Source organism: Myotis yumanensis, unplaced genomic scaffold, assembly GCF_028538775.1.
Source record: "Myotis yumanensis isolate MYYU_CA2020_CCGP unplaced genomic scaffold, mMyoYum1.0.hap1 SCAF_18, whole genome shotgun sequence".
Classification (NCBI taxonomy): domain Eukaryota; kingdom Metazoa; phylum Chordata; class Mammalia; order Chiroptera; family Vespertilionidae; genus Myotis; species Myotis yumanensis.
In genome coordinates, this window is record NW_027223769.1 from 6,553,631 (window position 1) to 6,624,459 (window position 70,829).

The window sequence follows — 70,829 nt, forward strand, 5'->3', positions numbered from 1 at the left end:
TAGAGGTGTCTTAGGATCCGGCCTGGACTCTGAGGCTCCCATGGTTGAAGGGTTTCCCGCTCTCCGAGATTAGAGACAAAGCACCAAGGGAGGCGTCCCACCAATTGGTACAGAGTCCCGGCTCTGGGTTGGGGTCTGAAGAGGACCAAGGACGTCTCCTTTGTCCTCAAAGAGACTGGACAGTAGCCCTCTGAGGGTGGAGGAGTTCTCTCGGCACGGCCGCGACTTAGGACGAGAGGCTCTGGACGGATCTCGGAGAGCAGGAAAGGAAGGGAGAAAGGTTTCTCGTGCAACTTACTGGAGATGGAGTCCGGGGGAAGTCCAGGCCGAGGTCCGGGGCGGCAAACCGGGGAAGTGAGCCGGACCAGCCAATCGACTTGGACCCCGGCACCTCAGAGTCTGGGAGTTAGCCCGAGCGAGCTGCCGCTGCCCACAGCTTCCCAGGTTGTAAGAGGAGACCGGGGCGAGGATCGTCTGAGTCCGAGACCCACTCCCAGGTTTCGGCACCAAATATTAGGTTTTTCGCCCCCGCCACAAGGAAAAACCGTGAGTCCAAACAGAGACCAGATTAAACAGGCTTTATTGGGAGCACACGGGCGGGTTCACCAGCTCGGAGAGGGGAGCAGGAGAAGCCGCGCCAAACTGGAGCAGGGGCAAGTTTTTATGCTGGCAGAAACTGGTGGCAGTGGGGGTTTTCCGGGGTCAGGTGAAACCTGCGGTCTGTCCTGTGGTTTTGGCCATTTCCTGGAGCCGTTTGTCTGGCAGGGACTTTCCACCAGGGTGGGGCAGTTTCTGGACGTCAGTGTGGTGAGGTCAGTTTCTCACTGGCTCAAGAGAGGGAGGGGGTCTTTTCGCCCCCGGGGCAGGGTGCCAGCGAATACCGGACAGTTTCCTTTGCCCTAGGGGCTGAATCCATAAACATATTGCTACAAGAGATATCTGACATTTTGCTGCCTGTGTTTTCTTTCAAGATTTTTATGGTTTCCTGACTTAGAGTTAAGCCTTTATCCATTTTTAGTTTATTCTTGTATATGGTGTAAGTTGGTGGTCTAGTTTAATTTTTTGCATGTATCTGTCCAATTTTCCCAACACTATTTATTGAAGAGACTGTCTAGACTCCATTGTATGCTCTTGCCTGCTTTGTCAAGTAGTAATTTAGTGTAATGGCTTGTGTCGATTTCTGGGTTCTCTGTTCTGTTCCATTAATTTATGTGCCTGTTCTTGTACCAGTGCCAGGTTTTGTTTTTTGTTTTGTTTTGTTTTAATTTAAATTGTTTATTGTTTAAAGTATTACATATGTCTCCCTTTCCACCCATTGACCTCTCCACAGCTGCTCCCACTCCCCACCCCCGCACATGCCCTCGCCCCTCTACTGTCTGTGTCCACTGGTTATGCTTATATGCATGCATACAAGTCCTTTGGTTGATCTCTTACCTCCTCCCTCCCCTGCCTTCCCTCTGAAGTTTGATGGTCTGTTTGATGCTTCTGTGTCTCTGGATCTATTTTTGTTATCAGTTTATGCTTTTCATTATATTCCACAAATGAGTGAGATCATGTGATACTGATCTTTCTCCGACTGGCTTATTTCGCTTAGCATAATGCTCTCCAGATCCATGCATGGTGAAGCAAATGTTAAGAGTTCCTTCTTTGCCCTAACCGGTTTGGCTCAGTGGATAGAGTGTCGGCCTGTGGACTGAAGGGTCCCAGGTTCGATTCCGGTCAAGGGCATGTACCTTGGTTGCGGGCATATCCCCAGTAGGAGGTGTGCAGGAGGCAGCTGATCAATGTTTCTCTCTCATTGATGTTTCTAACTCTCTATCCCTCTCCCTTCCTCTCTGTAAAAAAATCAATAATATATACATTTTTTAAAAAAGAGTTTTTTTTTTTACAGCAGCGTAGTATTCCATTGTGTAGATGTACCACAGTTTTTTAATCCACTCATCAGTTGATGGGCACTTAGGCTGTTTCCAAATCTTAGCTATTACACATTGTACTGCTATGAACATAGGAGTGCATATATCTTTTCTGATTGGTGTTTCTGATTTTATAGGATATATTCCTAGTATTGGGATTACTGGGTCAAACAGGAGTTCCATTTTTAATTTTTTGAGGAAACTCCATACTGCTTTCCACAGTGGCTGCAGCAGTCTACATTCCCACTAGCAGTGAAGGAGGGTTCCTTTTTCTCCACATCCTCTCCAGCACTTGTCATTTGTTGATTTGTTGATGATAGCCATTCTGACAGGTGTGAGATGGTACCTCATTGTCCTTTTGATTTGCATCTCTAGGATGATTAGTGACTTTGAGCATGTTTTCATATGTCTCTTGTCCTTCTGTATGTCCTCTTTTGGAAAGTATCTATTTAGGTCCTTTGCCCATTTTTTGATGGGATTGTTTATCTTCCTTGTGTTCAATTGTATGGGTTCCCTATAAATTTGGAGATTAAACCCTTATCATATATAACATTGGCAAATATGTTCTCCCATGCAGTGGGCTTTCTTATTGTTTTGTTGATGGTTTCTTTTGCTGTGCTGAAGCTTTTTATTTTGATGTAGTCCCATTTTTTAATTTTTTCCTTAGTTTCCATATTCCTAGGAGCTGTATCGGTGAAGATGTTGCTATGACATATGTCTGATATTTAGCTGCCTATGAATTCTTCTAAGATTTTTATGGTTTCCCGTCATACATTTAAGTCCTTTATCCATTTTGAGTTTATTTTTGTGTATGGTGTAACTTTGTTGTCTAGTTTCATTTTTTTGCATGTATCTGTCCAATTTGTTCAATACCATTTATTAAAGAGACTCTCTTAACTCCATTGTATGATCTTGCCCCCGTTTGTTAAATATTAATTGAGCGTAATGGCTTGGGTCGATTTCTGGGTTCTCTGTTCTGTTCCATTGATCTATATGCCTGTTCTTGTACCAGTACCAGGTTGTTTTGATTACAGTGGTTTTGTAATATAACTTGATATCTGGCATTGTGATCCCTCCAACTTAGATCTTCTTTCTAAAGATTGCTGTTACTATTTGAGGTCTTTTTTGGTATCATATAAATTTTTGGAGTATTTATTCTAGATCTGTGAAATAGCTGTTGGTACTTGAATAGGGAGTGCATTGAATCTGTAGATTGCTTTGGGTAGTATGGACATTTTAATGATGTTAATTCTACCAATCCATGAACACTGTATGTTCTTCCACTTGTTTATATCTTCCTCTATCTCTTTTCTCAATGTCCTGTAGTTTTCAGAGTACAGTCTTTGCCTCGGTTAAGTTTATTCCTAAGTACCTTAATTTTTTTGTTGCAATGGTAAATGAAATTGTTTAGTTTCTCTTTCTGAGCACTCATTATTGGTATATAAAAAAGCCATTGATTTTTGGGTGTTGATTTTGTATCCTACATTGCCAAATTCATTTACTAAATCTAGTAGTTTTTTTGGGAGTCTTTAGGGTTTTATTTGTACCATATGTCATTTGTGAATAATGAGAGTTTTACTTCCTCCTTTTTCAATATGGATACCTTTTGTTTCTTCTACTTGTCTGATCACTGTGGCTAGGACTTCCAGTATTGTATTGAATAAGCATTGTGAAAGCGGTCATCCCTGTCTTGTTCCTATTCTTAGGGGAAGTAGTTTTAATTTTTGCCCATTGACTGATATCCACAATAGGTTTGTCATATATGGCATTTATCATATTGTGATATGCTACCTCTATTCCCACTTTGCTGAGTTTTTATCAAAATCGGACGTTGGATTTTGACGAATGCTTTTTCTGCGTCTATTGGTATGATCCTGTGATTTTTATCTTTCCATTTGTTTATGTGATGTGTCAATTTTTTGATTTGCGAACATTGTATGAGCCTTGCATCCCTGGAAAAAATCCCACTTGGTCATGGTGGATGATGTTTTTAATATATTGCTGGATCTGATTTGCTAATATTTTATTGAGGATTTTAGCATGTATTAGGGAATATTGGCCTCTAATTCCAATTCTTTTTATCTGGTTATGGAATTAGGATAATGCTGGCCTCATAAAAAGAGCTTGGAAGTGTTCCTTCCTCTTAGGTTTTTCAAATAATTTGAGGACTATAGGTGTCAGTTCTTCTTTGAATGCTTGGTAAAACTCCCCTGTGAAGCTGTCCGGACCCGGGCTTTTGTTTGCTGAGAGTTTTTTGATTACTACTTCTATTTCATCAGTTGTTATTGGCCTCTCCAGGTTTTCTGATTCTTCCGGCTTCAGTTTTGGGAGTTTGTATTTTTCTAGGAATTTGTCCATTTCATTCACATTGTCCAGCTTGTTTGCATATAGTTGTTCGTAGTATTTTCTTACAATCCTTTGTATTTCTGTTGTGTCAGTGGTTACTTCTGCACTTTCATTTCTGATTTTATTTATTTGGGTCCTCTCTTTTGTTTCTTGATGAGTCTGGCTAACACAGTGGTTCTCAACCTTCCTAATGCCGCGACCTTTAATACAGTTCCTCATGTTGTGGTGACCCCCAACCATAAAATTATTTTCATTGCTACTTCATAACTGTAATTTTGCTACTGTTATGAATCATAATGTAAATATCTGATATTTAGGATGTGTTTTCATTATTACAAATTGAACATAATTAAAGCATAGTGATTAATCACAAAAACAATATGTAATTATATATGTGTTTTCCGATGGTCTTAGCAACTCCTGTGAAAGGGTCGTTCGACCCCCAAAGGGGTCTCGACCCACAGGTTGAGAACCACTGGGCTAACAGGTTCATCAATGTTGATTATCCTTTCAAACATCCAGGTCTTGGTTTCATTGTGTTTGTGTGTGTGTGTGTGTGTGTGTGTGTGTGTGTGTGTGTGTGTGTGTTTTAGTCTCTATGTCATTTATTTCTGCTCTAATCTTTATTATTTCCTTCCTTCTACTTATTCTGGGCTTTTCCTGTTGTTCTCTTTCTAGTTCTTTAAGTTGTAGAGTTAAATAGTTGATTGTTAATATTTCTTGAGATAGGCCTGTAGTGCTATGAACTTCTCTCTCACAAATGCTTTTGCTGTGTCCCATCGATTTTGGGTTGTTGTGTGTTCATTTTCATTTGTTTCCAGGAAGGTTTTGATATCTTTCTTGATCTCACTGGTTACCCATTCATTGTTTAATAACATGCTATTTAGCCTCCATATGTTTGAATGTTTTGGGGTGTTTTTACTGTAGTTGATTTGTAATTTCATACCAGTGAAATCTGAGAAGTTGCTTTATATGATTTCAATCTTCTTGAACTTATAGAAACTTGTTTTGTGTCCTAACATGTGCTCTATCTTTGTGAATGATCCACGTGCACTTGAGAAGAATGTGTATTCTTCAGCTTTGGAGTGAAATGTTCTATAAATGTCAATTATATCCATCTGATCCAGTGTGTCCTTTAGAGTCACTGTTTCCTTGTTATGTTTTTGTTTGGAAGAACTCTCCAGTGAAGTTAGCAGGGTGTTAAAGTCCCCTACTATGACTATATTGTTGTCCATCTCTCCTTTAAAGTCCTCTAGAAGTTTTTTATTATTTAGGTACTCCTATATTAGGGACATATATGTTTACCAGGGTTATATCCTCTTTTTGATTGATCCTTTTAGTATTATGTAGTGATCTTTGTTGTCTCTTGTGATGGACTTCATTTTAAAGGCTGTTTTGTCAGATATGAATATTGCTACTCTAGTTTTTTTTGCTTTTCCATGTGCATGGAAATTTTTTTCCCATCCCTTTAGGACAGTGTTAAACACTGTTTCTGACTAATTAGGTCAGTCAAAGACTTAAGGCCTCCAGAGACCTGCCTTTGCCTGCTGACTGATTGGATTCAGTCTTGAGTAGCCCTGAGGCAATCATCCATAGGTGTGGTAATAATTTTGCCAACAGGGTGTGGCAGTTGCTTCTGCCTGGTGGCTAATTGTTATTCTCAGTCTCTCACTGGGCCTCAGAAACTCCATACCAGGGGTCCTCAAACTATGGCCCGCGGGCCACATGCAAATACAAATATTGTATTTGTTCCCGTTTTGTTTTTTTACTTCAAAATAAGGTATGTGCAGTTTGCATAGGAATTCGTTCATAGTTTTTTTTTAAACTATAGTCCGGCCCTCCAACGGTCTGAGGGACAGTGAACTGGCCCCCTGTTTAAAAAGTTTGAGGACCCCTGCTCCACACCATGGTGCAAGGTGTTTTCCCATAGGGTGGGGTGACTGTGCTGTCCCTTAGAAAACCATCTGGATTGCAAATGTCTATGTGAGAAAGTTGGCCTGTGCAGTGTGAGGGAATGACTCAACCGAGGAAACCTGGGTGTCTGCATTCTGAGCTCCAATCCCAGAGCCCCTAACCCTGGCTTCTGCTCACACAACTCCAGTCCACTCTGCCATTCCTCTGTTGGATCCCAAGGTGAGTGGCTCTACAGGGAATTTTGTGTTGGCCCTTTAAGTGGGTGCCTGAATTTCCAGCTGTCTTTCTCTGGCACACAGATACCCTGTTGCTTTTCACAGCCAGGTGTTATGTGGGCACCTTTCTCAGTTTTGATGCTCTCTATTTAGGGGCCCAGCTTGAGGATTAAATTCCAGATTTCTCAGTGGCAACCCACACACAGCTGAGATATCTGTCTGGAACTTCAGCTGCTAACTATGGGAGTCCATCCAGCCCTTTAAGGCCTCCACACTTCCTACCAGTCTCTATGCAGTCTCCACTTTCCATCCTTGGTTATCAGGGTTCTCTCTAGCTAGTCTTCAGTGGATTATTCAGGATTTTTTTTTGTATTTTAGGTGTAATTCCAGTTTGGTCCAGAGAGCATGTGTGTAGCATCCTCTTATTCCGCTGCCATTTTTTTCTCCTTGAAAAATCTTTGATCTCCACTGTAGATGGAGGCCAGTGTCAGAGACATGGGCAGATGTCCATTTGCCATTAGGTACCTGATAAGGTAAGGTGCCTTTTAACACTGTTGGAGAGAGTCTTTAAATAATGTCTTTCTCAATGGACAAAAATCTCCTGGTTGTAAGTTGTGGTCTTTGAAATATTCTTCTCCTGGGAGTACTGTGAGATGAATGTTACTAATTTATAAGTCCCTATTACCTTGTTAATGAGTCCTTGATAATAATGCAGAATGTCTACTTTTAGTTTTTCTTAATTTGGAAAGCAAAAAGATTTTAAAATTAGCAATATTTTTAACAGAGTTATAAGAACAATAATCATCCTCAGTGTGCAGGCAGGCTAAATAGCCATCTCAGATAGTGATTAAAGAAAATTGAATTTATTTAAGGAGGGGGTTGAGGGATGGGATATCTGAAGGGAAGGGCTGCACAGTACCGAGCCAAGGGGACATTGGCAGCACCCAGGAGCTGGAATTTCATCCTTATATTCGGTCACTGGCGGGAAGCTCTTTTCTTCAATGGTTCTGGGGGCTGAGCTGGTAGGCTTGGAATGTGGATGGAATGCAGGTGTGCAATCAGATGTTTTTAGGATAGTTTCAGTTCCTGATATGGTTTGACTCCTTGTGTCCAGCAAGTTTTTCCTGGCATTTTGTTCTTCTGTGGTGGGAATCTTAAAAATGGCCCTTACGGATTTTATTTTCCTATAGTCCTAACACTCTGTTAATTTAATCCTATAATCAAACTTTTGTTTATCCTGATTATTTGCCAGTATTTTCATGCATTCAGTCATTCCTTAGATTTCTATAAATCTTTTTTTAAATATATTTTTATTGATTTCAGAGAGGAAGGGAGAGGGAGAGAGAGATAGAAACATCAGTGATGGAAGAGAATAATTGATTAGCTGTCTCCAGCACATCCCCTCCTGGGGAAAAGGCAGCAACCTAGGCATGTGCCCTTGACTGGAATCGAACCTGGGACCTTTCAGTCTGCAGGCCGACGCTCTATCCACTGAGTCAAACTGGCTAGGGCTATAAGTCTTTATACAGTTAAAAGATATGGCCTGCTTAGATATCTGTAATTTAGAGTAAGTCGGAGAGTCTTTTTCATGGATTTTTCTAAAGATGTAACATGCATCAGAGTAAAACAATGACTGTCGATGAATGACAAAACTTAAAGTGGCATGGTTAGAGATTTGATTATTAAAAAAAACTTGGCTTTTTTTGGTAAGATATAACATTCCAAGATAATAATTTTTGGTAAATAATAATAATGTAAAGTGACCTAGAGAATATTATAAAGTCTCTCTCTCTCTCTCTCTCTCTCTATATATATATATATATATATACACACATATATATATAGATATAGATTGATTCAATACACAATTTTAATAAAGAACAGATAATATGCATGATTTTAAAACATTGTACATGGCTTATTAGAAGTGTGTATTGAGCATTGATAATAATTCATAAACTCCCAATGTCTGAAGTACCTCTGCTGGACACCCCCATAGGGAATTATTAGGGAATCATTACTTTTGGCTTGCTCGGTGTCACTGAGAGCTCACTGTTTGAACTTGGCTTTGAATCTTTGTAAGTTCCTTCCTAGGGCAGGTTGAAATCTTTAGAACATCAATTTTAATAAAAATGTATGTACATAAATAGAACAATCATTTTTCATTTGGCAAAGCTTCCCATGTAATTTCAAGCATATTAAATAGGCCTGCTTTAGTTTAAAAATATTTCTTTTATAAGGAGAGAGAATATCCTTGAGGTATTTCAGGGCCCATTGGAGTGACTCAAAGTCATCTTTCAGTTAAAAAGTCTCTTAAAATATAAACTTTGGGAAGGTTGTTGAATATACTTAACCAAAAGATTATATCATAAACTATTTGTAAATCTAGGTAAAACAAACATTTTATTGTAATAACTCTGAAAGACATTAATCAAACTTTAACTGGTTTAAATATTAAATATTTTGTCCAGATGACAGAATTCTTCTTAATTTACATAAGTATTTAATCTTTTTAGGCCAATAAAAGATTATACCCTAGTTATACCATCTGGAGGTTGAAAATTCACCACATATAATATACAAACACATATCACATAAATACCATATACATAATTTGAATTGATTTTTTCACAGAAAAAACTAATTTTTAAAAAATTTGCCATTGATAATTCTTAAGACTGGAAAAGGGGAAGGAAGGTCCTAATTACCAAGCAGGAAGACCTGTTGAGACTCTCAAAAAGCTTCAAGGGTTGTGAATGAGCTGTGGAAATAGTCGTGGCTCCAGTCTAAGCAATTAAATAACAGTTGAGAGCCACACTGGTGTGTTTCTTTTCTTTTTTCTTTATAAACTTAAAACTTTCACAAACTTTTATAGCCTTCACAATCTTTTACAAATCTTTCTACAACTTTCACAAACCTTCTAACTGTTAGGGTCTTCAAAGGAAGTACACACGAAGCTGAAAGGGGTAAAGAATTATAAATTTATTAGGTCATCTGGGATTCGGGTGGGCTGAGCCCCAAAATTGTGTCAGCACCCAGGGACGGGGAGTCAGAAATTTTAAAGGACTTTAGGTGGGTTTTTTCTGGGCAGAAAACTCGGTCGGAGGTACGGGGGTCCGGATCCTTGGAAAGTCCAGAGGGAAAAGATAATGGTCTTAGCAAGTGGAATGTGGTCCAAGCAAAAGGGAATGTCTGTTGTAAAGTGGTCTAAAGGTCAGTTCCCAGGGGAGGGAGTATTGATTCAATTATTTGATCAGACCTAACATTTCAGCCTTTTTGTTTTATGGAATAGGGATAAAAGTCATATCTTCCGTACTTACCTCCTGCTGAGGGGGGATGTGGAGGTCATGGGGGATGGACTTTGATTGTAGTAGGCTGGAACACTGTATATATTCCTCATGGTTGGAGCAAAGGGTTGCAGCAGTATGATTTCCCTGAGAGACTGGTTAGTGAAGGCTCAAAAGTGGTCCTGAAGGAAAGATGGAAAAATGGCGCAGAATACATGGGCCAAAAATGAGGATGGGGAATAGGAATGTCAATGGTCCTATGAAGGGAAGTAACCAGGTATACCAATTTATATTCTTTAGCCAGCAGTCCCATGAATTTGATTGACATTCTCTAATCTTTGCAGCCCTTTCTATTTATTACTTTTTGGGCAACATCCCTGACTGAGCCAGACTGAATGACATAAAAACATTAAAAACAATACTTTTGAAGATAAAGAACTGAACTAGAGAATTTAAAATCCACAACTGCGTATATGGATTCTATTGCAATACATTTTTCCCTCTAAAATCACCCTTTTTAAAAATGTATATTTTTATTGATTTCAGAGAAGAAGGAAGAGGGATAGACAGAAACATCCATGATGAAAGAGAATCATTGATTGGCTGCCTCCTGTAAACCCCCCACTGGGGATTGAGCCCACAACCCCGGCATGTGCCCTTGACCGGAATCGAACCTGGGACCTTTCAGTTCGAAGGCTGACGCTGAGCCAAACCAGCGAGGGCTAAAATCACCCTTATTTTTATTAAAGAGCCAAATTAAGACCAATTTATTCATTGCAGTAAATCTAGGTATAATATGTCCTGATTATTTGCATGAACACAATAAGAATAGCAATCTCATGATTGAGCTTTAATTAGCCCCTCAGGGCAAAGAAGTTGAGTCACCTAGTTGCCATCAGGTTTTTCTGCACTACCTGTTGACTTGGGTGAATTCCTCAAGTTCTTGAGGTCCCCAATGATGTCTTGAGGTTCTTTCCTTGCCATATCTCAGGAAAGCAGCCTTTGTTCCTTATCTGAAAACACTGCCATTAACCACATGATCAAGCAAGGTACCAGGCTTTTTCTTGCAAGTGGCTTTTGATTGGCTTTGATCAGTTTTGAGGAATGCTTTCTGGTGGTGCCCAGAGTCCAGGTGCACATCTTTTTCAGACATGACATTCCAGTCAAAACCTTTGTTAATAAAATCACAATTAGAAACTGGTCTTAATGAATTCATGTAAAGAAATGCATTGCCATGATTCACTCATAAAGAACTGCCAAATTCTAGAGGGATCAGGAAGGAAGAAAAATATGTAATTTACCAAGTTGTTTTAATATACCAAAATGAGGTTTATTCTCTTAACTTTATTTGTCAGCACATGGCACTAATTGGATTTCCACTATCTTGTCTCCCTGAATAGGTTGATTTAAGCTATTTGCCCTCTGGCTGGGGAGGAATAGTGCAAATCAAGGTAATTGTCTTTGGTTTAGGGAAAATAGGATTTACTAGATGGCTGTGGACTGCTTGGCATCTAGATTTTCTAGATGACTGCAAACTTCTTTTGAACTATCTCAGTTTCCCTGTTCTGCTTGTCCTGGCTTACTGGCTTTGTCATTTATATAGCCTCCTTTTAAAATTTCTCCTTATAACCCATCTATAACTTTTACAAACCTTTCTACAATTTTCACTTCTTACAGCTTTAACTCACTTCTCTTTTCCTTCAGAATGCATGTCCAGGCCTCATGCCTTCTATTACCAAAACCATATAGTTTTTTTCCAATTTAATTAGAATTCTTAACCAGATTGACATTTATGAACACTCTCACTTTCAAGAAACACACCTTCAACAAAGCATAAAACATTAACAGTTACAGTTCATAGATTTTCTATAACAAAAGCTAAAATCAGGTAAACTTAAAATTTGTTGAAATACATAGATGTTTATCAGTTAACCCAGCAATGCTCCAAAGCTTTTAAGTTACCAAAGACTGGAAAATTATGTATAGGCATATGAGGTTGGAGAAAAGGCAGGGGGATGAAAGGGCCGGCGGGGCACGTGGCCCCGCAGGCATCCGGCAGGGAGGATGACGGGCAGCCATGGCCGAGGCAGCGCCTGACCAGATAGGCGCAGGCCTGCGGACGCCCAGAAGGACCCGGGCCGCCCTCCTCGGCCTCCGAGTCACTTTCGGGCCGAGCAGCGGGCGACCCAAGGGCCAGGCGGGGTGGTGGGCGGCCCACCTCCCGGTGACACCCACGGCGGCAGGCCTTGCATGGGAGCCGAGTGGCTGGCTTCCCATCCATTAAGGGACCTCCATTTTGTATGGAACCATGTGCTCAGCGAAGGCTCCTTCCCCCTCGGAAGGAGCCTCTGCTAGCCACACCCACCATTTCTCTGGACTAACCAATGGTAATCAAGGGAAGTGCACGCCATCGCTATGACCACATCCTGTGTAATGGGTCACCAGCTCGCACCTGGCCAATCGGCGGGGGGCACAGCCCCCTCTCCCGCCCCTACTCCAACCCTCTATGAAACCCCTGGTTCGAGCAGACTGCTCTCTCTTTGCCACCTGCTGCTGCGTCAGTAAGGAAGGTAGAGGAGCTAAGCCCGGGCTTAAAATAAAAGACTCTTTGCTTTTGCATCGGATTGGATGGCTCCCTGGTGGCTTCTTGGGAATCTTGAAATCTGGGCATAACAGGGGAGGAGGGAGCAGGCCCCACAGCCTATTCCTAGGCCTCCAGCTGCTTGGATTTAAAACTGCCATATTTTTCCGTAGTGATAACACCGAAGGTTTGGGTGATAAAGAGTTCAGACTAATAAGACTAGTCCATCAACCCCCATAATAGAGACTGAGGAGGGGACAGGGGTCCCAGCAAATTCAGGGAGGGTAGACTAAGTGGCCCCAGTTTCAATTAAAAAGGAGATCGGCTTACCTGCCACCACAATTGTTACCCAAGACTTTGTCGTGGGGATGCAAGTCTGTGGGGCCTTGTCAGGGCCTGGGCAACTTCAGTTTTCAGTGGCCAGTCCCAGGAGGTCTGGGAGCTCCAAACCAGATCCAGAGAGTGGCCTTGCTGGACTGGCTGAGGTCTGACCTGGAGGGGTCAGACTATAGTCTGATTTCCAGTAGCCTTCCCTTCCACATCTTGGGCAGGGCCCTGGTGGGGGCCTCAGGGTTGGGCATGACTTGGCTCAGTGTCCTTCCTTGTTGCATTTGAAGCATGGGCCCGGAGGAGGCTTAGCCCCTGACTTAACGTTGTTTAGAGGATGGGCACTTTGTTTTTGGTTCATGAGAGCTGTGGCTAGGAGTTGAAAGGCCTCCTTCTGGCTTCAACCTTGGCCTTATCTGACCTTTGTTTTTGGATTTGGGTCTCCTCCTTTCTATTATTAAAGACCTTGAAAGCCAAGGTTAAGGAGGTCTATTTGAGGGGTTTGTGGACCTGTGTTTATTTTTTTGAAGTTTTCAGAGTATGATGGGGGCTGATCCCATATAATAAAAGCCTAATATGCAAATAGACTGAACAACCAGTCGCTGTGATGTGTGCTGGCCACCAGGGAGCGTGCACAGAACATGGTGGGCATCGACTGCAGCGGGATAGTGGAGCAGGTGAGTGGGGGCGCCAGACCAAGGTGGGCACCAATCACTGTCATCGGGGTGAGCCTCTGATGGTGACTGAAAATTCTTTGCTCCTGCATGCCACGGTCCCGCCCGGTGCTCACACCTGCTGCCAGCGTTGGCCCTGTTCACACCTGTAGCCAGTCCCAGAATCACTGCTTGCACCCACTGTTGGTGCCCGGTGCTGGTCCCGATCGCTTGGCACTATCAGCGGGTGCGAGCAGGTGCTTGGCTCTGATTGCCTCTGAGGGCTTCTCCACCTCCCCCTGCTCCTGAGGGGCAATTGGGGCAGCAGCTGCCACTCGCACCCACTGACGGTGCCAGCCCCAATTGCTCTGTGCTGTCAGCGGGTGCGAGCAGGGCCAGCACTGGCAGTGTGTGGGAGCAGTGGTGGCGGGAGCAGGGCTGTTGGCAGACAGGGGACGGACCACAGCAGGAGAGGCTGGGTGGGGTGTGGAGGATCGGCTTCTGTGCCCACCACAGCCTCATGGCCCATAGTTCCTTTCAAGGTGCACGAATTCGTGCACTGGGCCCCTAGTTGGGATATAAAATGGTTGTTCAGAATAAGGGTTCCCTCTAGGAAGTGGGGTTTAAGGTGGTAAATTTTTGTAAGGCCTCCATGAGGCAGGAGAGGAAGAGAGCTGGGTTTTCATCAGGGCCCTGAGCGATTTCATTAAGTTTGTCATAGTTGACCACCTGGTAGGAAGCCTTTTTGAGTATGGTAATGAGACAGGTGACCATGTGGCTACGGAGTTCGCGCCCTGGAGAATTGACCTGATAGTCCCATCCAGAGTCAGTTCATGAGACTGTGTCAGCATCAACCGGGTTGGCTGCTGTGTCCTACTCTATGAAGGGCATCAGCATGGTCCTGAGCTGCTAGCTAAACTCACTCCTCCTCTGGGGTTAGAGAGGAGCACAGGAAAACATAGATGTTGTGCCAGGTTAGGTCATAGGACTGGGTCAGGTACTCAGATTCCTTAGTTAAAGGTAGTCAGGTCAGTGGAAAAAGACCCATGATGCCTCTCAAGCTGTGTGAGGTCAGACATGGAAAATAGGATGTGTACCGGACAATACCCTTGTCCCCAGCCACCTCTAAAGGGGAAGGATGGGGCCTGTAGGCTGTGTTGCCCAGGAACGAATAAGAGTAAGGATAGGTAAGGAGGTTGAGGGGGTGGGTAAAAAGGTGGAGTTTGAAGATTGGGGCAGTCGGAGGAGGGACATAAGGAGGTGGGTTTGGGGGACCCAAAGGGGAGCAGAGAATTGAGTGGTCAGAAGGGTTGAAGGGACCTGATGGGTCTCAGAAGGGCGGATCAGAAGCCTCAGGTCGTCAATGTCCAGGGTTGGCAGAAGGGGGCTTTGAGTGGAGAATTAGGATTTTAAGAGTAGAGCGAGTTTGCCAGAGAGAAGGAGGATTGTGGAGTGTAAAGAAGGCCTGGACGTAAGGAATCACTCACCATTTCCCATTGCTGTGACAGAAATTGTCTAAATCTCAGAGAGTGTTAAAACTGAAAGTTCCATTTTCGGGCCATTGTGAATCATTGTCTAATTTATAGTGTGGCCAGGCAGTATTACAATAAAAGATAATGCACTTCGGCCAGACCTCTGTGGGAAGGCCCAGTGTGTTAAGATTAAGGAGGAGACATCCCAGAGGAGTGTTTTTGGGAAGGACAGAAAAAGAATTCCCCATGGTGTAAGTTAGGAAGAGGAGGTAAGTAACAAAGAAATACCTGGGCGACTAGACTAGGTGGAGGATGTCCCCACTGTCTAGTCAGGCTCTGGAGGGAGGAAGACAGTCTAATCCATGTGAAGGGCATTCCTCTTGTGAGGGAGACTGTGGGGCCTGGTCCTGGAGCTGAGGCCGTACTGGAGAAGACTTCTGGCCTAAAGCTAGGTCTTTGTCAGAGATGGAAAATGGCAAATAGGAAATCTGGAAGGGTGATCCAATTGTTACCAGAGATGAAATGAGCTGGTGTTGAGTGTGGGTTCAGCAATGGGAAGGAGAGGTTCCCCATCCAGTGTCCTCCTTGGCTGGTTTGGGAGGGCCCATAAGTGAGGGAGGCCTAGTCAAGGCCAGTGATCATGTCACCTGAGTAGGATTCAGAGGTAAGCCAGGTCGAGCTGCCACTGCCTACCATTCTCTGAGTAGTAGACTTGGGGTGCCCAAAGCCAGGGTGATGACTTCCCCTTCCCCATGGAATCCTCCGGGTTTGGGCACCAAATGTTAGGGTTGCCAAAGGAGGAATGCATGAGGCCAAACATTGTAATGATAACCGGAACGGTGAGCTGAGGTGTTTGTCCCGGGGTTGTGTCGTGACACCAAAGAATAAGCTACACACGGACCAGAGATTTAAGCAAAAGTGTGGAAGATTCATTATAAGCAGATTCAAACTCCCTTCAAGGAGAGGGGAACCCAATAATGGGCTGCCCGTTAAAGCCTTATAGTCCAGGGGTATATACTATAAGGATTTTTTTTCAATAGATGGAGTTACACATATGTTGATATATATGCGATTTAATGTGTATGCTATTTTGTTGTATTGACAACAAGCTTCAAAACTTCATATGTCAAATTTTCTGAAGGTGTTAACATTATAGATATTTTTACTCTTAAAAATGTTGAATTTCATGCCAAAAAAAGAGCATTTGTGAGAAGTTTTAATTCATTACTTTATTTTGAAGAAAAGTGCTGCTGAAAGTTATCGTATACCTCCGGAAGCTTATGGTGAACATGCTCCATCTCAAGATACTTGTGAACACTGGTTTAAACACTTTAAAAGTGATGATTTCGATGTGAAAGACAAAGAACGTCCAGATCAACTGAAAAAGTTTGAAGACCAACAATTACAAGCATTATTGGATGAAGATACGTGTCAAACTCAAAAACAACTTGCAGAAAGATTAAATGTTACTCAGCAAACAATTTCTGATTGTTTCCAAGCAATAGGAAAGATTTTAAAGGAAGGAAAATGGGTGCCACATCAACTGAATGAAAGACAAATGAAAAAACTGAAAAGTCATCAGTAAAACTTTGCTTCATCGGCATGAAAGAAAGTCTTTTTTTGCATGGAATTGTGACTGGCAATGAAAAGTGGATTTATTTTGAGAATCCCAACTGCTCAAAATCATGGGTTGATCCAGGTCAACCATCAACATCGACTGCAAGACCAAATCGCTTCAGAAAGAAGACAACGCTCTGCATTTGGTGGGATCAGGAAGGTGTGGTGTATGAGCTTCTAAAACCAGGTAAAACCATTAATACTGATTGCTACCGACAACAGATAATCAATTTGAACCACACTTTGATTGTAAAACGACCAGAATGGGCCAGAGGACACGGCAAAGTAATTTTGCTTCATGATAATGCACCATCACATACTTCAAAACCAGTTAAAGACACGTTAAGATCTTGCCTGGGAAGTATTAACCCACCTGCCATATTCACCAGACCTTGCTCCTTCAGATTACCACTTGTTCTGATCGATGGCACACGCACTTTCTGAGCAGCACTTCAAAACGTACGAAGAAGTGGAAAATTGGGTCTCTGAATGGTTTGCCTCAAAACAAGAAGTGTTCTATTGGGATGGTATCCACAAATTACCTGAAAGATGGGGGAAATGTGTAGCTAGCGATGGACATTACTTTGAATAAAGCATTTTTGATGTTTCTCTTGAAATTATCTGTTTTCTTTGATTACAAAATCCGCATTATTAACTGGTCCACTAGTAACCTGCGAGATTTAGGGTTCCCATAATGCCTCTTTGTGTGTGACCACAAAAGAGGATTTGCGGGACTTAATCGTACTTAATCAGCTAGATCTAGAATGAGAAAACCTGTTAGTGTGAACCCACTAACAGATTTGACCTACTGGATTGTATGCACTTACCAGTGAGGTCCTACCAGGCACCCATCCTGCCTCAGATGTGGGGAAGCCTGTGCTAACTGGTGTCTCTGATTGAAAGTGTCTAAGATGGTACCAGTGTTTCTGAAGTACCTATTTAGTTTCTTAAAGGAGTTTAAAAAGAAGGGCCTCTAGGTCGAGAGCTTGGAGCGTTCTTCAGTACCCGGAGCTTTGGACTCGCCAGTACCCAGAGCCCAGGGAGAGTACAAACAGCTCCAGCCTTATTTCTATGTGTGCCCTTACTATTAAAAGATTTATTTTTTTCATTCTGGTCTCCCCTATCTGTTAGTAATGAGGGATTTATGTGGAAAGCAAGGACTAGGACTTTATATTCAATGGTAAGGTAATTTCCTTGATAATAGATTGGAAAAGGACTAAACAAATCCTACATTAAAAGAGGTGACGTTTTTCTTCAGAGCCAAGAAATCTTTGTTCTCTGTCAGAGGGATGAGGCCTGGGCAAGGAAGGAGATGGTGATGGTATTTAGAGGTGGTATTCCCTGTGTGCAAGTAGGACTTGTAACCTGGTGGAGACAAACTGAACAACAAGAATTATGACACGTGATCTAGTGAAAGGAAAGGTGTTTTAGTGTTTAATGATTCCAAGGCCAAGGATAGGAGAAAAGCAAGTATTAGTCTGGAGAGTTGTAGCTAAAAATTTAAGAAAACTAGACAAACATAGATGTAAGACAAAACTTTGAAACAATTAATTGGAATCAACTGACAATTATGGAGTCTGTTGAAATATAATTTTTCTCCCCCAAATTACCCCCATTTTTATTAAAGACCAATTTATTTATTGTATTAAGTCTAGTTTCAGTTTGGCCTGTTTACATGAACACAACAAGAATAATAATTGACCTTATAGGCTCTTTCAAAATCTGCTTTTTTGGAATTTTATGATTGAGCTTAATGAGCTCTTCAGGGCAAAGAAGCCGAGCCACCCAGCTGCCATCAGGCTTGCCTGCAATACCTGCAGATTCGGGGCTCAGTCCTTAAGTTTTTTAGGTTCCGACGGGTGTCTTGAGGTCTTTTTCATGCCATTTCTCAGGAAAACAACCTTCGTTCCGTACCTGGAAAGATTGCCACCAACCACGTGACCAAGAGAGGTACCGGGTTGTTCTTTAAGGTGCTCGCATTGGCTTCAAGTCCTCTGGTGACACCCAGAGTCCAGGCATGTCTCTTTCAGTGACACTCAGCAAAAGTTTTATTTAATAAAACTATTATTGGAAATTGGTCTTATTGAACCCATGCAAAGAAACGCATTGCTATGACCTATTTATTATGGACTGCCAAATTGGAGGGATTAGGTAGGGAGAAAAATATACAATTTACCAAATTGTTTTGTTTCCTCATATTTGAAAAATAAAGTTTAAAAATTAGGAATACTTTTTAACAAAAGTCACAAAACCTGAATTTTGTTTTTTTATATAAATGAATTTATATGAGAGACCTTGACTGTATTTTGAAAAGCTAATCAATCAAAGCAATTAAAGTATGTATCTCTATTGAAAAAGCAAAGCAAGTAAACCCATTCATTTGGCCCATGAAGCATAGATGGGGCCCCCAGCCAATTCGAAGAGAAGGCTGGGTGAGGTTCCAAGGCATTATACACCCTCTGTCTTTAGGTCTTAAAAATTGTTCCGTTGAATATTTCGGTATAGATTAATTCCTAAGATTTCCTATTATTTTGTTATAGTCTTTTCAGAAATTATGAGAAGTATTTGGCAACTTTACCTTGCCAAGCTTTGAGACTGCTGGCCTTTCTGCCAAGGGAGAAAAATGGCCTTTTATTATTATTTTTTTTCCTTTCTCCTTCATCCCTTTCTTTCTGTAGGGAGGTTTTTATTTTTAACCATTTGCTTTGTGTCCTTGGCTGGGGAAGGTAATGGTTTGTTATTATAAGCTAGCTGCAAACTGCTTACATTGTGTGGCTTTGTTTTAACTTTTTAAAAACATTTTCCTTTATAATCTTTTTATAATTTTTATAAACCTTTTTATAACTTTTGGGAATAATTAGTTTTTAAAATGCATTTCTATGCACCATGCCTTTTATTACCAAAATTATATGATTTCCAATTAATAATTTTTAGAAGCCTTAATTCTTAACCAAGAAAAGTAAACAACCAGCATTTCTTTGACACCCATGAACATATTTTAAACATTCTTAGTTTCAAAGCACATTTTCAACAAAGCAAAAGACATTACCAGGTATAATAGCTTCAAACCCACCTTACAGACTTTTTGCAGTATAGATAAAAGCAAGCGATTTAGCAGTCAAAGCTGTAATGAGTTCACTTGATCTGTACAAATGGCCAAGTTTTTCCCAGAAACTTGTATTTTTAAAGATGACCCAGAATAGAGTTTTTGACCAGGTATTTGCATTTTAAAGGTCCTAAGGACAACAGGAGACCACTGCAGAAAGTGCTGATGGGCCTTGAGCACTGTTGTAAAGCCAAACCCTGCAGTCCTCCTCTATCCTGTCTGGTGATTTAATGCCCTAATGTAAGGAAAACGCCTTGATTTATTTTTCCATCTGGCCTTAAATGCTTCCCAGCACATGGTGTGGTGTGAACACCAGGGGCAGGCTGTGCTCCTCAGGCAAGGGCATTCCCTCCTTTCCTCCCCTAACATTCTATTGAAGACCCAAATCCCCTCTGGGCCCCACAAGGAACTGGAAGAAATCAGGTCTGTGGTGGTCAGGTTCAAGGAGGCATTGAGGAGATGAGGGAACCTCTGTTCACTCATGGCTGGGTCCATCTGTGGTAGGGGACACCAAGAATAGCAGGTCAACTAGCCTGGTCAGGATCCAAAGAACTTAGTGTCCCTCTACCCCCAATCTCGGTAAGAGGAAGAAAAAGGCAGAAAAGTTTGAGCAAATCTCCGGTAATAGAAATTCTAACAAGGGAACAGGCCAGGGTTGGGCTATATGAGTGGGTCAAAGTGTGCTGCTTGTGGAGGGAACTCACAGGGCAGTGAAATTTTTGGCCATTTCCCTTCTCTTACGTGCCTCAGTTTCTCTCCCCAGCTCTAAAACAGCCGTGAGGACCCGCAGTACTGAGAGACCAGCTCTTATTTGCACTTCCTGGACAGGTCAGAGTTTAATTACAGTTGTATTCTGGAGTCCTTAGGAAGCACCTGCATGTCTTAGAGTTCAACCCCAGACACCTCTGTGAGGTCCATACTCACGTAAGGACATTGGAGATTCTCAAACCGGAGAGAGGAATTTGCCTCTTTGATCTTGGGAGCCTGGGTAGGGACCCAAGCACTCATTTAGTCGTTGGTTGGACTTTGTCTTGTAACTGGCAGGAAGCCTATTTCTAACCCAGTCTGACAACAGGTTATCCTTCCATGGGAGCCTTTTTATGGTTTTTATCTGGCTGTCCCAGGCCTGCTTTTAAATGGCCTGAAGGCTGGAGACTGCATTTGGAAAGTGAAAGAGAAAAATACCTCCTGGAGATGGCAGCCTGATTAAGTGGCAAATGGGCACCTGGGAATGCCTCCAAAATTACAAAGGAAACTTCAAAAGAAGCGATAGGGTCCATAGACTCACAGTTTGATGTGGAGATGTTGAATCCCGGACGAGTCCCCAAAGCTGATAACCAGAACTTTGAACCGAGGTGTTTTTCCCTCGGTTGTGTTCGTGATCACGAAGAATGAGCTATGCAAAAGTGTGGAAAATTTATTATAAGCAGATTCAGACTCCCCACAAGGGGAGGGGGTCCCAATAATGGGCTGCCCATTAAAGCCTTGTAGTCCAGGGGTATATATTTGCCACAAGCCTGCTCTATGTCTACCTGTGTCGTCACCTGATTGATTCCCTCAATTGTTTTTGCCCAGCAACAGACCTGAACTTTTCCGGTTTCTATGTGTTGTTTTTCTGTTCCTATGCTGAACTTTTTCTATTTCTGTGTGTTTGTACATTTTGTTTACTGCAGGTCCTCCCTTGGTTTCCCATGCCTCCCGCTTTGAGTCCAGAAACATTTTAGGATTTCTGCTTGGTTGGTTTCTGTGGTTAGGCTGGCTTAAACTGCCATGTCTGCCCTTGTTTATGTTTTATCTGCCTTTGTTTTCCACTGACCCTTGTCCTATCTACCTGTTTCAAGTAAACCCTCTCAGTAAGGGATTATAAATTTATTAGGTCATCTGGAAAACCAGATGGGCTTAGCCTAAATAGGGTGCCAGCAGTGAGGAACTGGGGAGTCAGAGGTTAAAGGACTCTAGGCGGGCTTTTCCAGTGGGGAAGACATGACCTCCATCCCTATTCCATAAAACAAAAAGACTGGAATGTTAGGTCTGATCAAATAATCGAATTGATACCTCCTCCCCTGGGAAACTGACCTTTAGATAATTTCACAATTGACATTCCCTTTCACTTAGACCATATTCCGTTTGCTAAGACCAGTATCTTTCCACTCCGGACTTGCCCAGGATCCAGTCCCACCCAGAGAATTTCCTACTGAAAAAGCCAACCTAGAGTCCTTTAAAACCTCTGACTCCTTGGTACCTGGATCCTGGCACCATGTTGGGGCCCAGCACATCTAGTTTTCCAGATGACCTAATAAATTTATAATACCTTATCATGTTTGGCCTCATGTATTCCTCCTTTGGCAACCCTAACACCCACTCAGAAAGAATTATCCTTATAAATTTCTCTTTTTTTTCCTTTAAAATGCATCTTTATACTTCATATTTTCTATTAGAGGCCCAGTGCATGAAAATTCGTGCACTCGGGGGAGGGAGGGTCCCTCAGCCCCGCCTGCGCCCTCTCACAGTCTGGGACCCCTTGAGGGATGTCCACCTCCCGGCTTAGGAATGGGCCTAAACTGGCAGTCAGACATCCCTCTGGCAGCCCAGGAGCCCTTGGGGGATGTCTGACTAGCCATTAGTCAGATATCCTTAGCGCTGCCATGGAGGCGGAGGCGGGAGAGGCTCCTGCCACCGCTGCTGCGCTGGCCAAGCCGGCTTCTGGCTGAGTGGCGCTCCCCTTGTGGAAGCTCACTGACCACCAGGGGGCAGCTCCTGCATTGAGCGTCTGCCTCTTAGTGGTCAGTGCACATCATAGCAACCGGTCATTCTCGGTCGTTCCGCTGTTAGGGTCAATTTGCATATTACCCTTTTATTATATATAGGATTATCAAAACCATGTAATTTCTTTCCAACTTAATAATTAGAATTCTTAATTTTTAGTGGCCACTAAAAAGTAAGCAATGAGCATTCTTTAGATTGGCAAGTACATTTTATAACTTCTAGAAACATGGTCTCCTCCATTGGCAAACACATACTTTTAAGAGATATATTTACAATAAAGTGTAAGATATTCATTAAAAGCTCCAAATCTATTTTCTAGTTTTTTGTTATAAAAGACCAAAAGTAGGCGAATGTAAGACTTGTCTAGCAATCAGTGTTTAACAGTGGAAATTAGTTAATTGATCTGCTCAAATGATTATGATTATTTCCTTTCAATAAGGATGACCTCCCAGAAACTTGCATCTTTAAGAGATGTTGCAGATAAGAGTTCTTGAAGCAAGCTTTTCCTAGGACAGCGGTTCTCAACCTGTGGGTCACGACCCTTTTGGGGGTCGAAAGACCCTTTCACAGCGGTCGCCTAAGACCATCAAAAAACACATATATAATTACATTGTTTTTGAGATTAATCACTATGCTTTAATTATGTTCAATTTGTAACAATAAAATTGGGGGTCACCACAACGTGAGGAACTGTATTAAAGGGTCGAGACATTAAGAAGGTTGAGAACCACTGTCCTAGGACATTGTCTTTATAAAGCCAATTACTTATACGAATTTAAAGCCAAATAAGGGAGGTTTGGGGGAAGGTAAAGGATTTAGTGGCTTTGATGTTCTGGAGCCACACCTCTGGGCCTGTAAGACAGGACTGTCATTTTTAATACCTTAAATATTGGCAAGTGCTGGCAAAGGACTAACAATTTTATTCATCCATTTTTGGATTGTTTCTTTCCATTTGGGTATATTTTTCTCTCAGGCTCTGTAGCAACAACAGAGATCTAGTTTACAGGTAGCGTATAGCTGAGAGTTTTTTTCTGAGATCCATGTATGGAAAAGACACACTGATTTAATGAGGCCTCATCCTTCATTCACTTCCCTTGGAAATGGCAAACCAGGTCTAACTACAGGATTGTATTAAACTTAATGTTGCTATTAACTGGCCAAACCTCTCCTTTGTCCACTTTATAGGGGGGCCAGGCTATGTTGCAAAAGAAACTTGAGGGATTTCAGTCAGATTTCACCCAGTTGGCATGTTCAGCCAGTTGGCATGTATACACCCCAAAAAGGGTATCTCTAGGCACCATGGACTGGTACCCCACCTACAGAGAGACATATGTAGCAAGCTGAGAATTAGAGTCATCTCTATAAGTCTGTGGGCTGCTTTGAGCCATTCTGAGTAGGGTGGTGGTAGGAGCACTTGCTTCTGAGTCTGCACATATTCCTGAACCCTGCTCACTGTGCCAATTGTTGAGGAGTAATCACTCCTTGAGCCTGCTTGCTGCAGAGCTATGGTAGCAAGTTCCTCATTGATCCTGCTTGACTATGCCAACTGTTGGGCCTTAGTTTTCCTGCCAGGAACTTGACCTCCTTGGATTCAGGGTATTAGACGGAGAAGATATGAGAAGTCATGGGTATGTAAGAGAGTCTTTATTGTAGACCAGGTAACCATTTCTAATAAGGAGCCATCAGACAAAACAGTTCTTTAAAGCAATCCCATAAAGCAGGCAGCCACACACCAGCTGGTTAACATTATATCTTTCCTACACAGGAGCCTACAACATAGAAACTATACAAACACAGTAGCCCTACTAAGCAGCTGCACACTGGCTGGTCTATAACATACTTTAGACCAGTGGTCGGCAAACCGTTGCTCGTGAGCCACATGCAGCTCTTTGGCCCCTTGAGTGTGGCTCTTCCACAAAATACCACATGCTGGTGTGCACATACAGTGCGATTGAAACTTTGTGGCCCATGCGCAGAAGTCGGTTTTCGGCCTGGGCGAGTCTATTTTGAAGAAGTACTGTTGATATTTGGCTCTGTTGACTAAAGAGTTTGCCAACCACTGAGATAGACAAAACAAGTATACAAGACGAGTGTGGATGGGAGAGTTGGAAGGGGTTGACCTCAGCGAACGTACCTCAATCAGATTGAGGACGTTTTTAGCAAAGGCCAGCTTAAGAGCACCCTAATTAAGTTAATAACAATGTACCTACCTATATAGTTTAAGTTTAAAAAATTTGGCTTTCAAAAGAAATTTCAATCATTGTACTGTTGATATTTGGCTCTGTTGACTAATGAGTTTGCCGACCACTGCTTTAGACTAACTTAGACAAAAGAGCTTCTTCCCCAAGTAGTGACATCAGTTTTTTGGGCTATAGAAGGGCATGGCTGTGCACTACAGTCCTTACTAATAAAAGCCTAAGTGGTCGTCATGCTGTGATGCCCTCATGCCATCATGCTGCGTGTGCAGCGGGTGCGCACATGTGGGTGGGGCTGGGCTTGACATTGCGTGTGTGGCACGGAGGTGGGTCCCCTGGCTCCGCATGGTGAGGTCTGCCTGGAAGTCCGGTGAGGCCTGTCTTGGGATCTGGTGAGGCCTGCCTGGGGGTCCCCCAGCTCCACACGGTGAGGCCTGCCTGGGTCCTGGAGGTCCCGCCTCCCAGCTCCACATGGCATGGAGGCAGGACCCCCGGCTCCGGCCTACCTCTTTGGGGCAATCCATAGAGGAGCCCCGGATGGGTGGGCAGGGCCTACCTCTTTGGGGCAATTGATTGTGGGGCTCCCGCACTGTGGCAGGGCACAGGCCAGGCTGAGGGATGCCCCCATGAGTGCATGAATTTCATGCACAGGGCCTCTAGTCCTATCTAATAAAGAGGGAATATGTTAATTGACCCTCACACCATCACAAAGATGGTGGTGCCCACAGCCAATAAGGAGGGAATATGCTAATTGACTGCCCTGCCCTCAAGGATGGCAGCACCCACAGCCACAAGATAGTGACGCCCAGTCGCCTCAGCCCCGCCGGGGCAGCAGGTGCATGGCAAGGCCGGGCCTGCCCCCAGGCGGGCCCAGCCCCTCCACATGCCTGCCTCCAGAGTCCCCCAGTCCCCTCAGCCCCACAGCCACCCAGGTCCGGCCCAAGGCGCAGGCAAGCCTCAGTAAGCGGCTGCCCAGTTGCCCATGGGCCGGCCCGAGGCACAGGCAAGCCTCAGATGGCAGCTGCCTGGCCACCCAGGGCCGCCCGAGGCTCAGGTAACCAGGGCCGGCCGAGGCTTGTGCTGCCGGCAGTGGCAACAACAGAGGTGTGATGGGGCGTCGCCTTCCCCTGATCACCGGGTTGCCTGCCGATCCTGAGGTCTCCTGGACTGTGAGAGGGGGCAGGCCGGGCTGAGGGAACCCCCCTCCAGTGCATGAATTTTCATGCACCGGGCTTCTAGTATAATATAAGGTAGCTGTGTCCTTGCTTTTGCACCTGCATCTGGGAAATTGGACTTGGCCTGGACCATCTGGCATACTCCAGACAGGGCCCCCCATTCAGATTGGCCTTGAACATTCGGCATACTTTGATTAGGGTTCCCACAGGTGGGTACCTTATTAAGCCATCTCTTAGACTGTAATGGAAGTTAATAATGAAGAAAAGATGGTTAGCAAACATTCAGTCAGTCTCAAGATTATTTTCCTCTTAGGAAGTACCTATAAAATCATCACTTCCCTTTTGTTTCAGTATCTCATTCATTTAGTTCTAAACACATATTACCCTTCTGGAAAAAGCATATTTGGGCAACACTGATTTAAAAAACCCTGTCAGGTAAATTGAGGCAGATTTGATTATCAAACACATACACACACACACACACACACACACACACACACACACACCAGTGGCCTGGTGCACGAATTCATGCACATTGAAAGGAAATTAATTAGAAGAAATATTTTAATATCGCTCTTCATCCTTTCTCTATAATAGAAGTGTCAACCAAATTCACGATGGACAATGACAGATCAAAACACACACGTGCGATTGGCGCCAGCTAGAGCTTTATATGTATCTCGCATGTGCAAGTCAACTTAGCCTTTTATATATATAGAAGAAACTTGCTTAATTAGACCTGCTTTCTGATTTAAACTTTTTCCAGCCCAGAGAAGCACCCCAACTTCTCTTTCAGGTAATTGTCAGCAACACAGCAGTAAATATCAACATGAAATAAATTATTATTGCAGATCATGCAGGGAGCCTTTATATATATTAGCATATATATATATATATATATATATATATAATCTCCTAATAAAAGAGTAATATGCAAATTGACCATCACTCCAACACACAAGATGGTAAAGTATTTAACTGCAGCAGTGTTTTACTATATTCTGTGCAGTGAGAAAACATGAAGTTATTTTCAAGGTCCACCATTTCTGACTTCTTTTCAGTTGAGTCAAGTTTCTAAACTTTCTAAATCTCCATTTTCCAGCTAATGAAAAGAAAATAGGATTCTACCGAGTCTACTATCTACCTACTCCAGGACTTCTGTGAGGATCAGATGAGATGAGGCATGGGAAAATGCTTCACAGACATTTGCTTACAGTGTGAAATGCTTGCACCTAGCTATAAAGCAAGTCGTGTTTCTGGGCTGAAAAAACTCGGCAGTTAGGAGACAGCCAAGGAAACTAGTTGCTAGGGAGAGGAAGCCTGGCATTGCTATGTGATGTCATTACCCAGTGCCCACAGCCACTGTTTCTGGGCTGGGCTGAGCTGTGGGCCACATTTTGCGTCATGGGGTCTTGGCAGCATTGGCTGCGATTTGGTAGGGTGTCACTCCGGGGTGGAGGTGTGGCCTGTGTCCCACTTGGGGGAAGCCGAGTGTTGCTTTGTGGGTGCCAGGTTTGCGCTGCCATTTCTCTATAAATGGCCAGTGAGCGTCACGGCAGCTCCTGCATTGAGTGTCTGCCCCCTGGTGGTCAGTGCGCCTCATAGTGACTGGTTGGATGGGCAAAGGGACACTTAGCATATTAGCCTTTATATATATATAATCTCCTAACTAATAAAAGAGTAATATGCAAATTGACCATCACTCCAACACACAAGATGGCCACCCCCATGTGGTCAAAGATGGCTGTCTTCATGTGGACACAAGATGGCCAGCTGGGGAGGGCAGTTGGGGGCGACCAGGCCTGCAGGGGAGGGCAGTTAGCGGTGACCAGGCCAGCAGGGGAGAGCAGTTGGGGGTGAGAAGGCCAGCATGGGAGGGCAGTTGGGGGTGACCAGGTCAGCATGGGAGGGCAGTTGGGGACAATTGGGCATGCAGGAGAGCAGTTAGGCATTGATCAGGCTGGCCAGGGAGTGGTTAGAGGGTGATCAGGTTGGCAGGGGAGTGGTTAGGGGGTGGTCAGGCTGGAAGGGGAGTGGTTAGAGGGTGATCAGGCTGGCAGGGGAGTGGTTAGGGGCAGTCAGGCAGGCAAGCAGGCGAGTGGTTGGGAGCCAGCAGTCCTGGATTGTGAGAGGGATCCCAGATTGGAGAGAGTGCAGGTGGCTGAGGGACACCCCCCCCCCCCCCGCACGAATTTCATGCACCAGGCCTCTAGTATATAATAAAGAGATAATATGCAAGTTAACCCTCACACCCTCACAAGATAGCTGCCTATGACCAGGCTGGCAGGGGGGTTAGTAAGGGACAACCAAACAACTGGACAGCAGGCTGCATGGGGCGACCAGGCCAGCAGGGTGGCCATGAGGGATGACCAGGCCAGCGGGGGGGGGGGGGGGGGGGGAGGTGAGCAGTAAGAGGCGTCCAAGCCCTAGCTGGTTTGGCTCAGTGTATAGAGCATCAGCCTGTGGACTGAAGGGTCCCAGGTTCGATTCCAGTCAAGGGCACATTCCCAGGTTGTGGGCTTGATCCCCAGTGGAGGATGTGCAGGAGGCAGCCGATCATTGATTCTCTATCATCGTTGATGTTTCTATTTCTCTTTCCCTCTCCCTTCCTCTCTGAAATTAATAAAAATATATATTAAAAAAAAGAAAAAAAGAGGCGACCAAGGCGGTGGGGGGGCTGTGCAGTTGCAGGTGACCAGGCCGGCAGGGGGGGCAGTTGGGGGCTATTAGGCTGGCAGGGGGGCCAGTGAGGGGTGACTAGGCCAGCAGCGGGGGCAGTTAGGAGTGACCAGGCTGACGGGGAGCAGTTAGGGGCACATCAGGCTGGCATGCAGAGTCAGTGAGGGGTGATCAGGCCGGTGGGGGGCGGGGGGAGCAGTTAGGGGCAACCAGGCAGGCAGGCAGGTGAGTGATTAGGAGCCAGTTGTCCAGGATTATGAGAGGGATGTCCCAGATTAGAGAGGATGCAGGCTGGGCTGAGGGACCCCCCTTTCCCCTGCACGAATTTCGTGCACTGGGCCTCTAGAGTGTGTGTGTGTGTGTGTGTGTGTGTGTGTGTGTGTGGAGAGAGAGAGATGTAGATCTGTCTATCTCTATGTTAATCTTATAACATTCCCTACTTGACAGGAAACAAGTTTTTTTAAATATATATTTTTATTGATTTCAGAGAGGAAGGGAGAGGGAGAGAGAGATAGAAACATAAATGATGAGAAGCAGTCATGGATCGGCTGTCTCCTGCATGCCTCCTAACTGGGTATTGAGCCCACAACCTGGCTATGTGCCCTGACTGAGAATCAAACTGTGACTTCCTGATTACTAGGTTGACACTCAACTCCTGTGCCACACAGCTGGGCAGAAAGGAAACAAGTTTTCATTTAAAAACAGACATTGGTTATATATTCCTGCCATTTGTACAGAAGCTTTACTCTGAAGAAGAAGGCAATTAGTTGGGTATGGTTAAGAACAAATAAAGTATCCTCAGTATCTACAGGAACCTTGGTGGCTTCCTTTTTTATGATAATTTCAACTTCTCCCAAACTATCAGTGAGATGGGGAAACACCTAGGAGGAACCCTATGCTTGCTTTTGTTTTTTTTTCTTTTACTTAATCCTATTTCAGGTTCCTGTAATCATTAAAGTGGACAGACTTCTCTACAGGGGCTTTCTTGGGAACCTTACTTAGTAATTCTGTTGCTTTGCTCTCAGAAACCAGTAGGTATATTAATTGGAGTAGGTTAGAACAGCCAGGATCACATGTTCTAACAGTTAAATTTTCTTATGAACTCATCAGGGTTATGGAGAAAATTGGGGGCAATTGCTGTTTCCTCTCTAGCTGAGATCAGTTGTTTTTTTTCAAAGGGAACTGTTATAATTCCTAGTCTCATTTTCCCTTTAGTCAGTAGGGAGGGATAGTGGAGGAGACAGAAGGGTAAGGAAGAGGGAAGGGAAAAGGTAAGTCTGGACAAGAAAGCTCAGTAAAGGATATAGTGGAGGAGCTATAAAAGGAGGGAAGATGGGGTGTAGGCATTTATTAGTTACAGAATAGTTCAGAGACAGTTTCTAAAATTTCTTACTAATTTCTTTTTGTTGTTGTTAATCCTCACCTGAGGATATTTCCATTGCTTTTCAGAGAGAGTGGGGATGGGAGAGAGAGATACATTGATTCGAGAAAGACACATGGATTGGTTGCCTCCTATACACTCCCCGACCAGGGGCAGGGATTGAATCTAGGTTACATACCTTTGACTGGGGATTGAATGCATGACCCTTCAGTGCATGGACCAGTGCTGTAACCACTGAGCACACCTGCCAGGGTCTTATTAATTTCTTTTCTTTTTTTTTTTTTTAAATATATTTTATTGACTTTTTACAGAGAGGAAGGGAGAGAGATAGAGAGTTAGAAACATCGATGAGAGAGAAACATCAATCAGCCGCCTCCTGCACATCCCCTACTGGGAATGTGCCCGCAACCCAGGTACATGCCCTTGACCGGAATCGAACCTGGGACCCTTTAGTCCGCAGGCCGACGCTCTATCCACTGAGCCAAACCGGTTTTGGCTTATTAATTTCTTTTTAAACATAACTTATCTTTGCTTCTCCTTAGAAGCTTCTACTTTCCAAATCAAGATAACGTTCCAATTTATTCATTCAGTTTAATTCTAGAGCCAGCATTTTTCTAACTTTTGCATGCAAAAAAATATTTTAGGCACCCAGACAATTGCATTTTGTACCATTTAAAGTTGATATTATTTCTAGTTAAATCTTCCCATTTCTGTAAACCACTTGCCAAGTAAAGGCTTCCTATCAGGAGTGTTAATGAGGGCTAGAATCTGGGAATTTCTCCCTTTGCCAACACAACTTCCCATGTTAATTTTAGGGTTTTGTTTTGTTTTGTTTTGAGATACCTGCAGAGTCTGAGCAAATTTTTTTTTTTCATTTTCTTTTTTTATTCAGCAAATTTTCTAGGGATGTTATGTAGTGGGTTGAAGTGTGCTGCTTATGTGTTGAGCTTTAGTTATAGTTGAATTGGAATTTCCCTATGGTGCTGTCATGAGAAATTACCTCTGAGACCTCCATAAATATTCCTAGTTGCCTAAAAACACCTGAGCTTCGGGCTGGAGGAAGGAAGTGTCCCTTTATCCTTGGAGCTGAATGAGTTTAGCTCTCATTTATATAGCGAAGGTTTTTGCTCAGACTCTCAGTAAGCAATTCCAATAGAAAAGACAAAGTTAAAACCAGAGACACATTTTTTTCATTCTGTCTCCTGTTAGCCTGGGTTCTGTTGACCCTTAGCCTTAATTCCACCTTGAGAATTTAAAAATACAGCACAAATAAAGTCAGAACCTCTACCACAAGCAAGGGAAGGTCCTGGGATCCAAGAGAGAACTCACCCAAGTTCACACTATGGATGAGAAAATGGTTGGCTTAATAAGCCTTTTGCTGGATCCCAGCACCAGGTGCAGGTTCGAGGGGTGGTCTGCATGAGCTTCTTTGGAAAACTGACACACTCTGCCAAGCAAGTACCAACATAAGAAACATTCAGACCTGTGAAGAATTTTTGTGATTATTTGAGCCACCTGATAACAATTGCTGGGAAGCAAAATCTCAATGGTGTGGACAAAATGAGGCTACACACTAAACCTGACAAGCTCAGAAAGGCTTGTGTAGGGGCTTTGCAAACTCAGAGACCTAAAATAACCACGAAGGATGGTCTGAAATTAAAACTTTTTAAAACTAAAAACAGTTTATGGTGGTTAGTCATGTATTAAACTAGAATCTTCCCTGACAAAAGTCAATGTTTGCCTTAACCAAGCCTGTCTTACTGTCTTTTGCATCTAAGATAACATTCCTTTTTCCAGACCCCTTAGGGCACAACCAGTGCACCAGGGTGGAGACCATAAATCCTCTCATTCTTTTATCATGTTAACTAGAGGCAGAGTGCACAACATTCATGCACTTGGGAGGGAGGGATCCCTCAGTCTGGCCTTTGCCCTTTAGTAGTCCAGGAGCCCTCGGGAAATGCCCAACTGATGGCTTAGGCCGCTCCTGGTGAGCTGCAGTTGGACATCCTTAACGCTGCGGGAGAGGCTCCTGCCACCATGGCTGTGCTCACCAGCTGTCAGTCTGGCTTCTGGCTGAAGGGCACTCCCTCTGTGGGAGCACACTGACCACCAGGGGGCAGCTCCTGCATTGAGCGTCTGCCCCCTGGTAGTCAGTGCATGTCATAGCCACCAGTCATTCCACTGTTCAGTCGGTTTGCATATTACCCTTTTATTATATAGGATTGTTGACTGTTAACTATCTTGTACCTACTTATGTAAAAGATGTATGTGTTCCTCATTTGACTTTTCATCCAATCCCAGAGGTTTCCCTCCACTCTCCCACCCCTTTGCTCTCTCCTGCCTCCCTAATCTATCACCACTGGATTTTTTGTAACCCATTTGTGTCATCTCTTATGATTGTAATGTATAAAATAAGATGCAAACCTGCTATTCTCTGAAGCATTATCTCAATCCATTGTCAAGGAAGAAACATTCAAACCCAAGTTTTAAAAGGAAGATTTGGTTTAGATGGTATAGTCAGGAATGGGAAGAGATAGATATGCTCAGGGCAGGTATGGACAGCCCATTCTTAAGTTCAGATCAGCCTCCCATAATGGAGGACTAACTGGAAGTCCTCCTGCTAAAAGTGTCTGGATATGTGCTTCCATGCAGGAGAGTCTCTGTTCCTCATTGATTGTCATGTAATTGAATTCCCTGTGGTTTTGTGGAGAGCATATTTTGTCTAAACTATCTCTTACCTCTCATAACTTATGTGAGTTTTGGCGGGTGAAGGGTTTGCATGGAGAACTAGTGTGGGTTTTTAAAATTTGGAGCTCTGAGGCAATTCTTTTCCCAGCTCCGACTTTTGTGGACTCTGCTTCCCTAGTGAATTACCCATGAGGAAATCTGACCAGTTCTTGCAACTCTAAAATCATGGCTCATGTAAGTTTGTGTTTCTCTCTTTATGAAATGTAATTTTTTTCAGGTTATATAAACATTTTCATTAATTATCTGAAACTTTCTAACAGAGCCCATTCAACAGCTTCTCCCCAGTCTTTTCCAACCTAGTGAGGGATGGAGCCCAGCAGTCCAGGCTCCTCTTGTGTGCCCCTCTCTTCTTCATCAATGTCCATGTGTGAAGTGACCAAATTATTCAGTATCTCCTGTGTGTTTGGTCTTTGTCTAGAGCAGAGGTAAAGCGGAAATGAGGTCTCTAGAGGGAGATATTTGATCTGAGACTCTTAGGACTAGAGAACACTTTAGAGTAGCAATGTCCTAAAAAATTATAATGTGAGCCACATATGTGATTTTAAATTTTCTATTAGTCACACATTGAATGCTCTATAGAATGATAGAGCCTTCTTCATGCAGTAGGCAGCATAGCATATCAATCTCATTAAAAGTATAGAGTAATATGCAAGGCATTTACATAATAAACTTTTTAGTAGTCACATTTAAAAAAAGTGAAAGGAATGTGCAGTTAATTTTAATGTTTTATTTAACCCAATATAGCCATTTCAAAGTGTAATCAACATAAAATTATTGAGGTATTTTACAATTCTTTTTTTATTTGAAAGTTATCAGTGTCTGGTGTGCATTTTATACTTACAGCACATCTAAATCTGGACTAGCCACAACTCAAGTGCTCAATAACCATATGTGTCTAAGCTAGCATACAGTGGGGCCTTGACTTACGAGTTTAATTCGTTCAGAGACTGAGCTCGTTAAGGAGCTTGTAAAGGAGCTCGTTAACTCAAATTACTCTATCAACTCAATGCAAAAAATCGGCCGAGTGACAGCTGGTATCTCAAAAAACTCGTTAGTCGGGACACTCGTAAGTCAAGGCCCCACTGTATTGGACATTGCAGTGTTAGAGATTTTGTGTATTTACTAAGTCTAAGATGTATATAAAATGGACTATTGTATATTAAAAATATTCAATAAAGGATGTTATAATTAGGACAAATGCTAACGATAGAACGTAATGATGAAGTTAGGTCTGGAAGAAATTTGTTTATGTAAACTCTACTTTTTAAAAATAGATATTTTATGGTTCATTTGGGGAAAAGAATTCCATCAATTTTTTTCTCAAATCCTTAAAGGAATAGAGGTTAGAGTAAATCACACTTATTGAGAATTTTTAGGTCCATTGTAAGCAATGTTCTTAGGAACATTATTTTAATTAATTCGGAAATTCTGATAATTACCTGAACAGATATAAAAGTAGATATCCCACAGTACAGAGGCAGTTTTGTCTATTGCATTAGTGGGCAAATTATAGCTTGTGAACCAGATTGAGCTAATTACATTTTGAAATCATTTTTTAAATGAAGGGAAAATGGGAGGAAATACAAGAGAGACCATATGTGGCATGCAAACCCTAAAGTATTGGCCCTTTTCAGAAATAATTTTACAAATATTATATGAATTTGTCATTTCAGGATTTGGTGATATTCAGAGATGTGGCTGTAGACTTTTCTCAGGAAGAGTGGAAATGCCTGAACTCATATCAGAGGAATTTGTACAGAGATGTGATATTAGAGAACTATAGCAACTTGGTGTCAGTGGGTAAGCTTATCTGTATCAGATAATTTAGAACTTAACAGGATTGGATTTCAGGGCTGTCTTTATAAAAATTGGCTGAATATCTTTGTGGTTTTGAAATAGGCACCTTTACTATTAAGCTGTTAAATAGCACCGTCAATTTCCCCATAATTTAATGATCTTTATATCTTTCTTTACCTTTTGTGTAATTGCCTATCTTTAAAGACCGCTAATTGTAAATTCTTAGACACAGTAAAACTGTTACTGGGAACCCCCGGGTTGGCTCGGGCTGCCTGATGCAATGTCCAATAATGAAGGCAGGGTTGAATCATATAAGGAGTTTATTAAGAAGGCCAGTCAAGCAAGAAGCCGGGAGCTTACAGGCATCCGAAACCTGTCTTACAGCAAGGAGCAGGGGGGACAGGATTATATAGGAAAAATGGATTGGGCTGAGGTTGGGAAAAGAATGCAATTGCATTCAGTCCTGGGGGTCAGCAGAATTCAACTGTTGTTCTTGGTTGTCAGGCAATGAAATGATGTCTTGGCTCCTGGTGGGGTCAGCCTGATCATGCTTAACAGTTCTGCTTGCTTGCTGGTATAGTATACATTGTCCACAGCTGAATCACCTCCTCAATCACTTTGTTTGAGATCAAAGGGAGTAAGCAGGTGCATCGGCCTGAGGAATGAAACTTAGAAAAGAAAAAAAAAAAACTTAACCCTCTATTCCAGTGGTTCTCAACCTTGGCTGCACATTAGAATCACCTGGGAATCTTTTTAAAATCCTGATTTCTGGGCCTCATCCTCTGGAAATTTTGTTTCTTTGTTATGGGGTGGGTCCACAGCATAACAAGGTTGAGAACCACTGCTCTATTCCATATAAGAAACTTAACTCTCTATTCCTATATGTATATGTATTCTAGGATTTCAAATTGATATGTTTATCCTTCACATTAATTCAGGTGCTCTATCAGATTATAAGTCCCTCCGTATCAAGACCATTGTTAAAGAAATCTGGTTTCAATACTGCTGTAGCTAGTCTTATTATTATTATCTCTTACTGATTTTAGAGAGAGTAAGGAGGAGAGAGAGAGAGAGAGAGAGAGGGAGAGTCTGAGAGAGAAACATTGATGATGTGAAAGAGAAACATTGAGTGCCTCCAGTTCATACAACCTAGGTATGTGCCCAGACCTGAAATCAAACCCATCACCTTTTGGTGTACGGGATGATGCTCCAACCAACTGAGCCACACTGGCCAGGGCTGTACCTAGTCTATTAATCTGCTAACTCGCAGTGTGAGTAGGAAAACAAAGGTGTCTAACTCTATATACCTATTGGAAAAGCTTATATATGATGGTGGATTGAATCAACTGTTAAAACTCAAGTGAACGCATGCAATTTACTACAATGGACATATCTTTAATTTATGATTAATACTTTAAAATGCATGAATTTTGCATTTACCATTGAATGAATATCCTGGCAAGAAATTAATTATTTTCTTCTTAGCAAAATAGCAAAAATAGTACCTAATAAATATATTTAATGCCTACTTGTAGGGAGTGACTATAGGGTCAAGCCTTGGATTGACCTGTGGCAGGGCCACAAACAAGTCCCAGCTTGGAGGGCAGAGCCCTCTTAGCATAATTAAGCCTAACATTATAACCCTCCCTAGTTCCTTCCTAGGTAGCTAATGGGTGTGGGAGGTGCAGCAAGTGCTGTCAAAACAAGGTGAAACTCACAAGAACATTGTAAACATGTTGACCACTACCCTTGTTTTGATCTGACTATAAAATAAAGCCTTGGCTTGCAGGCTGGATCTGTCTGTGTCCTCATTCAGGCATGGGAGATCCACAGAGCCCCAGCTGTATTCTCTTTGTTTTCTTTGATCCTTCACCACGTCCCCTCAGGTTCACCCTCAGGTTCACCCTTGGCCGTGCTGGCATGGCACACCTACTCAGTACTAGGGATTCATCAAAGCGCTTTATGTTTATTAAACCTCACAAGAATATTATGGGTCAACATTGTTATTATTCCCTTTTAACAACTGAAAACACTGAGGCCCTGGCTACTTAGGTGATAGTAGGATTTGAAACTAATGCTCTCAATCATTAACTTCCTCTTAAGAGATAGCCTGTATGGTTTAAATTAAAATAAAATGATGTTTCTACCTCTCTGTCCTTATGATCCTGAAATAACTCTAATATGAGTAATTTTTAATCCCATTATTCATCATAGTTCTGAAGCTTGATAAAGTAAATACTTTCTTTATTATGTTCCTTTATTTTTCTTCTTTTTTTTTCCCCAATGCAGGATGTTCCATTTCTAAGCCAGATGTAATTACCCTATTAGAGCAAGGGAAAGAACCTTGGATGGTTGTGAGGGATGAGAAAAAAAGATGGAGTCTGGGTGAGTAAGTGCTAATCAGGCAGAAGTAAGCCATTATGGCATGGTATAGTGCTGCTGGTTGGGAAGGAAACACATCCCTTAGGTGTTGATTATGAAGAAAAGACCTGAAACCTGGGAAGAAAACTTAGATTGCAGCATGATTCACCAAAGAAATTATACCTATACTTCCATTACCACTTATTTCTTCACTCATATTTCCCTCTAATTTCAATGAGGGAAAGTTTTCTTCCCAAATGACAACCATTTTACCTGTATTTTGGATCTTATCCTTTTTAGTTCATCTTTCGTATTTAGCCTATTTAATGTATTTATTTCTTCATTGCCCTTTTTTCATAGCTTTATAGTAGGAAAGTCAAGCAATAAACACAAACAAATGCCTTACCAGATATCATGAAGTGATTAAGTATTATGAACAAAAATTAGTAGAGTAAGAATTATGATGGGAGAATGGGGTAATATTGGATAGGGTAATTAGGGAAGGGGAACCAATTGGAGGAGGCTCCAACTTGTCAAAGATGGAATCATTTGGGCATCTATACACATAACTGCAATGTGTTACAACAAAATATGCTTTAATATGTTTAATCCCATAAATTATTAATGATAATAACAGCGAATTGTTCATTACTGGGAACTACTAGAGATTTAACTTATTTGGAAGATAGAAAATTTAAGAAAAAGAAACATTTCTCTTGTCTTTCTTACTATAAGAACTGTTCCTATAGTAAAGAATGTTTTTATTAATAAAATGTTCAGTGAATAAATGAAGAATGATTGAATATTTCCATTTTGGAACCTATAATGAACTATTGGATCTAGGCATTGAAAATTAATGCTGATCACATCACAAAAATAAAGACAATCAGACATTATATTTCTTCTAATGTATGGACACAATATTACCTAGGAAATAACTTTGCCAACAAAATTGATACTATGTCTGATCAAATTTCTAAAGCCAGTTATCAATTAATAGGAAGATATAATCAGCAAAATTCAGAATATGGGAAAAACTACAGGGCCAAAAACAGTTTCTTCAACAAATAAATTGTAAGAGAAATCAAAAGATAGCAGGAGAACCTATAGATTAAAAAGGATGTAAACAACATATTAACCAGTTGTACTTTATGAGATTTGGATCAATTACGATTTTAGAGATAGTTGAAAGTATGATTTTTTAAAAATTGGTTTCAGAGAGGAAGAGAGAGGGAGAGATAGAAACATCAGAGATGAGAGGGAATCACCAGTTGGTCGCCTCCTGCGCACCCCACACTGGGGATCAAATCCACAACCCAGGCCTCCTGGTTCCTAGGTCAATGCTCAACCACTGAGCCATGCTGGCTTGGCTGATTTCTGATGATATTAAGAATTGTTCATTATTTAGTTTTGGATAGTGATATTATGATTATGTTTTTAAAAATACTTTTAGAGATAAATTCTGAAAGAAGTACAAAAAGTACTTTTAATATATGGAATTTGTTCTTACCATTTACAACAGCAAGGATGGAATTGGAGAGCATTATGCTAAGTGAAATAAGCCAGTCAGAGAAAAATAAATATCACATGATCTCACTTATTTGTGGAAGATAATGAACAACATAAACTGATGAACAAAAACAGATCCAGAGACAGAGAAGCATCATACTGTCAAACCTCAGAGGGAAGGTAGGGGAGGGTGGGGGTAAGGGGGAGAGGTCAACCAAAGGAGTTTCATGCAAGCATATAGGCCTAACCAATGGACACAGACAACAGGAGGGTGAGGGCATGAGTGGGGGTGGGGGTGGGGGTGATGTGGGGATAAGGACACATATGTAAAAACTTAATAAATAAAAAAATAAATAAATAAATAAATAAAAAACAATGTGAACAGAATAGGCTAGGATTGGGCTTGGGTTGATGAGGCTGGGTCATAGATACATGGATGTTTATTATTCCTTTTTGTGTATGTTAGTAATGCTCTTGTAATGAAGTTTGCTTTTATTTTTTTATTTTTTTAAATATATTTGGTTGATTTTTTACAGAGAGGAAGGGAGAGAGATAGAGAGTTAGAAACATCGATGAGAGAGAAACATCGACCAGCTGCCTCCTGCACATCTCTCACTGGGGATGTGCCCAAAACCCAGGTACATGCCCTTGACCGGAATCGAACCTGAGACCTTTCAGTCTGCAGGCCGACGCTCTATCCACTGAGCCAAACTGGTTTCAGCAATGAAGTTTTCTTTTAAAGTTATTGGAAAGCCCTGACCAGTTTGGCTCGGTGGATGGAGCATCGGCCTGCGGACTGAGAGGTCCGGGGTTCGATTCTGGTCAAGGGCATGTACATTGGTTGCAGGCGCATCCCCGGTGGGGGGTGTGCAGGAGGCAGCTGATCAATGTTTCTCACTCATTGATGTTTCTGACTCTCTATTTCTCTCACTTCCTCTCTGTAAAAAATCAATAAAATATATTTTTTAAAAAAGTTATGGGAAGATAAAAGAAAAGGGAAATGAAAGTTATAGCAGTAGTAAAAATAAGTATACACAACTCGGAGAACTTTGCCATAAAAGCATGCATGGGATACAGGAAATGCATTTTTTTTTAAGGTGTGTAATATTAGAACACATTTATAGGCTGAAGGCAATGATTTCAAAGAGAGGAAAATTGAAGGAGTATAAAAAGAGGATTGTTTTGTAAGCAATGACCTTTAGTAGATGGGAAAGAGTAGGAGCCAATTTATGAAGGAAAATTATGCCTATGGTAAGGATATGGACATAAATTGGTTGGATAATGTGGTGAAGAGAAGAATTGTTTTTCTTTCAATTGCTTCTAATTCCTTGGTGAAATAAGCAGCAAGATAACCAGCAGAATGTAAGGATTATTTAGTATTTTATTGTAATTCAGTATGGAATGTTTAGTATTTGATCAGTATTGATCCTCAGAAGTAGAATTCTGTGGTCATAAGGTTTTAATGTTTACAGAACTCTTGATACATTAACCCCAGTGTCAATGTGACTAAAAACGCCTCTGTCATAAATATTTTGTAACCCATACCAAATTGTATCAGCAAAGAAAAAAAAAGTTATTAAAGATATCATACCTCAGGAAACATTAATTTTATGACCAAGTAGTTTGCTTCTCATTTTCTTTTTAATTAAAGCTGATACCCTGCAAATAGAAATAACATTTCTCGGGGAGAGGAAAGATGGCGATCGACAGGAAGGCAGGGAGGGAGTGTGTGAGAGAGTGAGGGAGCGATAGAGGAGTGTGTGGACGTGTATGGGTGTGTGTGTGAGTGAAATAGGGACAGTTAGGTCCTGCAGGTCTTTCAAGGGGCTGCCAATCCGGACAGTCTTAGACGGCAAAATCCCGTTGCTGCCGCAAACACTCCGGGGAGGACACCAGCGGCGCGGAGACCACGCCATCTTGAAGAACCGAACTGCTTGAGGCTGGGATCCTAGCCTCGCCACCACCCAGTCTGGTCTCGGTAGCAAACTGGAACCCCACAGCCGCTCTGGTAGAAGACCTGAGACCACAGCTGCAGACCCAGGGACACCAAGACTCCAAGCACCCCAGCCGCAGATTTCTGTGAGTCACAAAGCCAATCCCCCTCCCCAGCCGCCCCCGGGGCAGCGGCATAGAAACTGCCAGACCCCGGCTGCACAGTGGGGCTGTCTGCACATACTCAGCAGCAGCAGCAGCTCTGCCTGACTTTTAGCCTTGGTGTCGGACGCAGGAAGTTTATTTCCCACCACCAGACTCTGCGGGCGGGCAGACTGTGCTGAATTTGAGCCTGGGTGCGCATCCTTGGTGAGACTGTTTCCTGGGACCAGATCCCGCGCCCACGCAGGGCAGGGAGACAGCGCTGTTTGAGTCTGGATGTGCGGGAACTTGGGGAATCTATTTCCCGCGACTAGGCTATGCACCCAGGCAGGGAGACTGCTGAGTTTGGGCCTGGGTGCGCATTGTTGAGGACACAGTTTTCTGCGACGGGGTCCTGTGCCCACGCGGGGAGACAGCGCTGAATTTGGTCCTGGGGGTGCAGACCCGGGGAGTTTGTTTCCCACATCCAGGCCTTGCACCCTAGCAGAGAGGCTGCGCTGAATTTGACCCTGGACGTGCGAACCCGGGGAGTTTGTTGCCCTCGCCCAGGCTCTGTGCCCAGGCGGGGAGAGGGTGCTGTATTTGAGCCTAGGTGCGCAACCTTGGGGAGATTGTTTTCCGAGACCAGGTCCCCCGCCCACATGGGGAGACAGCGCTGAATTTGAGCCTGGGGCACGAACCCGGTGAGTTTGCTTCCCATGACCAGACCCGGCACTCAAACAGGGAGATTGCGCTGAATTTGAACCTGAACGTGTGAACTTGGGGAGTTTGTTCACCACGACCAGACCCCGTACCCACGCAGGGGGACATCACTGAATTTGAAACTGGGTGCTTGGACACCCACGTGACCAGACCCCACACCCACACTGAGCAGCAGTGCCACCTGACTTTGATTCAGGGCAAGCACACAGAGAAGGCTGTTTTCCACAGGGCAGGAGTGGGCCTCCTGCCAACACAGTGCGACTGTGCAACCCGGTCTCCCAAGCAGATCGGGGACCCTGAATCTCCACGCAAGAGGCAGCAATGAGCACCAGGGACTAGTAGACTCTGTTTCTTATTGCATGCACCTGGGATCCCTGATTCCCAGTACAATCACACTTAAGAGCCAGAGACTCCAATTCTTGGCGCATGAGCACAGAGGGACCCTGATTCTTGGTGCAAGATAGCACCAAGCAACATAGACTCTGATACTCCATTCTCGGCGCGGGCACAGGGAGCCTCTGACTCCTGACACGCACTAGGAGACTTTGATTTTTGGCACACCTCAGCAGGTTCTCTGATTCAGTGTGGTGCAGGCAGGGTTCCTGATTCTAGGTGCGCACAGGAGGCCACACTAAGCGTCTGAGACTCTGACCCGGGACGAGCGTGGCTCCCACTAACCCACAGCAGCCGCACGTCTTGGTGTCAGAGCTCTTCAGTGACACTTGGGGGGCACAAAACTCCCACTGCGCACGGCCCAGGCCCCTGCAACTTGACATTTGAACATTCTGGTGATAGTCAGAATGGGGAGACAGCAAAACAATTCCCAGAGGAAAGAAAATGAGTCGCCAAGAAAGGAAATTAGTGAAATTGAAGCATGCAACATGACGCGGCATTAAGAAGGTTCAGAACCACTGTCTTAACTCCTAGTCATTCCTTCCCACCAAAGTTAAACACTACCCTGACTTATAACAACTCCATAGATTAGTTTTACTATTTCCTGGCTTTATGAAAATGCAGTCATACAGTATATATATATTTTTATGCCTGGCTTTGTTTACTCACTATTATGTTTGTGAAATTGAATTATGTTGTCTGCACTTGTAGATTATTAATTTTCATTGCTAGACAGTATTGTGTTGTATTAATATGATATAATTTACTTAGCAATTTTATTGATGAACACCTCTTTCTAGTTTGGGCAAATTAAAAATAATGTTTCTGTATTATGCGTTTTTAAAAATACCTTTTTTAAAAAGTATTGAACTCTTATTGCAAAAATTTTGAGAAAAATGTGTAACAGTTTTGCATAGTTATAGAAATTCAAATGAAGATAAGTAGAACCTCTCATTACCTTGGTTGTGAAAGCAGGAGAAAGTTTATTCATGACTATGCAAAATAGAAAATGATCTTCAGTGGAGATATCTGAAAGTGAAAGTAGAGAGGTAGTTGGAAGGATAATCACATATAAAGAAATCACTATTTTCCATTTATATATTTGATTGGGATAGCTTAGATGTGTTTTTGTTTCCCATCACTATTGGAAATGATGAAAAAGAATATTTAATCAGTGTAGTAAACTACAAGATTGAAGGCAAGGCAACATGGCAATACTTTTAGCTAATTATGGGAATTGACTAGACCAGTGGTTCTCAATCTTGGCTGCACATTAGAATCACCTGGGAATCTTTTTAAAATCCTGATTTCTGGGCCTCATCCTCCGGAAATTCTGTTTCTTTGTTATGGGGTGGGGCCACAACATTAGTAACAAAGAAACAGAATTTCCGAAGGATGAGGCCCAGAAATCAGGATTTTAAAAAGATTCCCAGGTGATTTTAATGTACAGGCAATGTTGAGAACCACTGGACTAGACAATTACTATGTCCTATGGATTTGTTAGTCAATGATAATTGAAAGATTGTTTCTGCCCTTGGGAAGGTTTAAGGTAAAAAAATAAAAAGAATAAAAACTAGGAAAATCATTAATATGTAACAACTAAATTGAAAAAAGTGTTAAGCATGTAACAAATTTCTGAGATGGGAAAAAAGGTTATAAATTAGATGAAGTCAGCAGGGATAATTTTTCTGATTTAACATAAAAGGAATCCAACCATGTGGAGAACCTACATCAGCATTTGGGGGAATTTTAATGGCCAGGAAATATCTCTAGGAAATGGAAAGATCATGACATAGGACTTAGGGAGCAAGGGGACAGTCAGTGTTTTGAAATATCTTATGGTAAACAGGCCATGTTATTCATGGTAAGATGTTTATAATTTTAAAATACATATATATATAAATATACAAAGATCATGAAAATGTTTCCAATCCAGTTTGAAAAAGTAATAATTAAAAATTTCAAGTAGACATTTTCAAACTTTGATTTGCATCCAAATAATCTGATCTTACCATTCTTTTTTATTCCCCCTAACTTTCTTCAAATTACATAATTATTTTAGAGTTTTCTAGCCCATTTACTTCAACAGCTTTCTTTTCTATTTTTTCTTTTCATCTTTTCCCGATTTTAAAGTTTTTGTTAGCTTATTTGTTTATTATTTTTTTTTTAGAATAAGGAAATAGCATGCATTTATATTCTTTTTTTTTTCAGATTTGGAATCCAAAAAGTTATCTCAAAAGGACATTTATGAAATGAATTTATCTCAGTGGGAGATAATGGAAAACATTAGAAGTTGTAGCCTGGAAGACTGCCTTTTCAGAAAAAAATGTGAATATAAAAAGTTTGAGAGACAAAAAGGTCCTCAAATGGGATATTTCAGGCAAGTAAAAAAAAACACCTCTGAAAAAAAGCCCACTAACAGAAAACTCAAATCTTTTACTTTATATCAGAGAATTCATAATAGAGAGAAACCCTATGAATGTGGGGAATGTGGAAAGGCATTTAGAGTACGCCAACAACTTACTTTCCATGAGAGAATTCATACTGGTGAGAAACCCTATGAATGTAAAGATTGTGGTAAAGCATTTAGACAGTGTGCCCACCTTAGTCGACATCAGAGAATTCATACTCCTGACAAACTTCTTGAATGTAAAAAATGTGGAAAGATCTTTACATGTAGTGCAGATCTTCGAGTACATCAGAGAATTCATATTGGTGAGAAGCCCTATGAATGTAAGGAATGCGGGAAGTCCTTTAGAGTGCGAGGACAACTTAATCTTCATCAAAGAATTCATACTGGTGAGAAACCCTATGAATGTAAGGAATGTGGGAAGACCTTTAGACAGTATGCACACCTTACTCGCCATCAAAGACTTAATATTGCTGAGAAGTGCTATGAATGTAAGGAATGTGGTCAGGCTTTTCTGTGTAGTACAGGCCTTAGAATACATCACAAACTTCATACAGGTGAAAAACCCTACGAATGTAAGGATTGTGGGAAAGCCTTCAGAGTGAGGCAACAACTCACTCTCCATCAGAGAATTCATACTGGTGAGAAACCCTATGATTGTAAGGACTGTGGGAAGACATTTAGTCGTGGCTATCATCTAACTCTCCATCAGAGAATTCATACTGGTGAGAAACCTTATGAATGTAAAGAATGTCAGAAGTTCTTTCGTCGTTATTCAGAACTTATTTCACATCAGGGTGTTCATATTGGAGAGAAGCCCTATGATTGTAAGGAATGTGGGAAAGCATTTAGACTGTTCTCTCAACTTACTCAACATCAGAGTATTCACTTTGGTGAGAAACCTTATAAATGTAAGGAATGTGAGAAGACATTTAGACTGCTCTCACAACTTACTCAACATCAGAGTATTCATACCGGTGAGAAACCCTATGACTGTAAGGAATGTGGAAAGGCCTTTAGACTTCATTCATCACTTATTCAACATCAGAGAATTCATTCTGGAGAGAAACCATACAATTGTAAGGAATGTAAAAAGGCATTTAGACAACACTCACACCTTACTTATCATCAGCGAATTCATAATGTAACTAAATAGTTGTAAGAAAGCTTTCCATTGTGAATTTTGTGTTAAGGAGCATTGGAAACGTTTTTAAATGTAGAGATCTCTTTTACTTCATGCTCACAACTAACTTAAGAGGTTTTATTTTAAAGGAAGAATGTGTTCATGAACATGAAGAAGACATTCATCACCATTTAAATAATGTTAAACTTGAGGAAATTGATTCTAGAATGAAATTCTCTTAAAGGAGTGAATGTGGAAAAGAAATTGATCAAGTAATGTTTTTTAGTAGAGTATTTTGCAACACATGAAGTTAATGGGACTAGGCAGGATTCTTAGTAGAGGTTAAAAACATTAGATGAAAGATTGATAGGAACTTGATTGTGATTAGGTCAGCTTGACAACATGTGAACTCACTGATCAATTTTAACCTCATCAAAAATAAGACAAAATATATTGTTCCTCTTAATGAGGTAAAATAAGACATCTTGCCAAAAAATATTGAACCTGAATCTAATTAATCATTAAGATCTAACTCCCAATTCAGAGAAAATTCAGGGAATAGAACAAATTTTAAAAGCAATTAAATATAAAATATGGGTAATTCTTCAAGAGAGATTTACCTGGTTTCTCGACCAATAAAACGGCACTGGAAAAGGGGAAGTGAAACTCATAGATACTAAGTCTTCAGAGGTGTATGAATCAAATGTAAATAACATTAAGAAATTTTGTTATTATTAAGTGATTATAAAATGTTTATGTAAAAATGTCTGAAGTGGATACAGGCAAGATGATATAATGTCTGTAATTTTCTTTAAAATACTCATGAGAAAGAAGATGGATAACAAGTTTGTCAAAATGATGGTAAGCCCTGGCTGGGTAGCTCAGATTGTTAGAGTATTGTCCCAATATGCCAAGGTTGCAGATTCGTTCCCCAGTTAGGGCACATACAAGAAGCAACCAATGAATGCATAAATAAGTGGAACAACAAATCAATGTTTCTCTCTCTCCCTCCCTCCAACTCCCTTCTCTCTCTCTGAAATCTATAAATAAAAAATTTGTAAAAGGTGGTTAGATACTTGGATACATGGCTATAGTATATTTGTTTTTTGCTATTTTCTCTACTTCTATGTCTAACATTTTCTATAATTTCCTTTAAAGGTAAAATTATGCAATATTATAATCAGTGTGAAGTTAGTAATTTTTTAAAATTATTTTTTAAAATGCCTATATATGAGAACTTGTGGTTGTTTCCAAAGCTCTAAACACTGGGGTTAAACATGCTCTAATATAAGTACTATAGTGCCTGTTCCATAGTACTTAATATGTTTAAAGAATGAGTAAAAGCAGTTACAACTAAATGTGGAGATTAATGAAATAGATCTGCATTGTATAATAAGGTAGTTGTTAGCACTCTGACTGGGTGGCTCAGTTGGTAGAAGTGTCTTCTCATATTCCAAAAGATTCCAGGTTCTATTCCCAGTTCGGGCAGATACCTAGGCTGTGGGTTTGATCCCTGATTGAGTGCATACAGTAAGCAACCAATGGGTGTTTCTAAGATCAATGTTTTTCTCTCCCTCTCTTTCTCCCCCCATTCTTCTCTTTCTAAAAATCAATAAAAATATATCCAAAATATACGATAGTTGCTATCATCATGTTGACCACTAGAATTTAAACTATTAAAAACTTGAAATGTGGCTATTTCAAATTAAAATGGTGTTAAGTATAAAATACACATGGGTTTTGAAGACTTAGTTGTAAAAAAAGAATGTAATATATCCATTTCTCACAGCATTTCTCTGCTGTGATTGGGAAGCAATGATATTCAGTGGATTGCGTCATTGTATAATACAGAATCCAGTTTAAGTGTTTTTCTGCTTTCAAGTAGCATGTTCACATATGTAGATCTTTTTGGTTCTACCCTGAGTCCTTCTGGATTTTCTTTTTCCATAAAAGATGGCCTGTGGTTGCAGCTGAGTAGTTTTATTTAGACTTTTTTTAGCCAACGGTGCTTTCTCATTTTGTATTGTTTCTATCTTGTTCAAGTTTGTAGTGTTTTAAGTAGTACAATTCTCTTAAAAACTCTTTTCTCTGAGTTTTGTTAGGGTTTATTCAGTTAGAAAAAAGATGAATAAGATCTTCTCTGTATTGGGTTCAGCATGACGCTGCTATGAAAAACATGTGACATTATTAGAAGCACTGCTGTTTCACAGAAAGGATAAAAGTTGGCTTTATGTTTACGCTGAGACTGCATTTTCTTTTTTTAAATTGTTTTGTTAATTAAAGTATTACAAAGAATATTACATATGTCTCTTTTTTTCCCCCACCCTTGACAATCCCCTGGCTTCCCCTACCCTGCAGTGTCTTATGTCCATTGGTTATGCTTATATGCATGCATACAGGTCCGTCTCTTGATCTCTTACCCCCCCATCCCGCCCACAACCCTCCCCGTTCTTCCCACTGTAGTTTGACAGTCTGTTGGAGGCTGCTCTGCCTCTGTATCTATTTTTGTTCATAAGTTTATAATGGTCTTTATTACCCATAAATGAGTGAGATCATGTGGTATTTTCCCTTCATTGACTGGCTTATTTCACTTAGCATAATGCTCTCCAGTTCCATCCATGCCGTTGCAAATGGTAAGAATTCCTTCTTTTTTACAGCAGCATAGTATTCCATCGTGTAGATGTACCACTGTTTTCTAATCCATTCATCTACTGATGGGCACTTAGGCTGTTTTCAGATCTTAGCTATGGTGAATTGTGCTGCTATGAATATAGGGGTGCATATATCCTTTCTGATTGGTGTTTCTGTTTTCTTGGGATATATTCCTAGAAGTGGGATCACTGGGTCAAATGAGAGTTCCCTTTTTAGTTTTTTGAAGAAACTCCATACTGTCTTCCATAGTGGCTGCACCAGTCTGCATTCCCACCAGCAGTGCACGAGTGTTCCTTTTTCTCCACATCCTCTCCAGCACTTGTCGTTTGTTGATGTGTTGATGATAGCCAGTCTGACAGGTGTGAGATGGTACCTCATTGTTGTTTTGATTTGCATCTCTCAGATGATTAGTGACTTTGAGCATGTTTTCATATGTCTCTTGGCTTTCTGAATGTCCTCTTTTGAAAAGTGTCTATTTAGGTCCTTTGCCCATTTTTGGATTGGATTCTTTATCTTCCTTTTGTTAAGTTGTATGAGTTCCCTATAAATGTTGGAGATTAAACCCTTATTAGTGATAACATTGGCAAGTATGTTCTCCCATGCAGTGGGCTTTCTTGTTGTTATGTTGATGGTTTCTTTTGCTATGCAGAAGCTTTTTATTCTGATGTAGTCCCATTTGTTTATTTTCTCTTTAGTTTCCAATGCCCTAGGAGCTGTATCAGTGAAGAAATTGCTTCGGCATATGTCTGATATTTTGTTGCCTTTGTATTCTTCTAGTATTTTTATGGTTTCCCGTCATACATTTAAGTCCTTTATCCATTTTGAGTTTATTTTTGTGTATGGTGTAAGTTGGTGGTCTAGTTTCATTTTTTTTGCACGTATCTGTCCAATTTTAGCAATACCATTTATGGAAGAGACTACGTTGACTCCATTGTATGTTCTTGCCTCCTTTGTCAAATATTAATTGAGTATATTGGTTCGGGTCAATTTCTGGGTTCTCTATTCTATTCCATTGATCTATATGTCTGTTCTTGTGCCAGTACCAGGCAGTTTTGAGAACAGTGGCTTTGTAATACAGCTTGATATCTGGTATTGAGATCCCTCCTACTTTGTCCTTCTTTCTCAGGATCGCTGCAGCTCTTCGGGGTCTTTTTTTTATTCCGGATGAATTTTTGGAGAGTTCGTTCTAGATCTGTGAAATATGCCATTGGTATTTTAATGGGAAGTGCGTTGAATTTATAGATTGCTTTGGGTAGTATGGACATTTTAATGATGTTGATTCTACATATCCAAGAACATGGTATGGTCTGCCATCTGTTTATGTCTTCTTCTATCTCTTTTTTCAACATCCTGTATTTTTCTGAGTAGAGGTCGTTTACCTCTTTAGTTAAGTTTATTCCTAGGTATCATAATTTTTTGGTACGATGGTAAATGGAATTGTTATTTTAGTCTCTCTATCTGAACCCTTGAATTCAAAGTATATAGAACCTTTATATAAAACGAGCAGCATAAGTACACTGAAAACACGTTGAAACAGCTGTGAAATGACGAAATACTGTTTATATTTTTAACTCGAGTCAATCCGATGGAGTTTCTAAAGAAAATACTTAAAATCCTTAAGAAAACAAGCTAATAGAGCTCAGGACACTCTGTAAATGTGGTTACTAATCTTAGAATTTACCTTAATAGAGAATGGATTTGTCCATTAATGTGTATGGAATACTTGAATTACAAGTAAATAGAACCTTGATATAAAACGCTCAACATAAATACACTGAAAACAAGCTTAAACAGATGTGAAATGACGAATAAACTGTTTACAGATTTAATTTTGGTCAATCCGATGGAGTTTCTAAAGAAACTACTTAAAATTCTTAAGAATACAAGCTAATAGAACGGAGAACAATCTGTAAATGTGTTTACTAATCCTTGATTTCACAATAACAGACAATGGAATTGTCCAGAAATGTATATGGAATACTTGAATTAAAAGTAAATACAATCTTGATATAAAATGGTCAACATAAATACACTGAAAACACGTTGAAACAGCTGTGAAATGACGAGTAAACTGTTTACAGATTTAATTTCGATCAATCCGCTGGGGTTTCTAAAGAAACTACTTGAAATCCTTAAGAATATAAGCTAATAGAGCTCAGAACACTCTGTAAATGTTGTTACTAATCTTTGAATTCAAATAATAGACTATAGAATTGTCCAAAAATGTATATGGAACACTTGAATTAAAAGTAAATACAATCTTTATATAAAACGGGCAGCATAAATACACTGAAACATGTTCAAAATGCTGTGAAATAACGAGAATACTATTTATATTTTTAATTCGAGTCAATCCAATGGAGTTTCTAAAGAAACTACTTAAAAACCTTAAGAAAACAAGCTAATAGAGCTCAGAACACTCTGTAAATGTGGTTAATAATCTTAGAATTTACCTTAATAGGGAATGGAATTGTCAATTAATGTGTATGGAACAGATGAATTACAAGTAAATAGAACCTTTATATAAAACAGGAAGCATAAATACACTGAAAGCATGTAGAAACAGCTGTTAAATGATGAGAATACTGTTTATATTTTTAATTCGAGTCAATCCACAGGAGTTCCTAAAGAAACTACTTAAAATCCTTAAGAATACAAGCTAATAGAGTTCAGAACACTATGTAAAAGTGGTTTGTAATCTTACAATTTACCTTAAGAGACAATGGAATTGTCCATTAATGTGTATGGAACACTTGAATTTCAAGTAAATAGAACCGTTATATAAAACGGCCATTGTAAATACACTGAAAACATGTTCAAACAGCTGTAAAATGATGAGTATACTGTTTATATTTTAACTTGGAGTCAATCTGATGGCGTTTCTAAAGAAACCTCTTAAAATCCTTAAGAATACAAGCTAATAGAGCTCAGAACACTCTCTAAATGTGGTTACTAATCTTAGAATTTACCTTAATAGACAATGGAATTGTCCTTTAATGTGTAAGGAAGCCTTGAATTACAAGTAAATAGAACCTTTATATAAAACGGGCAGAATAAATACACTGAAAACACGTTTTAACAGCTGAGAAATGAGAGTAAACTGTTTACAGATTTAATTTCAGTCAATCCAATGGATTTTCTAAAGAAACTACTTAAAATCCTTAAGAACACAAGCTAATAGATATCAGAACACTCTGTAAATGTTGTTACTAATCTTTGAATTCACAATAATAGACTCTTCAATTGTCCAGAAATATATATAGAACACTTGAATTACAAGTAAATCGAGCTTTTATATAAAACAGGCAGTGTAAATACACTGAAAACACCTTAAAACAGCTGTGAAATGATGAGAATACTGTTTATATTTTTAATTCAGGTTAATCCGAAGGAGTTTCTAAAGAAACTACTTAAAATGCTAAAGAATACAAGCTAATAGAGCTCAGAACACTCTCTAAATGTGGTTACTAATCTTAAATTACAAGAAAATAGAACGTTTATATAAAACGGCCAGTGTAAAAACACTGAAAATATGTTCAAAAAGCTGTAAAATGACGAGTATACTGTTTATATTTTTAATTTGAGTCAATCCTAAGGAGTTTCTAAAGAAACTACTTAAAATCCTTAAGAAAACAAGCTGAGAAAGTTCAGAACACTTTGTAAATGTTGTTATTAATATTTGAATTTACAATAATATGCAATTGAATTATCCAGAAATGTATATAGAACACTTGAATTACAAGTATATAGAACCTTAATATAAAACGGGCAGTGTCAATACAATGAAAACATGTTCAAACAGCTGTGAAATGACGAGAATACTGTTTATATTTTTAATTCAAGTCAATCCGATGAACTTTCTAAAAAACTGCTTAAATCATTAAGAAAACAAGTTAATAGATCTCAGAACACTCTGTAAATGTGGTTACTAGTCTCAGAATTCACAGTAATGTAAAATGGAATTGTCCAGAAATGTTTATGGAACTCTTGAATTACAAGTAAATGGAACATTAATATGAAAGGGACAGCATAAACACATTGAAAACACGTTCAAACAGCAGTGAAATGACGAGTAAACTGTTTACAGTTTTAATTTCGGTCAATCCGACGCAGATTCTAAAGGAACTACTTAAAATCCTTAAGAATACAAGTTAAAAGAGCTCAGAACACTCTGTAAATGTGGTTCCTAATCTTAGAATTTACCTTAAAATAGAATGGAATTGTCCATTAATGTGTATGGAATACTTGAATTACAAGTAAATAGAAACTTTATATAAAATGGGTAGCATAAATACACGGAAAACACATTCAAACAGCTGTGAAATGATGAGTAAATGTTTACAATTTCAATTTCCGTCAATCCGATGGAGTTTCTAAAGAAACTACTTTAATCCTTGAGAATACAAGCTAATAGAGCTCAGAAAACTCTGAATATGTGGTTACTAATCTTAGTATTTACCTTCAAAGAGAATGGAATTGTCCATTAATGTGTATGGAACACTTGAATTACAAGTAAATAGAGATTTTCTATAAAATGGGCAGTGTAAATGCACTGAAAACATGTTCAAACAGCTGTGGAATGACGAGAATACTGTTTATATTTACAGTTGGAGTCAATCCGATGGAGTTTCTACAGAAACTACCTAATATCCTTAAGAATACAAGCTAATAGAGCTCAGAACACTCTGTAAATGTGGTTAATTCTCTTATAATTCACAATAATATACAAATGAATTGTCCAGAGATGCATATGGAACTCTTGAATTACAAGTAAATGTAACCTTAATGTGAAACGGGCAGCATAAATACACTGAAAACACGTTCACACAGCTTTGAAATGGCGAGTTAACTGTTTACAGTTTAAATTGTGGTCAATCTGATGGAGATTCTAAAGGAACTGCTTAAATCCTTAAGAATACAAGCTAATTGAGCTCAGAACACTCTGTAAATGTGGTTACTTCTTTTAGAATTCACAATAATATACAATGGAATTGTCCAGAGATGTATATGGAAGTCTTGAATTACAAGTAAATGTAACCTTAATATGAAACGGGCAGCATAAATACACTAAAAACACATTCAAACAGCTGTGAAATGACGAGTAAAATGTTCACAATTTTAATTTGTCAATCCTATGGAGTTTTTAAAGAAACTACTTAAATCCTTGAGAATACAAGCTAATAGAGCTCAGAACACTCTGTAAGTGTGGTTACTAATCTTAGAATTTACCTTCAAAGAGAATGGAATTGTCCGTTAATGTGTATGGAACACTTGAATTACAAGTAAATAGATCTTTTATATAAAACGGGCAGTGTTAATACACTGAAAACATCTTCAAACAGCTGTAGAATGACGAGAATACTGCTTATCTTTACAACTGGAGTAAATCCGATGGAGTTTCTACAGAAACTACTTAATATCCTTAAGAATACAAGCTAATAGAGCTCAGAACACTTTGTAAATGTGGTTACTTCTCTTAGAATTCACAACAATGTACAAAGAAATTGTCCAGATATCCATATGGAACACCTGAAGTACAAGTACATGTAACCTTAATGTGAAATGGCCGGCATAAATACACTGAAGACACGTTCAAACAGCTGTGAAGTGACGAGTAAACTGTTTACAATTTTAATTTCAGTCAATCAAATGGAGATTCTAAAGGAACTGCTTAAATACTTAAGAATACAACATAATTGAGCTCAGAACACTCTGTAAATGTGGTTACTTCTCTTAGAATTCACAATAATATACAATGGAATTGTCCAGAGATGTACATGGAACTCTTGAATTACAAGTAAATGTAACCTTAATATGAAACGGGCAGCATAAATACACTAAAAACACATTCAAACAGCTGTGAAATGACGAGTAAAATGGTTACAATTTTAATTTCAGTCAATCCAAAGGAGTTTCTAAAGAAACTAATCCTTGAGAATACAAGCTAATAGAGCTCAAAACACTCTGAATATGTGGTTACTAATCTTAGAATTTACCTTCAAAGAGAATGAAATTGCCCATTAATGTGTACAGAACACTTGAATTACAATTAAATAGAGCTTTTATATAAAACGGGCAGTGTTAGTACACTGAAAACAGGTGCAAAAAGCAGTGAAATGACGAATAAACTGTTTACAGTTTTGATTTCGGTCAGTCTGATGGAGTTTATAAAGAAACTACTTAAATCCTTGAGAATACAAGCTAATAAGGCTCAGAACACTCTGTAAATGTGGATACTAATCTTAGAATTTACCTTCAAAGAGAATGGACTTGTCCATTAATGTGTATGGAACACTTGAATTACAACTAAATAGAGCTTTTATATAAAATGGAAAATGTAAATACACTGAAAACATGTTCAAACAGCTGTGGAATGAGGAGCATACTCTTTATATTTAAATTCGAGTTAATCCGATGGAGTTTCTATAGAAACTACTTCATATTCTTAAGAATATAAACTAATAGAGCTCAGAACACTTGGTACATGTGGTTTCTTCTCTTAGAATTCACAATAATATACAAATGAATTGTCCAGAGATGGATATGAAAGTCTTGAATTACAAGTAAATGTAAACTTAATGTGAAATGGGCAGCATAAATACACTGAAAACACGTTCAAACAGCTGTGAAATCATGAGTAAACTGTTTACAGTTTTAATTTCGGTCAATCCGATGGAGATTCTAAAGGAACTACTTAAATCCTTAAGAATACAAGCTAATAGAGCTCAGAACACTCTGTAAATGTGGTTACTTCTCTTGGAATTCACAATAATAGACAATGGAATTGTCCAGAGATATATATGGAACTCTTCAATTACAAGTAAATGTAACCTTAATATGAAACGGGCAGCATAAATACACTGAAAACACATTCAAACAGCTGAGAAATGACGAGTAAAATGTTTACAATTATAATTTCAGTCAATCTGATGGAGTTTCTAAAGAAACTACTTAAATTCCTTGAGAATACAAGCTAATAGAGCCCAGAACACTCTGTAAATTTGGTTACTAATCTTAGAATTTACCTTCAAAGAGAATGGACTTGTCCATTAATGTGTATGGAACACTTGAATTACAAGTAAAGAGAGCTTTTATATAAAACTGGCAGTGTAAATACACTGAAAACATGTTCAAACAGCTGTGGAATGACGAGAATACTGTTTATATTTACAATTCGAGTCAATCTGATGGAGTTTGTTCAGAAACTACCTAATATCCTTAAGAATACAAGCTAATAGAGTTCAGAACACTTTGTAACTGTAGTTACTTCTCTTAGAATTCACAATAATATACAATGGAATTGGACTGAAATATATATGGAACTCTTGAATTACAAGTAAATGTAACCTTAATATGAAACAGGCAGCATAAATACACTGATAACACATTGAAACAGCTGGGAAATGTCGAGTCAAATGTTTACAATTTTAATTTCAGTCAATCAGATGGGGATACTAAAGGAACTACTTAAATCCTTAAGAATACAAGCTAATAGAGCTCAGAACACTCTGTAAATGTGGTTACTTCTCATGGAATTCACAATAATAAACAAGGGAATTGTCCAGAGATGGATATGGACCTCTTCAATTACATGTACATGGAACCATAATATGAAAGGGGCAGCATAAATACACTGAAAACACATTCAAACAGCTGTGAAATGACGAGTAAAACGTTTACAATTTTAATTTCATCCAGTCTGATGGATTTTCTAAAGAAACTATTTAAATCCTTGAGAATACAAGCTAATAGAGCTCAGAACACTCTGTAAATGGGGTTACTAATCTTAGAATTTACCTTCAAAGAGATTAGAATTGTCCATTAATGTGTATGGAACATGGGAATAACAAGTAAATAGAGTTTTTATATAAAACAGGATGTGTAAATACACTGAAAATTTGTTCAAACAGCTATGGAATGATGAGAATACTGTTTATCTTTACAATTTGAGTCAATCCTATGTAGTATGTACAGAAGCTACTTAACATCCTTAAGAATACAAGTTATTAGAGCGCAGAACACTTTGTAACTGTGGTTACTTCTCTTAGAATTCACAATAATATACAAATGAATTGTCCAGAGATGGATATGAAACTCTTGAATTACAAGTAAATGTAAACTTAATGTGAAATGGGCAGCATAAATACACTGAAAAGACGTTCAAACAGCTATGAAATGATGAGTAAACTGTTTACAGTTTTAATTTCGGTCAATCCGGTGGAGATTCTAAAGGAACTACTTAAATCCTTAAGAATACAAGCTAATAGAGCTCAGAACACTCTGTAAATGTGGTTACTTCTCTTGGAATTCACAATAATAGACAATGGAATTGTCCAGAGATGTATATGGAACTCTTCAATTATAAGTAAATGTAACCTTAATATGAAACGGGCAGCATAAATACACTGAAAACACATTCAAACAGCTGAGAAATGACGAGTAAAATGTTTACAATTATAATTTCAGTCAATCTGATGGAGTTTCTAAAGAAACTACTTAAATTCCTTGAGAATACAAGCTAATAGAGCTCAGAACACTCTGTAAATTTGGTTACTAATCTTAGAATTTACCTTCAAAGAGAATGGAATTGTCCATTAATGTGTATGCAACACTTGAATTACAAGTCGGGCAGTGTAAATACACTGAAAACATGTTCAAACAGCTGTGGAATGACGAGAATACTGTTTATCTTTACAATTTGAGTCAATCCGATGGAGTTTGTACAGAAACTACTTAATATCCTTAAGAATACAAGTTCTTAGAGCTCAGAAAACTTTGTAACTGTGGTTACTTCTCATAGAATTCACAGTAATATACAATGGAATTGTCCAGAAATGTATATGGAACTCTTGAATTACAAGTCCATGGAACCTTAGTATGAAACGGGTAGCATAAATACACTGAAAACACTTTCGAACCGCTGCGAAATGACGAGTAAACTATTTACAATGTTAATTTCGATCAACCCGATAGATTCTAAAGGATCCACTTAAATCCTTAAGAATACAAACTAATAGAGCTCAGAACACTCTGTAAATGTGGTTACTTCTCTTAGAATTCACAATAATAGAGAATGGAATTGTCTAGACATGAATATGGAACTCTTGAATTACAAGTAAATGTAAACTTAATATGAAACAGGCAGCATAAGTACACTGAAAACACATTCAAACAGCTGTGAAATGAGGTGTAAAATGTTTACAATTTTAATTTCAGTCAATCTGATGGAGTTTCTAAAGAAACTACTTAAATCCTGCAGAATACGAGCTAATAGAGCACAGAACACTCTGTAAAAGTGCTTACTAATCTTAGAATTTACCTTCAAAGAGAATGGAATTGTCCATTAATGTGTATGGAACACTTGAGATACAAGTAAATTGAACTTTAATATAAAATGAGCAGTGTAAATACACTGAAAATGTCATGCCCAGAGTTTGGGGTCCCCAATAATCCACGACCAGGGAGCCTTTTCCGATGCAAAAGCAAAGGGTCTTTTATTCAAGCCTGGGACTTGGTCCCCCTCCTCCCTCCATTACTGGATGCAAGAGAGAGCCCCGAGTTCTAAGAGAACAAAGAATTTATAGGGCTTGGGTCAGGGGGTGGGGGCTAATGACGCCAGGGTAGGGTGCAGCTAGGGTCTGGTTATACAAAGACAGGAGGTGCTAGCATACTTTTGGTCTTGGGCTAGTTTCCTTACGTTCCTATTGGCTGAGATAAGGGCTGGCTGAGCAACTGATACATTCTATGGCTTTTGCTTGAAGAGGAGTTAGGAATGCGGTTATCAGCCCCGTTCTGTCCTTTCATTCCCCCCTTGTCTTGGAACTTCCGGCTCAATCATGAGACGGACTGAACTATCAACTGAACTACTTTTATACACTTCTTGACAAATTGGACTAGTCTGTTAATAATGCAAGGGCCAAAAGTCAACAGCATCAGGAGGATTATAAGGGGTCCGCCGAGGTCCGCTGTCTTCTTGAGGGTGATCTGCAGCAGGTGTGCCTGGTTTGAGGTCACCTTCCAGTCAGGCTCCTTGCTGTCCTGGGCACAGAAGGAGCTGGGCTTGTGACCTGACAGAGACAAACTATAACAAATGGCCCGGTGGAAGGGAAAGAAACCATTTTAGTTTTAACAACCTCTATTGAAATAGGATTTTTCTTCTTAAAATTCCTCTATGGCTATCAAAAAGCCAAATTAATATTAATTTATCTACTGTATTCAATTTGGCCTGATGTTTGCATAAACACAACAAGAATGGTAACTGACTACCTTTGCTGGAATTTCATGACTGAATCTTAACGTGCCCCGTAGGGCCAGGAAGCCAAGCCATTCAGTCGCCATCAGGCCTGCCTGCAGCATCCACTGAGGTAGGTGAATCCCTCACCTGTAGCAACTCCACCTGAGCCCATGCTCTAGGCTTTAAGCCCATCTCAGTAGCCCTCCTACTCGTTGCGGCCCAGAGTGAGTGGGGGTTCCGCAGGGATGCAGAGGCATCCTTATTGCTCCCCTTCTACTCTTACCAACCGCCAGTGATGGTAGGGCATGGGCCTGATGCTCCAGCACCAGCCATCTTCAGGGCTCCCAAGCAGGATACCAGGCTTTTCCTGTGGCACTCTTATTGGCTTTAAGTCTTAAGAGCTCAGACAGGTTTCTTTAAAACATGACATTCCAGTCAAAGTTTCCGGTTAATAAAATTACTATTGAAAACCGGTCTTATTGATTTCATGCAAAGAAATGTATTGCCATGACTTATTAAGCATTGCCAGATTTCAGAGGAATTATATAAGGAGAAAAACATACTGATTTGCTCTAAGATTTTCTGATTTTTCTTGTTAGTCCTTTTAACGTTTCTCTTCTTCTTTCTAAATTTCATACTTTCAGATTAGTCTTTAAACCTTCTTTTATGTTCTTTAAAAATGCACAACCATGCCTCAGACCTTTCATTCCAAATAGGCTTTTCCCAGCTCTCTACAGCCGAGGTTTGTACTATCCCTGACAGTACAGGCTGCCAACTGTTAGCTGTCTTTTAATAGAGACCAAAACCTGATGGGTATTCTTCTTTGCCCAGTTGGGCACCTGCCCTCTTGGCAGCCAGACACCCTCTACTCTTGGGGTTCACCCCACACAGTCCCCTTCCAGGATAGCCAATATACATTCAAACATGCAAGAGAATTAAAGGTTAATATAATATATCAATACAATGAAACATAATATTGGCATCATGGCCGCTTCAGGCAGCCAAATCCTCTGCTACTAAACATGAGATATGGCAGGGCTATACAAACATTTTAGGGAGGTGACTAAAGTCCACTCTTTGACCTTTCTATATAAGGTAAAATTGTCCTTGTCTTTCTGAAGCCATGTCTATGAAGATGCAGGCATCATCTGAGACTATTATACAATTTTCTGCAGGTATAGTCCTTTTCAAGTTGGGGTGAGTCCTGGGGTCATGAACTTCTTTACCCACATTGAGTCCCCAGGCTGGAAAGGATGTACAGAGTCCGAGGTGGCACTGGCAGGGCATCTCGAACAAGCTTATGCGTGGCTTGTAATTTCTGTAAGAGATCACGTCCAAGTAAGGGGTACAGGCATTCTGGCATGACTAGAAACGAATGAGTTACCGTGTTCTTTCTGAGGTCCACAGTCCTCTTTGATGTCCAAGGAAGAAGGCAGTTTGTCCGGTGGCTCTTAGAACTGGTGCCTTCTTAGATGTTACTGGTCCCATTGGCTCTGTCAAGACTGAATAGGCTGCTCCAGAATACACCAGGAAACTAACCGGGGGTTCTATTTATTTATAAATATTTATACCTAAGTAGATATATAAACATTAAATAAACATTTACATTTATACCTTTTCAGTGAACAAGTACTTTTACAGTCTTGGGAATTTTGGCAGATAACAGGAACACTGCCCAAGTCCCCTGATGGTGGCCTGACAAAAACAAATGTGGAGGCCTTTGGCTGGGGGGGTATAAAGTCTTCATTCTTCCTCTCTCGGCACTGCTAAGGACAGGATTATTGGAGAGGTCTCTTTACCTAGGCAAGGCTGTGCTGAGTCATATGGGGCAAAAGTGGTTTCTGCTTCCATTAGAGGGACCAGGTCAACTGGTAAATATAGGAATTCATGAACCACCTGATGGCCACCTAACTGACATTGGTGGGGGCAGCAGAACCGTCTGCAGCTGTGGTCCCGGGAGCTCCAATAATGGTGACTTCCTGTCCTGAGAGGGGAGCTACCTTCTGAGTAACTACCGAGTGCTCTGCCACTGTATCAATCATAAAGTTCACAGTCTGGCCCCCGATCTTCATTTTGACCATCAGCTCATGGGGGCCCAGTCCTAGTCAGAGTCAGCTGTTGCCAGTCCAAGGAGGTCTGCCTCAGGCGGCTCTGGCCAATAGCGGCTGGGTGGTTTGGATGGCCTTGCCAGCTTCTTCTGGCCTGCTTCTGCCCTGCCTGCCTCTTTACTTCTGCTACTAAACTTTACTCTGTCCCTTCTTACACACACAGAACTGGACCCAAGGCAGCAAGGTTTGAGCAACTTAAAAATTCCTTAACATACATTTTATCATTCATGTTGCAGGGAGGGACCGAGTTGGCTCCTCCTGAATAAAAGAATTAATCAAAATAAGGCTTATTTTCTAACTTCATTTGTCCTTGGGTGTGGACAACAAATGACACTAATCAGATTGACATAAACGATTTAACCTTTGTTTAGGGAGGCAAATGCAAAGCATTTGCTCCCAAATGTTATTGGCTTAGGGAAGATAGGATTTCTGCTCAGTTTCCCTATTCTACTTGTCCCAGTTTACTGGTCTATTATGCATTCAATTTTCTTAAAATGTATTCTGGCACAGGAGAAAGTTGTTTTGTTGTACACAGGTAGTTTAACCCCTATATAACTGGGCTTGGACCTCTGCCCAGCAAACTACAGTCTATAAGTTCAATATGTAGCTCCGGTTCTTCTAACCCAACGAGGTTTCGGCCAGTTTCTGAGTCAGACTCCTCCTCTCTTGGAGAATTTCAAAGTCCTGATGGCTCCCAGGTCCAGGGAGAGTGCCCTTTTGTTAACCCTTAGGGCCCTGCTTTCTTGCCTTTCTACCAGTTCCCTTTGTGGCAGAGCAGCAACCAGGCCTTTTTCAAGGGAGTGCACTTGAAGGGGATATCAGCTCCTCCTGTGATCCAGCTGCTCCACCTAGGGTCTCCCAGGGGCCCAGCCAGAGCGTACCCCAGCAAATCCCGGAAGCCGCTGCCCTTTCACAGTGGTATGGACTCAAGCAGGGGGTTCACTGGTTGTAGCTTGCAGCGAAGCGCTTGCTGGCTTCTGCCTGCAGCTGCTCGCACCCACAAACCCTGCCCTGGAGCACCCGCAGCACCGTCAGCTCCAGCACCTAGGTGTCCGCCAGCTGCTGCTGCAGCTCCTGTAGGCTCTCCTTGATCTGCACACACGCCGCTTCTTCTCCACCAGGGGCTTCAGGGCCTTGCGGGCAGCTCAGGCATTCAGCCCCCCCCTTCTTTGACCTGGCTCTCAGGGGCTGAGTCTGCCTGGCAAACAGTTCTAAATCACCAGGGCGGCTGCGGATTTTAAAACATTTTAAATGTATTTTTACTCTTAAGATATATCTAGACCTTTTGTGATCAAACTAAGAACAGGTATTGGTCTAATTTAGCATTGGAAGGGTTAAAAAGAATAACCCAGGGCAGAGAAAGACTACTGTGTTTACAGTTACTTCTTGTGACCTTGAAGTTCATTGATAAGACCTGTTAGGTTTGCAGCCAGCAGCATAACTGCCAACCCCTCCGCCCCCCAGTTCAGTTGTTTGTCTCCCTTTAAACAGTGGGAGTTTGAAGAAAACCACAGACTGCTCCTATAGCAGCCCTCCAAGTAACTTTCACTTCACACAGCCAAAATAGACAAAACACTTGTATTCACACTCTCTTAGTAGACTAGCCCAGACTGGAGCTGAGCAGATAAACAAAACAATGCCCAACTCCCCAGACGGGCGTGGGGGCACTCCTGGCACCCATGTCCCAGAACAGAATTCTCGACCAACGTTTTGGTGAGAACCTACCGGAGGAGTTAAGACTGCATCCAGTCCCCTGTCTCGGTAGCAAATTGGCTAGTCCCACACAAACAAACAGCTGTCCACTCATGCTTCCTCAATGTTTCAGCATTCATTCCAATTTCACAATCTCTATTGTACCCCTTTAAAATTTTTTAACATGTAATTAAGAACAGCAGGTTTACTTTGTCCCGACCTCATGATGATCAGTGACGAGAGACAGACAAGGGAGGGGTGACCTGTTTTCACAGATCCTTTCACAGATGCCCTCCTGACCAAAGTTTGAAGACACACAAAGGAGAGGAGAGGGCAGGCCCCCTCCTACGACACTCACACACTTTGACCAGACATTCATTCAGCAAAGGCATTTAGCTACCACAACATACAGTTTTTCCCAATTCAATCCAAACCTTAAACTTTTAGCTGGCAAGTCAAATATTCAGCATTTCTCAATCAGTAACATTTTTAAGAATAAACTTCAAAAATTCAAGACATAATTTTTTTTTATCATTCGAATTCAGTAAGCTTCAAGGTCCCAAGTTCCCAGCAGTTTTGGAAAACCACACCTGAGGCTGGCAAGCAGGTTTGGCCCAACTCTTGACTTTAAAACAACCATAATGCTTAAAGGAGTAGTTTGAGTCTGTCCCATAACGTCCGTCCAGTGAGTCCACAAAATTAGACAAAAGAACACAGACAACAGACAGACAAAGACACCTAAGAACAGCCTTCCGACCCTGCGGAAGAAAAACTGGACGATGGCCGTGTGCCAACCAGCGGGAGCGACCAGCCTCGTCCCAGAGGTACAGAGGTTTGAGGGGAATGCACTCCCCTCATGAGGGGTTTTCACACCTCTCCAGATGGAGGGCCAAGGCGTCCCCTGACTCCTCCTGCCTGAGACCCGCAAGTGCGTCCACTTAGATCTTATCAGGCACAGATTACAGAAGCGAGCTCGCACAGAACAGAACAGACGACACACAGACACTTACCGCGGTCAGCAGACCTTCCGGAGTGGGGTCCCTTGTGGGAATTGGGGATCCCGGACGTGCCCCCAAATGTTATGCCCAGACTTCGGGGTCCACAATAATCCACGACCAGGGAGCCTTTTCCGATGCAAAAGCAAAGGGACTTTTATTCAAGCCCGGGACTTGGTCCCCCTCCTGCCTCCATTACTGGATGCAAGAAAGAGCCCCGAGTTCTAAGAGAACAAAGAATTTATAGGGCTTGGGTCAGGGGGTGGGGGCTAATGACGCAAGGGTAGGGTGCAGCTAGGGTCAGGTTACACAAAGACAGGAGGTGGGTAGCATACTTTTGGCCTTGGGCTACTTTCCTACGTTCCTATTGGCTGAGATAAGGGCTGGCTGAGCAACGGATATATTCTATGGCTTTTGCTTGAAGAGGAGTTAGGAAGGCGGTTATTAGCCCCGTTCTGTCCTTTCAAAACCATGTTCAAAGTGCTGTGGAATGAGGTATAAAATGTTTACAATTTTAATTTCAGTCAATCTGATGGAGTTTCTAAAGAAACTACCTAAATCCTGGAGAATACGAGCTAATAGAGCACAGAACACTCTGTAAAAGTGCTTACTAATCTTAGAATTTACCTTAAAAGAGAATGGAATTGTCCATTAATGTGTATGGAAAACTTGAGGTACAAGTAAATTGAACTTTAATATAAAATGAGCATTGTCATACACTGAAACCATGTTCAAAGTGCTGTGGAATGATGAGAATACTGTTTATATTTACAATTCGAGTCAATCCAATGGAGTTTCACGGAAACTACTTCATATCCTTAAGATTACAAGCTAATAAAGCTCAGAACACTTTGGATATGTGGTTACTTCTCTTAGAATTCAGAATAATATAAAAAAGGAATTGTGCAGAGATGTATAAGGAACTCATGAATTACAAGTAAATGTAACTTCAATATGAAAGGGACAGCATAAATACACTGATAACATGTGCAAACAGCTGGGAAATGAGGAGTAAAATGTGTACAATATTAATTTCAGTTAATCTAATAGAGTTTCTAAAGAAACTACTTAAATCCTTGAGAATACAAGCTAATAAAGCTCAGAATCCTCTGTAGAAGTGCTTACTAATCTTACAATTTACCTACAAAGAGAATGGAATTGTCCATGAATGTGTATGGAACTCTGGAATTACAAGTAAATCGAGCTTTATATAAAAGGGGCAGTTTCAATATACTGAAAACATGTCCAAACAGCTGTGGAAAGACGAGAAGACTGTTAATCTTTACAATTCGAGTCAATCCGATGGAGTTTGTACAGAAACTACTTCATATCCTTAAGAATACAAGTTCTTAGAGCACAGAAAACTTTGTAACTGTGGTTACTTCTCACAGAATTCACAGTAATATACAATAGAATTGTCCAGAAATGTATATGTAACTCTTGATAACAAGCCCATGGAACATTAATATGAAACAGGTAGCATAAATACGCTGAAAACACTTTCGTACAGATGCGAAATGACGAGTAAACTGTTTACAATGTTAATTTCGGTCAATCCGATAGAGATTCTAAAGGAACTACTTAAATCCCTAAGAATACAAACTAAACGAGCTCAGAACACTCTCTAAATGTGGTTACTTTTCTTAGAATTCACAATAATAGAAAATGGAATTGTCTAGACATGAATATGGAACTCTTGAATTACAAGTAAATGTAAACTTAATATGAAACAGGCAGCATAAGTACCTTGAAAACACATTTAAACAGCTGTGAAATGAGGTGTAAAATATTTACAATTTTAATTTCAGTCAATCTGATGGAGTTTCTAAAGAAACTACTTAAATCCTGGAGAATACGAGCTAATAGAGCACAGAACACTCTGTAAAAGTGCTTACTAATCTTAGAATATACCTTCAAAGAGAATGGAATTGTCCATTAATGTGTATGGAACACTTGAGTTACAAGTAAATTGAACTTTAATATAAAATGAGCAGTGTAAATACACTGAAACCATGTTCAAAGTGCTGTGGAATGATGAGAATACTGTTTATATTTACAATTCGAGTCAATCCAAAGGAGTTTCACAGAAACTACTTCATATCCTTAAGATTACAAGCTAATAAAGCTCAGAACACTTTGGAAATGTGGTTACTTCTCTTAGAATTCAGAATAATATAAAAAAGGAATTGTCCAGAGATGCATAAGGAACTCTTGAATTACACATAAATGTAACTCCAATATGAAAGGGACAGCATAAACACACTGATGACATGTTCAAACAGCTGGGAAATGAGGAGTAAAATGTGTACAATATTAATTTCCGTTAATCTGATTGAGTTTCCAAAGAAACTACTTAAATCCTTGTGAATACAAGCTAATAAAGCTCAGAATCCTCTGTAGAAGTGATTACTAATCTTACAATTTACCTCCAAAGAGAATGGAATTGTCCATGAATGTGTATGGAATTCTGGAATTACAAGTAAATCGAGCTTTATATAAAAGGGGCAGTGTCAATACACTGAAAACAAGTTCAAACAGCTGAGGAATGACGAGAATACTGTTAATCTTTGCAATTCGAGTCAATCCGATGGAGTTTGTACAGAAACTACTTAATATCCTTAAGAATACAAGTTCTTAGAGCTCAGAAAACATTGTAACTGTGGTTAATTCTCATAGAATTCACAGTAATATACAATGGAATTGTGCAGAAATGTATATGGAACTCTTGAAGTACAAGTCCATGGAACCTTAATATGAAACGGGTAGCATAAATGCACTGAAAACACTTTCGAACAGTTGCGAAATGACGAGTAAACTGTTTACAATGTTAATTTCCGTCAATCCGATAGAGATTCTAAAGGAAATACTTAAATCCCTAAGAATACAAACTAATAGAGCTCAGAACACTCTGTAAGTGTGGTTACTTCTCTTAGAATTCACAATAATAGAAAATGGAATTGTCCAGACATGAATATGGAACTCTTGAATTACAAGTAAATGTAAACTTAATATGAAACAGGCAGCATAAGTATCCTGAAAACACATTCAAACAGCTGTGAAATGAGGTGTAAAATGTTTACAATTTTAATTTCAGTCAATCTGATGGAGTTTCTAAAGAAACTACCTATATCCTTGAGAATACAAGCTAATATAGCTCAGAATCCTCTGTAGAAGTGCTTACTAATCTTAGAATTTACCTCCAAAGAGAATGGAATTGTCCATGAATGTGTATGGAACTCTGGAATTACAAGTAAATCGAGGTTTATATGAAAGGGGCAGTGTCAATACACTGAAAACAGGTTCAAACCGCTGTGGAATGACGAGAATACTGTTAATCATTACAATTCGAGTCAATCCGATCGAGTTTGAACAGAAACTACTTCATATCCTTAAGAATACAAGTTCTTAGAGCTCAGAAAACTTTGTAACTGTGGTTAGTTCTCATAGAATTCACAGTAATATACAATGGAATTGTCCAGAAATGTATATGGAACTTTTGAATTACAAGTCTATGGAACCTTAATATGAAACGGGTAGCATAAATACACTGAAAATACTTTTGAACAGCTGCCAAATGATGAGTAAACTGTTTAAAATGTTAATTTCGGTCAATCCGATAGAGATTCTAATGGAACTACTTAAATCCCTAAGAATACAAACTAATAGAGCTCAGAAAACTCTGTAAGTGTGGTTACTTCTCTTAGAATTCACAATAATAGAAAATGGAATTGTCCAGACATGAATATGGAACTCTTGAATTACAAGTAAATGTAAACATAATATGAAACAGGCAGCATAAGTACCCTGAAAACACATTCAAACAGCTGTGAAATGAGGTGTAAAATGTTTACAATTTTAATTTCAGTCAATCTGATGGAGTTTCTAATGAAACTACTTAAATCCTTGAGAATACAAGCTAATAAAGCTCAGAATCCTCTGTAAAAGTGCTTACTAATCTTACAATTTACCTGCAAAGAGAATGGAATTGTCCATGAGTGTGTATGGAATTCTGGAATTACAAGTAAATCGAGGTTTATATGAAAGGGGCAGTGTCAATACACTGAAAACAGGTTCAAACAGCTGAGGAATGATGAGAATACTGTTAATCTTTACAATTCGAGTCAATCTGATCGAGTTTGAACAGAAACTACTTCATATCCTTAAGAATACAAGTTCTTAGAGCTCAGAAAACTTTGTAACTGTGGTTAGTTCTCATAGAATTCACAGTAATATACAATGGACTTGTCCAGAAATGTATATGGAACTCTTGAATTACAAGTCCATGGAACCTTAATATGAAACGGGCAGCATAAATACACTGAAAACACTTTCCAACAGCTGCGAAATGACAAGTAAACTGTTTACAATGTTAATTTCGGTCAATCCGATAGAGATTCTAAAGGAACAACTTAAATCCCTAAGAATACAAACTAATAGAGCTCAGAACACTCTGTAAGTGTGGTTACTTTCTTAGAATTCAGAATAATAGAAAATGGAATTGTCCAGACATGAATATGGAACTCTTGAATTACAAGTAAATGTAAACTTAATATGAAACAGGCAGCATAAGTTCCCTGAAAACACATTCAAACAGCTGTGAAATGAGGTGTAAAATGTTTACAATTTTAATTTCAGTCAATCTGATGGAGTTTCTAATGAAACTACTTAAATCCTTGAGAATACAAGCTAATAAAGCTCAGAATCCTCTGTAAAAGTGCTTACTAATCTTACAATTTACCTCCAAAGAGAATGGAATTGTCCATGAATGTGTATCAAACTTTGTAATTACAAGTAAATCAAGGTTTATATGAAAGGGGCAGTATCAATACACTGAAAACAGATTCAAACAGCTGTGAAATGACAAGAATACTGTTAATCTTTATAATTTAAGTCAATCCGATCGAGTTTGAACAGAAACTACTTAATATCCTTAAGAATACAAGTTCTCGCCAAAACCAGTTTGGCTCAGTGGATAGAGCGCCGGCATGCGGACTGAAAAGGTCCCGGGTTCGATTCCGGTCAAGGGCATGTACCTGGGTTGCGGGCACATCCCCTGTGGGAGATGTGCAGGAGGCAGCTGGTCGATGTTTCTCTCCCATCGATGTTTCTGATTATCTATCTCTCTCCCTTCCTCTCAGTATAATGCCAATAAAACATATATTAAAAAAAAAAAAAAAAGTATACAATTCTTAGAGCTCAGAAAACTTTGTAACTGTGGTTACTTCTCATAGAATTCACAGTAATATACAATGGAATTGTCCAGAAATGTATATGGAACTCTTGAATTACAAGTCCATGGAACCTTAATAAGAAACGGGTAGCATAAATACACTGAAAACACTTTCGAACAGCTGTGAAATGACGAGTAAACTGTTTACAATGTTAATTTCGGTCAATCCGATAGAGATTCTAAAGGAACTACTTAAATCCCTAAGAATACAAACTAATAGAGCTCAGAACACTCTGTAAGTGTGGTTACTTCTCTTAGAATTCACAATAATAGAAAATGGAATTGTCCAGACATGAATATGGAAGTCTTGAATTACAAGTAAATGTAAACTTAATATGAAACAGGCAGCATAAGTTTCCTGAAAACATATTCAAACAGCTGTGAAATGAGGTGTAAAATGTTTACAATTTTAATTTCAGGCAATCTGATGGAGTTTCTAAGGAAACTACTTAAATCCTTGAGAATACGAGCTAAGAAAGCTCAGAATACTTTGTAGAAGTGCTTACTAATCTTAGAGTTTACCTCCAAAGAGAATGGAATTGTCCATGAATGTGTATGGAACTCTGGAATTACAAGTAAATCGAGGTTTATATGAAAGGGGCAGTGTCAATACACTGAAAACAGGTTCAAACCGCTGTGGAATGAGGAGAATACTGTTAATCTTTACAGTTCGAGTCAAGCCGGTCGAGTTTGAACAGAAACTACTTCATATCCTTAAGAATACAAGTTCTTAGAGCTCAGAAACCTTTGTAACTGTCGTTACTTCTCATAGAATTCACAGTAATATACAATGGAGTTGTCCGAAATGTATATGGAACTCTTGAATTACAAGTCCATGGAACCTTAATATGAAACGGGTAGCATAAATACCCTGAAAACACTTTCGAACAGCTGCGAAATGACGAGTAAACTGTTTACAATGTTAATTTCGGTCAATCCGATAGAGATTCTAAAGGAACTACTTAAATCCCTAAGAATACAAACTAATAGAACTCAGAAAACTCTGTAAGTGTGGTTACTTCTCTTAAAATTCACAATAATAGAAAATGGAATTGTCCAGACATGAATATGGAACTCTTGAATTACAAGTAAATGTAAACTTAATATGAAACAGGCAGCATAAGTTCCCTGAAAACACATTCAAACAGCTGTGAAATGAGGTGTAAAATGTTTACAATTTTAATTTCAGGCAATCTGATGGAGTTTCTAAGGAAACTACTTAAATCCTTGAGAATACGAGCTAAGAAAGCTCAGAATCCTTTGTAGAAGTGCTTACTAATCTTAGAGTTTACCTCCAAAGAGAATGGAATTGTCCATGAATGTGTATGGAACTCTGGAATTACAAGTAAATCGAGGTTTATATGAAAGGGGCAGTGTCAATACACTGAAAACAGGTTCAAACCGCTGTGGAATGAGGAGAATACGGTTAATTTTTACAGTTCGAGTCAATCCGGTCGAGTTGGAACAGAAACTACTTCATATCCTTAAGAATACAAGTTCTTAGAGCTCAGAAAACTTTGTAACTGTGGTTACTTCTCATAGAATTCACAGTAATATACAATGGAGTTGTCCAGAAATGTATATGGAACTCTTGAATTACAAGTCCATGGAACCTTAATATGAAACGGGTAGCATAAATACACTGAAAACACTTTCGAACAGCTGCGAAATGACGAGTAAACTGTTTACAATGTTAATTTCGGTCAATCCGATAGAGATTCTAAAGGAACTACTTAAATCCCTAAGAATACAAACTAATAGAGCTCAGAAAACACTGTAAGTGTGGTTACTTCTCTTAAAATTCACAATAATAGAAAATGGAATTGTCCAGACATGAATATGGAACTCTTGAATTACAAGTAAATGTAAACTTAATATGAAACAGGCAGCATAAGTTCCCTGAAAATACATTCAAACAGCTGTGAAATGAGGTGTAAAATGTTTACAATTTTAATTTCAGTCAATCTGATGGAGTTTCTAAAGAAACTACTTAAATCCTGGAGAATACAAGCTAATAAAGCTCAGAATCCTCTGTAGAAGCACTTACTAATCCTAGAATTTACCTCCAAAGAAAATGGAATTGTCCATGAATGTGTATGGAACTCTGGAATTACAAGTAAATCGAGGTTTATATGAAAGGGGCAGTGTCAATACACTGAAAACAGGTTCAAACAGCTGTGGAATGATGAGAATACTGTTAATCTTTACAATTCGAGTCAATCCGATCGAGTTTGAACTGAAACTACCTCATATCCTTAAGAATACAAGTTCTTAGAGCTCAGAAAACTTTGTAACTGTGGTTACTTCTCATAGAATTCACAGTAATATACAATGGAATTGTTCAGAAATGTATATGGAACTCTTGAATTACAAGTCCATGGAACCTTAATATGAAACGGGTAGCATAAATACACTGAAAACACTTTCGAACAGCTGTGAAATGAGGTGTAAAATGTTTACAATTTTAATTTCAGTCAATCTGATGGAGTTTCTAAAGAAACTACTTAAATCCTGGAGAATACAAGCTAAGAAAGCTCAGAATCCTCTGTAGTAGTGCTTACTAATCTTACAATTTACCTCCAAAGAGAATGGAATTGTCCATGAATGTGTATGGAACTCTGGAATTACAAGTAAATCGAGGTTTATATGAAAGGGGCAGTGTCAATACACTGAAAACTGGTTCAAACAGCTGTGGAATGACAAGAATACTGTTAATCTTTACAATTCGAGTCAATCCGATCGAGTTTGAACTGAAACTACCTCATATCCTTAAGAATACAAGTTCTTAGAGCTCGGAAAACTTTGTAACTGTGGTTACTTCTCATAGAATTCACAGGAATATACAATGGAATTGTCCAGAAATGTATATGGAACTCTTGAATTACAAGTCCATGTAACCTTAATATGAAACCGGTAGCATAAATACACTGAAAACACTTTCGAACAGCTGCGAAATGACGAGTAAACTGTTTACAACGTTAATTTCGGTCAATCCGATAGAGATTCTAAAGGAACTACTTAAATCCCTAAGAATACAAACTAATAGAGCTCAGAAAACTCTGTAAGTGTGGTTACTTTTCTTCAAATTCACAATAATAGAAAATGGAATTGTCCAGACATGAATATGGAACTCTTGAATTACAAGTAAATGTAA

The 70,829-nt window shown here is 40.1% G+C and overlaps 1 protein-coding gene across 1 annotated transcript; it reads left to right on the top strand.

Annotated features, from left to right (window-relative positions):
- The first annotated feature begins 33,978 nt into the window (after positions 1 to 33,978).
- LOC138997046 (zinc finger protein 30 homolog) lies at positions 33,979 to 47,058 on the top strand. The gene is made up of 3 exons (XM_070398439.1): positions 33,979 to 34,175; positions 36,462 to 36,557; positions 43,443 to 47,058. Exons 1-3 carry the CDS (start codon positions 34,031 to 34,033, stop codon positions 44,795 to 44,797), a joined length of 1,596 nt encoding a protein of 531 aa, XP_070254540.1. The 5' UTR covers positions 33,979 to 34,030; the 3' UTR covers positions 44,798 to 47,058.
- Positions 47,059 to 70,829: the final 23,771 nt, after the last annotated feature.

Coding starts and splice junctions, on each gene's coding strand:
- LOC138997046 (XM_070398439.1), top strand. CDS start 34,031: ATGAATTTGTCATTTCAGGATTTGGTGATATTCAGAGATGTGGCTGTA. Junction 34,176..36,461: donor TAGCAACTTGGTGTCAGTGG/GTAAGCTTATCT, acceptor TCCCCAATGCAG/GATGTTCCATTTCTAAGCCA. Junction 36,558..43,442: donor GAAAAAAAGATGGAGTCTGG/GTGAGTAAGTGC, acceptor TTTTTTTTTCAG/ATTTGGAATCCAAAAAGTTA.